This window comes from Notothenia coriiceps, unplaced genomic scaffold, assembly GCF_000735185.1.
Source record: "Notothenia coriiceps isolate Sejong01 unplaced genomic scaffold, NC01 NC01_scaffold00024668, whole genome shotgun sequence".
Taxonomy (NCBI): domain Eukaryota; kingdom Metazoa; phylum Chordata; class Actinopteri; order Perciformes; family Nototheniidae; genus Notothenia; species Notothenia coriiceps.
In genome coordinates, this window is record NW_011357369.1 from 330281 (window position 1) to 382472 (window position 52192).

Sequence of the window (52192 nt, forward strand, 5' to 3'; positions counted from 1 at the left end):
AACAAGCATTTACTCGGGAGCTGGGATCCAACTGAGCGAGTATGTCAGCTTATATAAGATAGAAAGATCCGAAAAACGATGGTAAAATGCACACCTGACACATTGAAACACATTATTAATTAACCATGTGGAAATTATAAACGTGTAATACACACATAATAATACTGATGTTGGTGAGTTCTGTAGGTTTAGAGTAATAACGATCTTGCAATACATCTATAAGGAGTGAGAAGTTACAGCGCGGGCTATGGCCAAACAGCAGCTAATTCACAATCAAATTTAAAAGGTTATTTTGCATCGAAAAATATGAACAGTATATTTTGTATTCCTTCTCAAAACACAAGTTCAATTAGAATTCTCTTCGGAACCAAGCACAACATCTATTCCCAACAGAGATGAATCAAATCAAAGCATTTTCTAATATTCTATGTAGATACACGCTGTGTAAACTACATTCCATGTTATAATGCGTGTATTTTTTACCTCAGAATCCTTACAAAATAAAGATTAGATTGAACTATTCAAAGAACCCCATTTTACGGTCAAAGTTAAAATAGCATCCACTTAAGACACAATATCGATCATATGAATTCTCGCACTTTTACTAAATATCATTATTCTAGAGTATGGCTGTGTGCCACTTAGTAATCAATATGTATGAGATTTCAACAAAGTAGGGGCAGAAACTGACTTGGCTGTGTTGATAGCAGGGGAGGGACCAGGTGCTGTTGGCACGGACACGGCGCGCAGCACACCGCCACGTTGCGCGAAGCGCAGGATTTCTTTCATCGCGCGAAAGGTCACCAACAGCAACACCACAGAAATATAAAAGAATAAGAGATAAATCCATGGTTCAAACCACCAAAGGCCCTTGAAGTGTTGGTGGAAGAAAGCATCATACATACCATCATACTGGCGTAATCAACAAATATGGCACGATTGGCGAGTATTGGACTTACATACACCTAATGAAGATTATCAGGAGTCAACTATATAACAAATATAAACAAGGTCATACCAAAGAAAAAGTTTTCACAACATTAATCGATACGAAGTATATCAATACTATAAAATACGCTTCATAAGTGCTTGTGTACGTCCACCCTATACAATGAGCAACACACATCAAAGAAGAATTGATAGTATACAACCGACACACAACATGTTCAAATAAATCACATAAGTGTGTCCAACAAACCACTAGTCAGCAGACAACAGAGCATCACGACCAATATTAAAAAAATTGAACTAGTTAACTACAATATCCAATTCCCTCAACCCAATTATACATCTTGATAAGAAAGTTAATGAAGTTATACAACCGCTGCAAAATAGCTAGAGTCCAGGAGTACTAGTAATAAAAAAAAACCAAGGATTGATAACCAATGACAAAACTCAAAACTCATCTGAGAACCGCTTAACAGTTCTTCCTGAATTGAACACTATTTGGAGCTTAAAACTCCTTAAGGACATAGGCTTTGATCAGAATCAAATTCAACCATGTACGACAATCGGGCATCCTCCTGTAAGAACTACTCAGACCCCAGTGTGCTAAACCCAACGTCTCCTCCTACATACAGTCTCCTCAGATCACAGTCGTACATACGCACAGACATATATGCAGGAACTGAGTGGGAGAGTAGATTCATGAAATAAAAAACAAACAACAAAAAATAAACTCATGCACACTGAGCATAACCGCTCTGCACACAAGTCGCACCATCATACAATTGGCAGAAGTACATAAACCTGCACACGCCCTGCTGTGAGACCAATGCAGTCGAGCTGCGGCCTTCTGCAAATACACTCACGTGATAGACACAGCAAGCAGCTGCCACCTCCGCATCACGGACATACCAAACAGTATTCTGTACGACCAAGATCTCATACAACTTCCAAACACTCAGGAACTGTAGAAGCAACTGTCTCGACGAACATATTATATCTCTCTAAACAACGACAACAGCCACCCCAACCCGCCGCTGCTGCCTGCCGCTGCTACGAAATGCGCGCACCTGTGCACTGACCAGTGTCGGAGTAATATTTGCCGACTGTCATACTATATTTACGGTTTTGAAAAAAGTGCCCTCATAGAAAGAACAATGGATCAAACACTTCTGACCATTTTTTGGGAGCAGTGATTTCGCAGAGGCAGTCAGACACCACATCAACCATGATGCTCTAAACTGTCTTAAAACTTTATAGTTCTGAGTGAGAAATCTCCTTTCATCTCCTTTAAATAATCATTATACTATAATATCAGTGTTAACAGAATGAAACACTTAAGATGGCAAGTTTAAGATATCATTTGAACTGTCGCTGCTATAAGAGCGAACCACTATTACTATTGTGGGTCCCGAGTGTGGGACCTGCAACTGTGGACGAGCAGGAGCTGCAGCTAAATGCCAGATTCACAACAGCCAAAAACCGTGGCATTATTATAAATGTATTTATCAGGTCTCAGACTGTACAACGACACGTAAACAGCAAAGCCAAACCTGCATTATTATAAATGTATTTTATCAGGGGCCTCCAAAACTGTAACACAGCCAAACCACATGAGAATGAATGTCATTTTAAACAGATAAGTGTTGTCACGACCACCTTTGTTACAGAGTCTGAATGCAAAGCCCCCTTCTTTTAGAGAGTCGAGAGGGAAATGAGAACAAAACATAAATGTGCAACATTTACACAGGCGGCACAACCATCCCACGAACGTGACTACATAACTGGAATTGTAAGATCTGTTGACTGTGGGAAGTTCCTGTTTTGATGTGGTTTGTTTCGACAATGGGCAACAAAGGAGTTTTCTCCTGCAAACGAGTATATTTAGAAACGTTTACAGCCTCCCAAGCCATGATTGTGGCTCTGCGCTGACACAATGACAACCCATAACTAGTGGTCTTTTCCTCAAGTTGAACTGAACTCTCAGGTGCTGTTTGTGCTCGGTGGGTAAATGCAGGGAGTTTACACTTCTTAGTGCTTCATCATGGTGCCACAAATGGAAGCGCCTAAATTCTACAAGTGAGGATTTCTGTAGAGAGATATTTTAAGAGTATAACACTAACCTGCCTTCGAGGACCAAGAAGAGCAACAGATGGAAAACCAACTGGCTTTAGGTGGTTAACCACTGATGGCCGTCCTTACAACATGACCACTTCACTGACTAGTTGGTGGCTGAAAACAGATGAGTGTTACACACTTCTGACACCATAGCCACACGTTTGAACACTTGCCAATCCTATATTACCTGTAATATAGAGGAGTATTTGTTTGATTTTGTGCACATTTGTTACTTTCAGAAATCCAGGGAGACTTGTGTGAGGCTTCCCTGTGAAGTTAGTTGTAATCTGTGCAGATGGAGATGTTATGATAGAAGAACCACATTTTACTGCTGCTCCATTCCTGAGAAGGAAATGTTGAATTTCTTAATCTTGTTTTTTATGATTTGAAATGCTGCTGACTAAGGTTCAGTCTTCAGCGACGGGTTACGAGTTCACTGCACATTCTGATTTTGTACTTAAATACAATGTTTACAATTTGTGACTTAAAACAAACTGGAAGTATTAATTTCCATGAAGACAAAACAGGCCTGGGTTCATTTCAATAAGCGTTTTTCAAATATTTAAAATCACACCAATGTATCATTAAGTGCTATAGGCAAACACTTCTGAGCTGCACTCAGGCCTGAAACCTTTTTGTACACGGTTGCGTTTATAAATCTATTTCAATGGGACTTGTACAGTGTTGATACCACTGTACAGTATGTTGTATACACATGTTGATATTCACGTGGCCCTTTAGCTTATTAAATCCTGCCAGTTTAATAATAACTATTGCCAACTGTTTGTTGCCTTGACTGTAGCAGTTTGATTAAATCACGTTACAAACACAATCATTCGTGTTGTTCCTCTTTGACATTTCTCCTGTGAACAGGTACGGTTGTGTTTTTCCTGTCCGACTGAAATCCGCTGACTTTGCTTATCAATTACATGCCTCATAAGAATTTGATTAATTGACATTCTTGTATTAAGATCTATTGGAGACCCTACGTAAAAGGGCTACATGCTAAAAATGTATTTGGGCTCTGACATTATATTCAGAATTCTAACTTTCAAGTCAGAATTTTTTTTAACTTCCTTTTGAACGTGATGTGAGAAACTGGGAGACAAAAAGACAATTAAATGTAAAATTTATTACGCAAAATGTACAACAGCTGCTGAAGCTATTTTACAGCTCAAATATAGAGATTTTTATTTTACTTCCACCTTGTGGAATATAATATTCAACTTAGTTTGAAATTCTGTCATGAACTCTGAAAACATTCATAAAAAACACACTGGCTCACATTGAACAACTTTTCAAAGCAGGGAAGCTGAACTAAAGTGCAGTTTGAATCAGCATAACAGGATGCTCAAAATAACAAACCATAATAAACAGTTCAGAAAATGTTTAACAGAATTTCTTCCCAAAATACATTTGTACTGTTTTGAGGTTGCTTCACACTGCTCTACCTCCTACAGAGCATCATTCAACTCAACAAATCAAAACGTTTTCATCAACCTCTGAAACCCGACAGCTGTTCTTCTGTGTCTCCAACATCTCCTGCACTCATTCAAACAAGACAAAGTGCATTCCACTTATAACTAAGAACTGCAACACATTCAGTTTCCTCCTTCCATAACTATGGGAAAATAAAAAGTTGTAAGTTCTCTTAATCGTGCATCTAAGAAAAATATGGCGATTAATGTGGCTCGAGAAAAAACATATTCGATTTTCAAATCCTTTAAAAAATTAAAATCTATAATGAATAAGAAATCTCCTTTTAGACTAATTAACCCTGTTTAGCACCAACACCAGCTCTGACATCTGAACCTTGAAAGGCTGTACTGTTCTTCATTTGCTCTTCAGAAGTGTTTAATAACGGTGCTTGCTAAGGTCTTATCTGGTCTGGTATCCATAAGTTTGAACCTCACAATTAAAACAAATGACTGACTTCAGATCAGCTCTCCTGCTTACAAAAAGTAATCGAGTAAATGTGGCCTGAAGAGACAAATGTCAGGATGGTTTGGAAGAGTGGGATGACATCATCAGTATGAGCCTCGCATCCCGCTGCCCCGCGAGCGTCCGCCCCCCCCTGAGTTATCGTAGTAGCCCCCACCACCATGACCTGAGAGGGATACGGAAAGAAAGTTAGTGTAAAAATGTGTGAAGTCATTTCTAATGAGATTTTAAGAAAATATATGATCAAAACTAACAGCAAACTTTTATTTACCATGAAAGTGAAACAACTCACCCATTTCAGCGGCTCCACTGGCCGTTGAATTAAGAAACAGCTCGATGTAGCGGTGCTCTGTGGAGAAAATATCAATCCATTAATCATACTGAAGAACTCGTGTTTCTGCTGCTGTGATTGTGTATTCAGTCAGTAGAGGCAAGTCGGCATGCCCTCATTACAAAAGAGAACACAGCCAGGAAAGTAAAAGGCCCACCTGTGTACGATACATCTAGAATTTCTCCCCACTTTACCTTGCCGTCAGATGGCCCTTTCCCACAAGGAACAAAAGACCGTTATCTAGCAGGTATCAGTTATAGACCAGCACCTTCTGTGTTCTGTGAGGTGAAACGGTTGTTTTTGTCCAAGGAGTTTGGTGGCTTTGAATAGAGCATAGATAACATCTTCAGTTGCCCAAAGGCTGTCTGACAGCAAGGTAGAGCGGTGACATCATTCTAAATATACCGTACACTTGAAATCCTATAGCTTTTTAAGGTGGCTCAAATAAATGTTTCCTCGTCCCATTTCAACTATACATTGGCAGCTTATCTGTTGATTTTGTGCTATTATTAATGCTTTTCTTATGAGAGACAAGTTGAAGAAAATAAAAGGAGGACATACGCATGTGGTTCTTGTCTTTGGACATGGCTGACACAGCGTCTTCATGGCAGCGAAACTCCACATCGGCCTCCCCTGTGGACTTCCCGTTAGGAGCCACATCGATGTGGGCCCGCAGTGGATTCAGAGGAGAGAAGAACTACAGGAACAAAGAGAGATACATAAACTATTAACACAGGCATACACACATGACTCTTTTCTCAAATGTAGTAGCTCACTGGTCTTGGTGACGGACACCACTCTAAGTATGGCGTAGAATCATAGGTGTGTATATGATGTTTTGCAGCACTTCCCTGCAGTATATATCCATTTTATGATGTAACAAGTTAGTTAAAGGGTCCTGGTTTCTGAAGCAGAATATTTAGGATGGATTGGTCAAAAATGAATCTGCAAGCTTCTGTTGTGACAGAGTTGCTCTTACTTTAGCGATGTCTCCCTCTGTGGCGCGGAAAGGTAAGCCCCTCATGTGAACAAAATGGCCGTTGTGGAAGCCTGTAGAAACATCTCCTTGACCACCGTAACCGTGGCCTCCCATCCCTGAGTCAATCACACACAAACATCCACAGATTAATAATGCATCATTTAGGAATGTAGAACACAGAAATAATCCGATACCATTGTTTCATTTACTTAATGGCAATAGAACATATCAACATAGCGTGAAACCTTCATATAGCTTTCCATGAGAGATTACAAGAAGGTCACAATCAGCTGCTTTTAGAAAATCCAATCCTAATTGTACTTCTTCACACTGACAATGTAAAACGTCTTCATTTTTAGGTTCAGAACATTTTAAATTCATGCCACACCTTGATTCATTTGAAAGAGGAACAATGTTAAAGTATCACTGACAAATGTCAACAAAGCAACAACTGGAAGACATTTCAGCCTTCAGCAGGGACTCAATATGAAGAGGCATTTCTTCAGTGTTGCTGAATGCCAGTGAGAATGACTTTACCTCTTCCTCCTCTCTCTCCTCTCACTCGCTCATCAAACATGCCGTTGTCAAAGCAGTTGTTGTTGAAGCCGTTGTAGCTGTCAAATTCACAGTAACCTGGACACAGACGAACACAACAAAGTTAAGCAGGGCTCATTCTTTTACACTAACTGAATAACTATCTCGGCAATTACTTTATAAAAACAACACCGGCTCCTCAGGATTAAATATCATTGTGGTTCTACTGTCTTTAGCACTTTACAATGACACCTTAGAAATACAGAACTGTTCTTACCTCCTCCATAGCCCCCCCCGCACCTCATGGTGTCCATCAGAGCCCCCCCGTGGCCAGGCCCCGGCGCAAAGAAGCCTCTTCTGGGGCCCCCCATCATAGGTCTGTCGTAAGGCCCCGGCCTCTGGGCTCCCACCCCCTGGTGGGGCAGCTCGTAGTAAGCTCTGATCTCATTGCGATTGCTCTTAAAAATCTCTATGTACCTGCAATGCAAGCGGCCCATGAGGTGGGGGGGGGGGGGTGGGGGGCAGAGGAGAGGGTTAGGGAGCAGAAATGGCTGAGCTCGGGTACATAAACAGATATTTACAGAGAGAGAATGTAAACAAACACAAAACAAATATTCTAAATAGTGGTCTAAGTACTTTCTCAACATGAAGATATCTCATCATTAACTGGGCTGTATTAAATAGGGAAACCCCTATAGCTCTAGATTTTACATGTTGCATTCAAAAAGTAGTTAGGAGCTTTAATGGTAGAGGCTTCCTTGACTAACCTCCTCTATACTATGCTTAATCCCCTCTGCAACAGCAATCTATCTCTAACATGTAATACAAGTTCTAAATAAAGTGCCAATAACATTATTTAATATACCCAAATGTTGCTCTAAAAAAAGAATAGCTCTCAGGTCTTAGACTACCAACACATCTGCATATGGCATAAAATACTCACACCACCTTTCATTTATAGATTAGTTAAATTACCTTTCATCCCATTATTCAACATCTCACCATTGTTACAATACATAAACCCATCCCAATAACCATATCAATAATTATCACATGACCCACCCAATTCATATTTATCATTGTTTTACCATTATTATTATTCTAGCACACCAACCCATGCTTATCATTCAACCATCACAGTGCCCATCCCATTAATACCATAATTACTCTTATATGACCACCCATTAAACACTGCATTAGAAGCCCATCCCAGCCAGCCCGTCCCCTTCCCATCCGTCCCACCTGTGCCCTATTCTTTCCTTGTGTTTCCCCAGAGCCTTTTCTGCTATCTCCTTTGAGGCAAACTGCACGAAGGCTTCCCCTGTGCTCCTCCCCTGGCAGTCCACTGGCAGAGTAATCCCATTTGGCACGATTCTCAACCCTTCAACCCAAGCACACATAAATACAGAGGTCGGTAGGGAGACTGATAGATGTATGGAATATATATAACAAAACCCACTGCATATCTGGAGGATTAATGTACGTCATGAGGGGAAATGTAGTAGTATCTGATAAGACAGCATTAAAAGAAGAGTGAGTTTAAACTTGTAAGCTGTCGGCAGGGGGATGAAACAAATAGTGGGTTGTAGTCTGCAGCTATAACATGTAGGGGAATGCAGGTGGAAAACTAGCCCACCTCCTAAATGCCCTTTAGGAGGCATGACATCAAGGTCATGGAATATGCAGGTCAAATAAACTGTTGACGTAACACAAACAGAGTAACAGCAGGGCTGCACAATATGTCACAATCATTGAAAAACTTGTGCAATTCTTTTTTATTGGTGTACTTTATGTTTTTTTTTTATACAACAAGCAATTTATTGTATTTTAGCCGAAAACTACAAGAAGAAAATAAATAACGCATATTTTCATATTCTGGTTGATTGTGCAGCCCTGTGTAAGAGGCATTCTAATTCCTAATGATGACAGATTTGTAAACAGTGTATACTACTACAAGAACATGACACACAGACATTTTGGCAAAAATAATACAACTTTGTAATACAAGTGAAAAGGACACATAAGAAAAGATAAATGTTTATGCTTATGTTGTGGTGTGTAGGGTGATCTACAGTTGGCAGTGGTTTGAATTTGTCATGATATCTGTCAGAAGGAGTATGTAAATGTAAAGTTGATTTGTTGTACCAGTTTTTTACGAATATATTAAAAAACATTAAGACGCGATAATGAGATATTATCGCTTTCAGTTCTACATGGGCCTTTAGACTTTGAACAATGTAAGGAGACATTTTATGCGACACAGAGCTATACTTATATATCAACAAGAGATGAGTGAAATGTTTGCAGAGCCTACATTCATCTGACAATTCTTCGAGTGGTTGTCCCATTTCATTGTTGCTCTTTTGCACATTTGAACCCTAGCTGTAGTTCTGCACCCTAACACTGTGGTGTAGATAATAATAATAAGTGTGTAGAAACTATCCCTCAGATTGAAATACATTGTGGAATATCAGTACAATGCAATAACAGTTACAGAACTTTAAATGTTCGCGTACCTGAGAAGAACTGAACGATCTCCTCCTTGCTGCAGCCGAAGGGAAGGCCTCTGAGTCGCAGCATGCAGCCGCTGCAGCTGTCGTAGTCAGCTGGCCCGCTGCGCTTCAGCACCCAGTCCATCTCACTGCGGTTCGACTTGAACACTGAGTCACACAGATAGAAACACACACGTCTGTTTTAACCAGAAATGCATTGAACTTGAGCCGAGAAAGAAAACGTTATATGAAGTGCAAACACCCAGGAAGCCCCATCTGAAATGTCAGCAACAGGGTGAGTTGCACTTTGACCATATGAAGCATTGCTGCAATATATGAGATTACTGATACCAAGAGAAAGTCCACAAAGTTGAACTCTTACGGGTCCATCAGTCTGTTATGATCGGTTATACTGCTTACCCTCTATGTATCGGTGTCCCATGTATTTACGGTCCTTGGAGAGAGCAATTTTGAAATCCTCAGACATTTTCAACTCAATAAATGCCTCTCCACTGGGACGGCCTTCTTTAGAGTAGGTAAAGCACACTCCGTTTACTTTCCCAACGATGTCACAGTCTGTAAATGATAATACATTTCCTTAGTACAAAGCCTACACCAAGACATTTCCTGTCATAGCAGAACATGTACAGGGTAAACTGAGTGGATCTTATCAGAGCTATTTGGAGCTACAGAAAGTAGAATCCTACAGTCCATGCTCTGTTCAACCTGAGATCCTGAAAGTTCTCTAATGTGAAATACAAAGCATTTATGTGAGTAAAAGGTTGTTGCTTTATACTCTTTGACAAAGTCACAAATGAAATGTCACTTACATTTATGCAATTAATATGAAGGAAATAACATTATGTTCACTAAAATGGATGAACAACAATTAAAAACATAATCCCAACTTCGACACTAAGCAAAATAGTTGAGGTAATCGAGATATCATTTCAATCTTACCACTAAATAGTTGTACAGCCTCAAGCTGTTAAGATGTGTGTGATCTCACCAGAGAAGAAGCTGGCGACCTCCTCCTGCGTGCAGGACCAGGGGAGTCCTCTGATCCGAACCACATATCCCTCTTCATTCATAGACATCCTCACTGCCAGAGAGCACAACAAAAGTAATACTTTTATTAAATACAAGTTTGCTTATGCAGTTTTTAAAAGATATATCTTTATTGAGTTCATGTTTGCCATGGGTCCTTATTTGAAATGTCAGCCACTATCAGGGGTAGGGGCAGCCTGTCCGTCACAGATGCTGCTGCTGATAGATGTTGTCCATTTTAGTTGTTCAAAATAAGCATTTCAAATGTAACTTCCCTACAATAATAATAATCTTGATATATACAATAAGAGCAGTCTGTTACTTTCATGTGTACAATACATTATAACCCAAGCAGAAGTACCATGAAATATGCATATTATTCATTAACATCCTCAGTGCAATAACAATAACTTTAAGTATGCACACCATCAGCTCAGCAGGAAGCTGAGGTTATAAATAACTCTTTTTTAATATGTGTGACACTAAACAACAGTGGTGTACCGTAAAGTAACTAATCACACTTACTCAAGTTCACTATTTACTTTGTACTTCTACCTCACTACAATTCAGAAGTAAATAGTGTACTTTTACTCCAATACATTTATTTAATACCTTTAGTAACTTTCGGTACGTATAATTGAGTATATTTTGATACCAATACTTTTGTACTTTTACTTGATAAACATTTTTAATGCAGGACTTTTACTTGCAACAGAGTATTCCTACACTGGTACTTTTACTCTGCTTAACAATTACCAATAACGAAAACACTATCTGGAACCATGAACAGTATTCAATAACGAATGCCCAGTAGGTCATATTTGAATAGTTTAGCATTATAATGCTCTTCACTGCAGCTGTCAACACAGTCTAAAACAAGCTAACATTTGTCACTTCCTCTTTCCAACTCTGTTGTCTCAACGTGTTGCTAGCTAACGTAACCAAAGTTCAACTTAACTTACGTTGAGATTTCCAAACATATCCAAACAAGACGTTTAGCAATTATTTGGTAAAATTGGTTGTTTGAAGGCCCCAACAGGAGAGTATGTGTCCGCCCGGGTGCTCTAATGATGCTAACGCCTCTTTTCTGTCAGGCTGCAAATGTTAGCAGCTAGCAGGCTAGCAGCTACGGCTAACTGTAGGCCACTGACAGCGGTCAAACGTACAGGGCACACTAGTTCTTCACCCAACGGTCTAACGCTGTCACTGAGCATCAAAATAAACATCCACAAGCACACATCACTGTGTCAGAAGTGAGTGACAAATGTGTGAAAACGATGAAATTATCTCACAGTCGCCTCTCGTCCCCGGTCTCCTGCCCCTATCCCGAGCCTCAGGCAGGTGTCACTAACGAGCAAACCAGCTCAGGTATGTTCTCGCGAGAGTTGGACAAAGAAAAAAAGGAGATGAAGTTTGAGTCTTTTTTATACTATATATATTTAATAATAGCAATAGGACGCCATTAGGCTAAATTGATATTTTAGGCATGAATGTGCTCATAACACAACAAATAACGATGTTTATTTCTAATGGAGGCACGTTTATTTATACAGCACATTTCAATACAAGGCATTTCAAAGTGCTTTACTAAAAATGAGAAACATTAGGAGCATAAAGAAACATAGCAGCAGAAACATAAACATTTACCAGGCCAATAGGCTATAACTTCAAGCTCATTTTTATGTAACTTTTGATTATAACTTTTCCACCTCTGATCAAAATGGCTTTTTTAACACAATGTATGAATTGTTTTACTCGTCTTATGACAAGTAGATTCTGACACCAGACAAACATTTTATGCCTGAAGAAGATTAGTCATGCTTCGATGACAGTCTGGAAAACACGTGACGCGGAAAACAAACAATCAGGGCGTAAAGTCCACCGACTGCAGCAGGTCAACTGTGGGAAACCACATTGTCCTAAAGACGATTTAAGCTGCAAGTCCTTCTCGTGTTTAGTCTTATCATAATGGAGATTCCAGTATTTACCGTAGATGCCTTTTCTAATCTACCGTTTAGGGGAAATCCCGCTGCAATTTGTCCACTTATGCATGTGAGTAATAATATTTAGGTAAAAGTAGGTCTACATTAATGTCATAATGCCATGCATATCGTATAAGTTGTTGCAATAGGGTTGATAAGGACGTAAAGACACTTCAACATGCTGTTTCTAAATTGTGCATATCATTTCTTTTTTGTTCAAGGATCAGACTGCTCCTTGTAACTTTTTGATTATTTGGACATATAGAGTTCCAGTTTTAGTAGCACATAAATTCATAAAAAAGGTATAAATTACGCAGCATGACATACATGTGTTTCTTATCAATCCATCCATGATCATGTAGCCTACCTCAGTGTTTAATTATTGTTACAATTTGTTTCAACAATCACTGTTTTTTAAACAGGAACTGACAGATGACTTGTATAAGAAGATAGCAGCAGAGATGAACCTGTCGGAAACAGCTTTCATCACCAGCATCAACCCGTCTGACAATTTTACCACAGGTCAGATAAACATTTTAATACATGTAGGATTTAAGATTTGTTTTATGGATTAAAAGATGCACCAGTCTGGGACAGGTTAGCATTTCATTACAATCATCAACCCATTGTTTAACAACTCATGCATTGTTATTGAGACTGGTTGAATGGGGATGAAGCAATAAAGATGCACATATCTGCCAGTGGCCAATGTAAAAGTGCCTCTACAGTAATAATCACAGTGTCCATTGTGCACAGTTTTATGGTAATGTACCCATTCATACGGAATACTGTAAAAAATGTGTTAAGGGAGCAACTTTTTAAACTGTGTAGCTGAGAGTACAGTGCATAAAGCAAAGCAGACACAGGACAATGTCACAACACTGTACTTAATTTCAAGCAAACTGTTTCCCTCTTCATACTCTTATAGAAAGCACCTCTGTGGAGGGATATGTTTACACAAAAAGCACCGGTCTGACAATGTGATTAACAGGATCAAGGTTCCGACTGCGATGGTTCACACCAACGACTGAAGTGAATCTGTGCGGTCATGCAACTCTGGCATCTGCAGCAGTGCTGTTCAAACATAAGGGTAAGTTACCAAAAAACAAACAAACATGTATACAGATCATCAGATTAACTTCCATTTATAACCTTTTTATGTATTTCTCTCTTAGAGAATGTGAATCCCAAACTGGTGTTTGAGACGAGGAGTGGAGATCTGGCTGTCACGCAGCGGGGGGAAGGGTACGTCATGGACTTTCCTCTCAACCCACCAACAAAGCAGGTTAGTTAGTAAACTTCAATAATATATCACTTATCAAAATAAGCAAATCCAATTTGTTAAAAGTAAATGAAAAAAAGGCACAATAGCTAACATCAACCTTTATAAGTGGTGAATGCTAGAACTGTGTTTTGGTTTTTTTAAACCCAGAATGCAACAAAAACATCCTGGACTAGCAGTGCAAAGTTTTTCAGAAGAAAGTCTTTTCAGTATCCTTTGCAATGCAGTAATTAATAACACAATTATTCAAACTTAATTTTCTTCTAAACACCTGTTTTCTCAGGATGCCAATGAGTTCAAAGACATCTTAAAGGTAAGTGAGACGTCTACTCTAAGAGAATATGCTTTACAGTAGACTCCTGCTTCACGGTCTACATTAACTACTTAACTTGTGTGCACATTATTTTCTTCTTCCCCTTCAGGCTGCAGTTGGAAACAACCCAATCCAGGATGTTTATCTGTGCCCCATCACTAAGAAACTGTTGGTTCGACTGTCTGACAGCTGTGAAAGGTTACCACACACACACACACCCACACACACACACACACACACACACACACACACACACACACACACACACACACACACACACACACACACACACACACACACACACACTCTATTTGCATGTTGCCAGGTTTGTTTGTGACTCTTCCTTTGTGCTGCATGTGTTTCCTGCAGGTCAGTGCTCACCAGTCTGAAAGTTGACGCTGCTGCTCTTCAGAGAAGTGAGACGAGTGGAAGAGTCAAAGGACTAATCGTCACCATGAGAGGTAACCGGAGCTTTAAAACATTAGATCCTTTGGTTAGTCTTTAGTTTTATGATTTGTTGGGCCGGACCACATGCTGTAATCTTAAATATAAAGTAGTTCCAAAGATATGCAGACTATTTTAAGATATAAGTAATAGATTACCTAAAATGCCATGCTAAACTATTTTAAATCAGACTTTTTTATTTTGTCTTTATGTTGCATCTCACTGTGAGTGGTTGACACGATCATATTATACTTAAATTAAAAGTAGTTATAGCACAGTGTAAGAGTACTCTAGTGAGAGTCCTGCATTTATTATTCTCACAAGAAAAAGTACAGAAGTAGTAGCATCAAAATAACTTTTAAGTGCTTAAAGTAAAAATACACATTATGCAGAATAATGTGTATGTATGTGCAGAATTGCCAGTTTCGGAATCATAGCCTATCGTACATTCTTCTAATATATTACTGTAAAATAATTGTACAATAACATATTTTGAACTGGTAATTGTTGGCATATTTGAAATGTATTTGTATTTTAGTTTATATACTACTGGGTAGCTTGGGGATCAATACATTCTTATTGCAGGTCTCCCTTGAAAAAGAGATCGATGATCTCAATGGGACCACCTGGTTAAATAAAGGTTTGAAATTGATATAATACCGTCATTTGTTAATTTGATTTTATATTGATAAAAAGCTACTAACTTAAGCTATCAAATAAGTTTAGTGGAGTGTAAAGAACAATTAGCCTTTGAAATGTAGTTTTAAAGACTATGAAAGTAGAAGAAAATAGAAATGATCAAGTAAAGTATCATACTTCTAAGGACCTGGAATATACCAAGTCAACAAATATGATATGGTAAAAGAACACTATCGAGACGAGCCCTGTGTGAAAACTACAAGCGATGGTAATCAAATCGTTCTTCATTATCCACCAATAGGATCCCCAGACTGCCAGTCAGGATACGACTTCTACTCCAGATACTTTGCTCCATGGATGGGCATCGCTGAGGATCCTGTGACTGGTACACAAACATTAAAACTACAAACACTTCTACTGCTGCTGTTTCCCCTGGAATCACACAATCTGACTTAGTTGGCCTGCAGTGTGTGTATGGGGCAACATTGTAAAATACTCTTATAATCAAGTAATCCAAGCCATTGGTATACAAGCAACAGGTATGGGCTAAACACTACATGTGTCTTTGGAAATGTTTTATCCGGTTTTGTCTCTCCGCAGGTTCTGCCCACACAGTGCTGGGTGGTTACTGGTCTAAGGAACTAGGAAAGAAGAAAATGCTGGGTAATTAATTTAAACTAATTTCACATTCACTTTGATCAGCATCTCTAAAACAAATGTAATTTAACCAACCCATAGAGGCAACAATTTGACCAACCATTCAACAATGTGTTATTATAGTAATAAACACCACCTGTTATCAAGTTAAACAGCCCTTTATTATTCAGCTGAATCATGCTGACACTCATATTCTCCGCTCTGTGTTTGTGCAGCTTACCAGTGCTCCAGTCGAGGCGGGGAGCTGGAACTAGAAGTGAGAGACGACGGAAGAATCAACATCGCTGGACAGGCCGTCACTGTGCTGCAGGGAACAATCACACTATAGCCACATGCAGGCTAATGAGAGCAGGGGGTGATGGGACAAATCATCATGTGCCTGCTCAGAGAAGCAGACGGATGCTTTGTACGATGTTATCAAAAGCAACAAGACATGGTTTAAATAAAAAGCAATGCAAATTTGTGTCAAGTCTGGTCAATCTAATTTAACATCTGACAGGATTGAAAAAACAATTCACACTTTGATAGTATTTATTTTCTTTATTTACAAAATTAAAAAAGTAAAAAAACAGTGAGAACACGTAAAATCAGAGGGTGTATTGGGTGAAAAACAGATCAACGGTAGAATCACAGTTGGCTTGGGTCGGGATGTTCTCTGACTTGCTCTAATAATATGTATTAAAAAAATCTGTCATCAGTTGAATCTTCAGAGTTTGTCAGCATCAGGTTACATATGAACATTACATTGTGATTTCCTACACACTCCTTGAGGTTTTCTGGTTGTCATGGTACCAGGCAGTTTCCTTTGTAAAGTTTCGCAGCATTAGGTTTGCATTCAGATGAACACAAAGGAATTGACTAAAATAAGCTCTTTCTATAAAACAGTATAACATTTAAAGCTGCTCGATAAAGACTAAATAATGATTATTGATTTATATCAGTTTGTTATTTATACTTCAAGTCCAGTTAAGTCTATTCACAGAATAAAACAGAGTACTGTTGATGCAATATTTCTCATCAAGTGTGAATAAAGTCCAGTGACCACCACAAAATAAGAAATGACAGCAAAATGTTTCATTTAGGACTGAAAATGACTCATCTTAATATATTTGTGTGATGTAGCTTCACTATTTTTCAGTCTAGTTTTTCCTCCTCCAGACCGCGTTTCAGTTAACGGATTAGTTGACATATCTGAGCTTATCTGACTGATGAACTGTAAGATGTTCGGTCCTGTTCACATTAAGAATGAATTACTGTGTTGTGTGTGGAAAAGTTTAGAGAAAGTACCGACAATGAAGTCTTAATTATTGTCACAGTGTATTGACGGAGGTATTTGAACACCAATATCTGAGTCTATGAATCCTGATCAGTCCTAGTTGAGGTTTGATGCACCGTAAAGTCATCCAAACAGTTTCAGTTCAATACATTTGAACTTTTCCACCATGTTACAGATGCTCTACTCTTTAGCTATTTTAAAAGTACCTTGTTTCACACCATAGACATTAAATATTGACACACTTGATATTGGAGTACTCTTAGCGTATATTGTATTTTTAAAGGAATCAGCAAAGAATTACAGCTGAAGTCTAAAAGTCTCTATGAGGTCTTGCTATTTCCCTTCTACTTGTATCAGTATGAATGTTTAGAGCCAAAACGGAACATTTATCGACACAAAATGCTTCAATATTTAAAAAATGGTATACAACAAAGACACCAGAGTTTCCAAGTGCTTTAGGCAATAGAGACTAATTAAAAAGCCTGGTTTCCTCAGCTTGTCCTAGTGTGTTGATTAATGTATCGGTTATACATTGTTAAACTTTTAGTGGAATGTTATTTTTGTTTCAAATATTGACAGTGTAGCTATAAGTAGGTTTTGAATTGTTGACAACTGATCTCAGCCTCCAGGTCATTGAGTGCATTTGCAGATTGGCATTCAACCTCTGCCCTGTTGAGTTGATCCACAGCGACAGGCTGCTCCACTGAGACACATCGGCGCTCTGAAAACACCACCATGTCTTCAGAGACTCTTTCACAGGGACATGCTTTGTAAAGCCATGTGGGCTGCTGGAGGGAGCTGGATAACGTGAAGTAAAGGTTCAGGAAAACATTGTGTAGACACAAAATACATCGACAACAACAACAAAGAGGAAATGTGGCCAAATGTATTGATACATGTATTATTATAAAACTAAACATCTGGCATAAAAAATGTACGTATATGTAGATTTTTAAAACCTACCGATTCTAAAATATTCAGAAACAGATTGGCCATTTAAAAAAAATCCTGATCCATTTTTTTATTGAATTGGTGTCACTTTTGGACACTTCAATAAGCCGGCCAGCAATTAGGCTTAATTCTAATTTACAGCACTGACTAAATGTTGCAATTTTTGGAATCCATGTATTAGCGCTAATGCTAACAGTAGCTTCATTGTAGAGTAATTAAATATCCATGTATTATGTTAATAAAGGATATCATGTTCTCTTGCTGGAGATGGTTGAGGAGTTTCTCCACAGGTGCGTAGCGTCGCAGCGTTGAGATCGAGCCCACCATCAGCAGCTTGTGTTTCGCCCTGGTGATGGCTACGTTCAGGCGACGCCAGTCCTTCAACAGCTCTCCTAACTAGGAAAGGAGAGGCAGCAGATAGAGGTTATCATTCAGATACTTCTCTCCTGTTCATATGCTTGTCGACTGATGCACATTTTGTGGCACAGAGAAGAGGAAAAAAAGTTAAAAAAAGGGAAATGGAGTGAGAAGCACTTACATTTCCATCCTCTGAAGTGCTCCTGACAAAAGAAAAAACGATCAGACTTTTGTCTCGTCCTTGGTATCTGTCGACTGTATTCACCTCCACACCGGCGAACGCAGGGGACAGCAGCAGAGCAGAGATACTCTTAAGCTGCTGTCTGTAGGGGGCGATCACACCAATATCACTGGGCTTACAACCCGCCTGGAGAAAAGTTAAATATCCAGGGGTTAGCAAGATAACTAGCCGTATCAAAACTTGAGCACCACTTGGGAAACTGATGTACCTTTATGAGCAGTGACAGCAGCTTGTGAATGAGAGCCGCCTCGGTGTGGTTGCTGACGCCTCCCTGCTCCACAGACTCCAGTGCTGGCACCTACATTAAGCAGTGGAGAAAAACAAGATGTTGATTAGCACACCTTGGTTCTTTTTCTCACGATAACAGCCCTATTAAAAAGAGCAATATTGTTTCATGTAAATTACTTTATTTTACAGTCAAAGCAGCTTGACCTTTACCAAGAAGCAGAACAAATCAAGGCTTTATTGTTGCGTTTACAAAAAATAGCCAAATGTGTCTATGAAAACCTCTTTAAGGCGCATCCAAACATTTGAGTACAAAACTATCTCGATGGAAGATGCTTGACTATCGTAACAGAAGTCATTTGTATGCTGCATGACATTCACAGAAGCTTTAGACAAATTAAAACTAACTAGCACCTTTATTAAAAGCTTAAATATTCTTGTGAAATATCAATAGCTTCTGCTTGACGTGCACTGTATATTCCACGCACCATGGAGCAATCCAGGAAGCAGACAGGGTGGCTGGGCAGCAACGTGTTTTGTATCCAAGCCAGGTCGAGCTCTGGATGAGTCTCAGCGTACGCACTGAGCTCTGATTGGACGGACAGCAGGAAGGGCAGAGTGAGCAGGGACGAGGCCGTCCTCTCTGATCCACACTCCAGACGGCCCTCATACATCAGGGAGTTACTGAGAGACATGATCTGCCTGGAAACACAGAGCGCACACACACACTGTTGATTATTGTGGGATTGTTTGTTTGTCACTTTTGCCATGTGTTTCTAAAGTTGTCAGATTAATATTTTCTTTTCAATGCTAAAGCAAGCATTACCAGTTTATCTTAAAATCAAATTATATTCACAACAAATAAACAGGAACATATTATTGAAGCAAGCATTGTTGTCTGTGATTGCATTTGTACCTATTCATCCGGTACTGTACATTGAGTTGGACCACTGCTTCATCATGGAGCTCAAGTCGTTTAAATAGACTTTCATCCATGCCAAGTGACCTGGAGGAAAAGAAAGAAAAGTAAAACTGTTGTTTATATTAACTCCCAAACTCACATGTTGAAGCTTGACCTTAACTTAATGTCAAAACATTTCTCATGTTTTAACTTTATAAAAGACAAATAACTTAAATCAGGGGTGTCAAACTCAAGGCCCGGGGGCCAAATCCGGCCCGCGACTTCATTTTATGCGGCCCCGCAAGAGCTTGCAAAGAATATAATACGTTTATTATACGGTTACATGCCACTTTACAGAAGCACGTTGCCCATAAACGACATGTCCCACAATGCATCTCGTTTTGTGACATGTGTGCTGAAGAGACTTGCAATTATTTGCCCTGGACTTCTGCTTTCAGACGTAGTTAATTACTAAGTTATTATCCTATCCGATAATAATCAAATTCAGAGGCAATAATGTAATATAATCCATTTATATAGTTACAACCGGCCCTTTGAGTGCAACCTTTATGGGAATGTGGCCCGCGATGAAATTGAGTTTGACACTCCTAACTTAAATAAATGTTATTAACACAGTATTTTTGTATTGTTTTACATGCACACACTTTACCTGGCCTCCTGATTTTGCACTATTGGTGGCAGCTGTTGGTGATCTCCAACCAGGACGAATCTCTTGGCGTAGAGCAGCGGTCCCAGACAGATCGGCTGGCTGATCTGTGAAGCCTCGTCTATGATGCAGAAATCAAACCGCCGACGTGTGAATATGGGATGCTTGATGCCCATACAGGTGGTTGCCACTACCAGCTAGACAGAAAGACACAGATAGAGAGACAGGATTGTTATGAATGGTAAAAAGAATAACTCACTTTATGGAAGAGCTTTTTTTTTTTGTATTATGATGTTTACATAAAGTCAGTTAAAGCTGTTGCAAAGAAGAAATTGTAAAAATATTCTATAAACAAACTCCTCACCTCCTTGTTATAAAGCTGCTCCAACTCAGACAGAGATTTAACTCCCTTCTTTCTCGCACTTTCCTCTGTGTAAGGCAGGATGTCTGGATGAACCTGGAGAGCGCAGCAGAAACAAGAGAACAATCAGAGCAAGCCAGAGGGTTCTAAATAAAGAGTTGCAGGCTGCGATTCAACACTGTTTTTTGCTTAGGATGAAATGACCAAGCAGCATCTTTAGTGGCAGCCATGATGAGAGCGGTTTGTATTATTTCCTAATGGCATTTAGCATGGAGTATACTTCACCAATCCTTAACAAAAAAAAGGGGGATAATGCGATCCCACAATGTCTTGTTGCATCTCCATGTCAGACTCACGTCATTAAAATCCACTTTCCGCAAATGTACGTAGACTTGTCGGGTCAGAATCTCTTAGCACCTTGGTTGCCTTATTCTGAAGTCCTTATGAATTGTCCTTCACATCTTTCCTTGACACCATGACGATAAGGTCAAGTTAATTTTGACCTATTTTTCGTACTTTACTGAATAACAGATGTCAAACAGCCCACCTTCAGCCCTTGCCCAAGACGCAGAAATCCAACACGGAAACGCTTTAACTTCAGCAGGATGTTGTCAACAGCAGAGTGGGTGTAGCTGGTCAGCAACACGCTGAACCCACACGCGTGAAGGATGCGAACCTGAAAAAGTACAGAGAGGTGGAGAAGAGAGAGTAAGAGCTCTGTTCTCACTGGGAAGGAGATCCTTTCCGTCTCAGTTTACAGGTTGTGGTTAGGAGTTTACCAGGGTGCAGATGGTTGTGGTTTTGCCCGTGCCTGGCATGCCGACGATCAGCGTGTAGTCTTTAGATAACAACACCTTCTTCATGGCCTGCTTCTGGGGTTTGTTGAGACCTACACACAATCACACAAATGCATCCATTGAACCGACAGGCATTCTCTATTGTCTTCATGTAAGAAAGTCATTCATAATTTATTAAATGTTAGAAAAGGTTCAACTTAAAAAGTATGAAACTATAACTGTGCAGTTTTTGGGAATAAATGGTTACCCTACAATAACTGAAAGTAAAGCTAAATGTAATAAATAATGAGACAGGCAGCGTGGAAGAACAGAGCAGGTTACAGAATATCTGTCTCACCTTTGAGGATGTTGGCCACAGTGTCCTTGGACTCTCTTGGCAGAACAGAGCTGAGGTTGGAAATAAACTCTGGAGGACGAAGGTCAACGACAAGCTCCCTCAGACGATCACTGCAAATATAAAATGCAGTACGCCATCATCTTCAATGTCACCAAGTTCATTTCCTACATACAGACTATGCCATGATAACTTTGCATTGTTGCATTTTGCTGTGCCTACCTGTCCTCACTGTTTACCATCAGTCTGGAGAGATTGGTGAGGTGAGTGCTGAGACCCACCACACCTTCATCAGCGTCCAATCGAAACAACACACCACTGAACTTAGACAGGTCTCTAGTAAACACAATGAACAGCAAAACAGGTGTTCATCAGGTTATTGACTTTGAAATGAGCAGATTGTAAAGGAAAAGTCCAACTATTGACTGTCCTATAGTCCATCTTTGGTTGAAATATACTTCAGCAAACATGTTTAGAGAGAGCGAGAACGGACAAATATTCGAATCTGCGCCCAAGGGAAATCAATTAGCACCAGATTATGCAAATAAGGGCAGAAATGCCCTTAAACTTTGTGTTTTGGAGCTTATAAAAACTGAAATCTGGGTTCTTTGCTGTGTTGGTAGTGCATCCCACCACACAGCATCTTCAAAGCATTTTTCTGTTTTTTGCTGGCCTACAGATTAGACAAGTAAGCTTCACACAATCCAGAGTCGATGGAGAGCAGAGGTCGCGTTAACCGAATATTTTCCGTCTATGACGGAATTTTTCCAAGAATGACGGAAAAATCTGAAAGCAGTCCGTCATTTTGACAGATTAGAACACAACTCGGAAGAGCGCCAAAATGTCCACCAGCGGCCACTTGTATTACATCCTTAGTGGCCAGGTCGACTGAGGGCGATCTACTGTAACTATTATTTAGTCATTCACACCCTTGTCCAGTTGGTGGCGAGTGTGTGCATAATAAGCAGATATGTCTAGTGCTTGTATTTGACCTCGTTGATTACCTCGTTGTTTAACCGGCTATAGCAATCGCAAAATGTCACGGCAGCTGAGTGTCCGAAGCTTTTTTAATAAGCCCAGTAATTGTGATGGTGTGGATAAACGAGGTGAGAAAAGAGGGATTGATGCGGTGGAGGATGAAGGACAAGCCAGTAAGACTAAAACTGACGACGTTCAGCCAGCAGCAGAGGAACAAGCAGGTGGCGAGGAAAAATAAATCATTCATATTCGTTTTGACATGAAAAGTGACCGCACGGTCGGTGTCTCAGTTCATCTTTTTCTTTTTACCCAAACATAAATATTAAATATCTCTCATCATTAAACATGAAAAATAAAATGACGGGTAATAATGGATTATGACGGAAATGTTACGATCCTGTCCGACAACGAAAAAGTCTAACGCAACCACTGATGGAGAGAAGTAAATAGTTTTCTCCCACAGAAGGGGTGGGACTTAATCTCTTTATGAGGGTTTGTTTTCACCTGTCCAGAGTGCAGCTGATCGATGTCCTGCTGACCTCACACAGGTATCCTGTTGCTAAACCAACCAGACGACCTTCCTGGTCGCTAACAACGATACGATCTCCGCTGGCCAACCCGCTGCTGGCCAAACCCTTCTGTGGCACTGCGCTGCTTCTCTGGAAGCTATGGAGGAAAACCCCTTCAGACCGCACGGTCACCGGGCCGCTCAGCTGCACATTCCCCACACAGCTCCCATTCTTCTCACTGGAAAAACAGAGCGGAAAAAGCAAAGGATGCATATTAAGTAGAATACAGTATGGTTTTAAGGCAGGTGTTGATTGTAATGGAAGTGTTTACATGTCTTTTTACCTCTCCTCAGGCTTCTCAAGCCACACACGCTTTCTGCCGTTCTTGGCCTCCATGGTGCCAGCCTCAAGGCAGCAGAGCAGCAGCCAGTGGGAAAAATAGCTTAGATGAGGTGGGATCAGGTGACCCGTCTCCTTCTGGAGGAAGTCACGCACAAGGTCCTCACAGTCGTCTGCAGAGCTGCCGTCAAGAGACCTGAAGGTAGAGAGAGGACAGTTTAAGTTCAGTCGCACAATTAGAAATACACAAAGATAGATGCAATCCAATACAGGAAGAAGTAGAGAAGGAGGAAATGGGCAATAAGACAGGAAGTTGTGAGAATAATGAGAAAGAAAGCTTACCTTTCATATAAAGCACAGTTTCTCTGCTGAGGACAGTACTGGCAGGTTTGCCTGTCGGTCAGGATGTCAGGAAGTCGAGTCAAACGGCTCCGCTTCGCCTCTTTCTTCACACAGTTGTGAATGTGATGAACCAAAGTGTTCCTCAGCTTCAGCAGCTCTGAGACAAACAGAGTTCAGCATAAAAGGTGATGAAGGAGATGCTGCTGTGGATTAATCATCATTTCAAGCAAACAAAATGTGATTGTAAATTAAGGTTGTGGTGGTAAAATAATACACGTATGATAATATCGTTTAAAAATATCATGGCACTCTTAAATCATTTCCTGTTTGCTTCTTCCAACGCTCCACACACAAATAATGATTTGATTAAGTGATGAATATATGATACATACATATTCATTGTGACACCCCTAGAGAGAATACAATCATACATTTAAGAAAGGATTGTACAATAATTAATGAAATAGAAAGATGTTTTAACATTATTGTAAACAGCTGGTGTTGGGCAGGTTGTAAACGTGTGTGTGGACCGTACCTCTGCGGTCCATGTGGCCGGCCACCACAGGGTGCAGGTTGCCAGTCTTCAGGTAGAGCAGGAAGCCAGCTTCAGAATTGTATCTCTCCAAGCTCATCAGAGTGTAAAGAATCACCTACACACACACACACACACACATACAAAAGACTTATTCAAGGTTTTCAAGGTTTCAAGGCTTTTATTGGTCATACGTACATAGCTACAGTGTAGTTATGACAATGACAATCTTAGGTCACAGGCTCCTCCAACAGTGCAACACAATAAAACAGATAATAGTGCAAGTAAACAGAATATAATAGAAACAGAATATAATAGAAACAGAATATAATAGAAACAGAATATAATAGAAACAGAATATAATAGAAACAGAATATAATAGAAACAGTGCAATTATAACTATTTTGTATATCCTGTATGTTTATATTAGAAACATACATATTGTATACGGTCCTGCACTTCTGCTTTCAACATAAAGATGTTTACAGAATCAAGATTCCTTCATATCAGTCGATCCTAACAAAGTTAAAAGTAATCTAGAGATAACACCAACCTGACTGCGATGCTCTATGGAGTTTGACTCTTTCCCAGTTTTCAGCTCCAGGGGGATGGTCTTCTCCTCCAGCCTTCTGTAACTACCACTTCCTGGTTTTTGGATTCGTACCCGTGCCGTCACGTCGATTTTCCCTTTCAGACCAAACCTGGGTGACCACACATTCTCCTCTATATCTGCCAGCTCTGCTACCGTGACAACCATCGCCGAGTCCTGACATCTGCCTGGAGCTTTGCTGTTGCTAGGGCTGAGGTGATTGAAAGAGGCAGATTATCATCTCTTTAAAGTGACGAATCCTTAGTAGCAATCAATAAGGCTTTCGATAAAGAATATTTGAATAGTCGTTTTCTTGTTATAGTAATTATTGAATACAAAAATGGCAGAAAAACACTACAACCTCTAAATGATGTTAATTGCCTGATTTTCTCAGTTTTATGTCATATTAAACTGAATATTTAAAATACTTGGACTGACAAAACAAGATATTTAAAAGATATCAGCTTGAATCAACATTTCTCTAGAATAAAAAAAGTAATTTAGAAAATATTTGGCAGATTAAACAATATTGAATGGCCCAAAAGTGTGTGTGTGTGTGTGTGTGTGTGTGTGTGTGTGTGTGTGTGTGTGTGTGTGCGTGTGTGTATACATTTTGATGCTGATGGCTTTTGGCGATGAAGAGCTGAGGTACTGCTTTGCCCAACGCTCCAGTGAGGGCAGATACTCATGCAGTTCCTGCTTCATCTCTTCTTGACTCACACCCAAACTGTACCTACAGACAAAAAGATGACAGACAAAAAAATAACTGAGCAAGACAGAAACAAATTTCAACAAGTGAAATACGGAAAGCACCTTTTTGATGTTATTTAGTTAATGGTTAGGTTTTTTAATAAAACAACAAATGTTATAATTTCACACAGAAAAAGGTCTGCAGCAGCCTATTGGGTACAACCGAACCACTTACATATCTACCAGGTACTGAGGACTGCATAGGGCTTGGTCTGCCATTTTAGTCAGTGTCTCCAATGAAAAGTCTTTAGCTCTAGCTGCCCTCTGGAAGACCTCATGGACAATGGTGCCATTCAGCATCTGTTTGGAGCCACCGTCAAAAGTCTACATCAAGGGAGAGAGAAAACGAGAGAGCAGGAGGTATTGTGGTAAGTGTACTGTCCAAAAAACATGAAAGCACAGGTAGTGATGATATAGTTAGTGAATCCTCTTACCTTGAACATGTCTGCCAGTACTGCTCGCCTCATGCAGCGGATGGAGCTCGAGATGCTGGTGCCTGAGATAAGGCTGTCAGGCAGTAAAACCAGGAAGCCCTGCTCCCTGCCCACCACCCAGGAGCCCCCGTCAGAGACCCCCTCCAGATGCACCACATCCCCACAACACACTGGGGTCATCTCCCTGCAAACACACAACAAGTTATTACTTTATACTAGGGATGCACCGAATATTCGGCCGCCGAAAATTATCGGCCGAAAATGGTTAAAAAGGCTCTTTCGGCTTTCGGCCGAAAGGGTTTTAGCACCGAAAAAATATCACCGAATGTCAGGGAACAGGGTTACGTTGGTAAGCTAACGTGTTGTTGTGATGACGTAATCAAAACGCGGCGACAAGCACGGTGCGCGACCATGCTCGCGGCTGGCTCACAGCCAACATGTCTGGCGCTTGGAGATATTTAAAAATATCAGAGAAAGAGGCGCGGATTGCGATTTGTAAAACGTGTTCAGCTGACATTTCTAGAGGGGGTGTAACTGCAAAGACTTTCACCACTTCGGGATTACTCCACCACTTGAAATCAAAACACCCGGACAAATATGCGGAGTAAGATCAAAGCACAAGCACTGACAGCGAGAGACTGTTCAGCGCTGCCTCTCATGTGCTTGATGAGAAGAGGAACAGACTTATGGCTGATAAAGCAGAGAAGCTAATGTTCATTCAAAAGAACCTCCCACTTTTCCTTAATAAGTAGACAAGGCTGGCTTATCATAAGCTTATCTAGTTCTACATGTCTACTCTNGGCTTTGTTCTGAATGCACTTTGTTGTAGTTATCCTACAGAGAAAATGCACTGGACTTGGAATTAATGTACTGTATGCATTCAAAAGTGCTGAATAAATGTTTTATGGACCCATAATAGTGATTACTATTTAAGTTAAGTTTTGCCATAATCATGTCTTTTTCCATAATCAGGTAGCTGAACAACATTGGTAAAAAATGTATACATTATATATATATATTTCTATTAATCATTTACGGCCTTTCGGCATTCGGTTTTCGGCCAACTGTTTCCTATTTTCGGTATCGGTTTCGGCCAAGAATTTCCCATTCGGTGCACCCCTACTTTATACAGATATAAAGAGACACACAAATATGCATAATGAAGACATAGAAGCAAATATACAGAAATACTGTCTATAATAAAGTTGAGAAGTAAGTGATTCCTCCAAACATCTGGGCTGCACCTGGGCAGGGAAGAAGCGATTTACGATACGGTGAAAAAAGGATTTGGCCTTTTCTAGACTAACAGGTCAAGATTGATTTTAGCACTGCAGATCAAAACCACCTTTGAAGGTGGTTTGAAATGCAATTCAAATACAATTGCTCAGGGTGTCTTTTACAACAACACACACAATGGGCTACTTTGCGTGGGGCCCATAGAGGTGGGGCCGCACACTTCTTGCTGCACTTTTAAATGTTGCAAAGACTTCAGCAGGGAACATTGCATCACATCAACTCATGAAGAAGTTAGTGACACATAAAGGACTGAACACTTCATACAACTGATGGACAGTCTTGCAACATAGCAACAACAGTGTTAACAGACAGAAGAACAGAGAGCCCTACCATCCGTCTTTCAGCAGACACGTCTCAGTTGGATGTTGAGATTTGAAGCATGTGATGGTCAGGGTTTTTTTGCCAGGCTTCTCCTCCACATCTAACACCCAGTAGCGGTTGTTAAGTCCTCCAGAAAGAATCACATGGTCTGGCACCTTACTGTATGAGCAGACAGGATGTATATCAGATAAGTTTTTTTGAAATCGTCATGCATCATTTCCCAAAAAAACTAAGACACACCTGAAGAATAATTTCTTGTATCCTTGGAAACTTTCCAGTTACAAACTCACTTTCCTGTGAGGTTACTAAAAGGATTTACTAAAACAGCTTTTCACCATCTTATCTGTCACAAAATCAAGTTCTTAAACCTGCATATAGTCCCCGTGTGTTGCATGCTCTTCCCCCTCTGCAGCCAGTGTGTTTCTTACCGTGGTTTTTTGGATTTCTCCTCTATGACAAGACCTTCCTTATAGTCCATCAGGTCATCAAACCAGCTGTCGTCCACCATCTCTTCCAAAGGACCGCTTGACGTCATTCCTGGATTTTCCCCTGTTCAAAAAATTATCATAAAACCTTATCATAGAAACTAGCTAAATAGTAATTTTGCAACGACACTGTATTGATAAACTATTGATCCATTAGAACTCTATCAGCTTACCTCCAGCCTGCTGCTGATCAGATGATGTCGGGTCGTCTCCATTGGATGTCCGTGCTGCCCTTTTAAGGTCAAACTCTCCCGGCTCTTCACTTCTCTGCATCGCAGGTGAGCAGGAAAGAGTGTGAGTATCTTTATCCGGACGAGTGTGTAGGTTTCCATTTGCTTTCTGCCCCGTTATCGCAGTAAAACCAGTATCTTTCTCCTTTTCATCTCTCTCTTTCTGATGTTTTCTCTGTTCCTCTAAAACCTTTCCCTTATCATTAGAGACAGACTGGCCCTCTGATTGGTCACCGGGGCAACGAGGTGTCCTCAAAGGGCCAACTGGCTTTGCTGGATTGGCATTTCTTGGTCTTTTGGCATTGTGAGACTCTTGAGGAGGGCTGATGACTCTTTTCACTGAGCATCCCTCTTCCCTCTTTGTGTGTCCTCCCTCCTCGCCCATGACTCTCCGTGCTCTTTGACTTTTAGATCTGGGACTACGACAGATGGGTGACAAGTGGCCGAGATTCTCCAGACCCGCCACCAAACCTCTGCCGGGCCGGGGGCTCAGTCGACTTCCATCACTGGATGAAGAGGACGAGAGCTTGATCTGACTGTCGGGGGTCTCGGGGACAAAGAGGAGGAGATCTGGGGAGAGGGGATGAATGTTTTCCAGATCCCAGTGGATGCTCCTCTTTAAGGGGGAGTGGGGTCTTGACGTGGAGGTTTGGCCATCTTTGATCTGAGGTTCAGTCCTGGCAAGTGCAGTGCCAGTGACGGGTAATTTTGCAGAAGACAACACGTCCTAAAAGCAACACAGTCAAATTAGTAAATGGTAATATATAATGAATTCTCTGTTTATGTGAATCAAAGAGAAATGCATTAAAGCACAATAAAAAAGAACATTAAAAAAAGAAGAGTGAAGCAGAACCAACTTCAAAAAGGTGTTTAAGAGAAAAGAAGAATTTACTGCCCATGAAAACAAAAATAGAGTTTATGGTTTTTTATTTGACTAATATGTGCACATTAACATTAATGATATCTCAAATTGTTCATCTTCCAAATAATCAACAATTAAAACCACTTATGTCTACATAATGTTTAGAAAAGGTACTGACTCATAGAAATAAAGGAATCATAACAAATTGAAAAGATGAGAAAGAAACAATTAACGAAAAATAAAATGTACCTTCTGGTGATTTTGGGAGAAGAAAGATAAGATGTTCTTCTGCCCTCCTGGCGCCTGACAGAAACAAAACAAACATTTAGAAATATTTTACTGGTGCTTTTAACCCTCGTTTTTAGTCAAACTGAGCATATGGTTGAAATGAAAGCAACATTTCAGACTGTAGAAAAGCTCTTCCTGCACATAAGCTTCCGTTTAAGTCATCAGTTAAAAGGGGTGTGTCATAATCTTACAGTTTATGTCTAAATGAACACGAAAAGACTCAGAACACATGCAAGTTACATGTATATCCAAAAGGCAATTAAGAACCTGATACATTTTGTTGTTTGTATTTAACTGTGTCAATAAGGTGTTTTATCTTTGTGATAAATGTCGACAGTAGGTTCATTATTACGTTCAGTATTAAGGGCTACTGTATATAAGTCTCATTTGAATTCAGGCTCATTATTTGACAAATGCATCTTAAGCTCATTGTTATTATTTTGGGCACCGGGGGGATCTCATGCACATTATATACAAACCACTTCCTTACACTACAGTGTTGGAAAGGGGGAACACAAGCTGCATTCATACACAGCAATCAAACCAGGCAGAGCAGAACTGAGCTAAAAAGGTCTAATGATCGGTGACAGCTGCTACAACTAACCGTCTGATTAGAGGCGTTTTTAAGAGTTACTGTTGAATTCCTCGTCATGTTTTCATATGAAATAAACAGGTCGTTAATGCTTCTCTACTCTCACCTTGGTATTCTTCAGTTTGGTCCTGTTCATGGTGTCTGGTTAAACACAGCCATGTGTCTGTATTTATCTGCGTTTCTTCGCTAAAGCTGTTTATTAGCGATATGTTTTGAACGAACGGATCAACGGTGTTGTCAACGGAAGGCGAGCCTCCTCGGCTTCTGCTAACGACACAGAGACTATTTTACCACACTTTAAACTTCTCTGCATCTCCACAGCAGGGGACTGCGTGAGTTAGTGTTGACTTCACTAACTACGGTACTGTTCCGTGACAACCACCGGACTGTTTCAATGTTTTGCAGCCATCTTCTTGGTGGTCTTTAAGCTGTCTTCAACGTCTGGCGCGCCAAAGTTTTAGTTTCGCGCAACGGAAGAGGCGACAGAGCACTTCCGCTTACATTTTTAATCAGAGACAGAATAAAAAAAACGGTTACCTAACCAAACTCTAAAATTAATTATTAATCGTTATACATTTAGTCAAATAATTAAACAAAAGGTTATCGACCACACTCATAGTTCCTATATTCAATGTAAAACTATTATTATATTATTACTAAATGACAAACAACACTGTTAACCAAGCATAGATGTCTAGCAGGGGACTCTGAATGAGGCTTCCGTCATCATTGGCTCTATAATTAAACTTTCCCCCATCATATGTTGCCTATTTTGTATCCTTATTGTTGTGCAAATAAGCAAAACAAAGCAAAACTCCTATTAGTGAAGACTTTGTTCCAGGAAACAAACTGGGAATTCCATAAAATCTTTAATTGAGGCAAATAGTTTTCATATTTTTTTAATATCGGACTTTCAACTAATAGCTAATGTGCCTTTATAAATTAGAGTTAATTAACATGATAACATGCTCCTTTCTGCAAACCTTTTCTATTAACAACCTGTATTGCATCATACGTTTGGCAAAGTAATGCTACTGTAGCATAATAGGCTTTTGGAAGATAATGCATCTCCATAAAAATACGTATTGTACTGTTTATTTTTAATGTGCAGCGTTTAAAACCCTATTTCCTCAGGCAGGTATTTGAGTATGTGGTATATGGTATGTATATAAAGTATAGTATTACCTCATGTGCTGTAGGTAGGTCAACTTATTTTCCAGATCAGGTTCCACAGTTCTGGTTGATATTCCATTGTTTGTCTTTAATATGGACTTTAAAAAGGCTGTTGCAGTCAGAGTTTATGAGGTAGTTGATCATTAGTCCCACCCTCCTGTGCTCTTATCTTTGGAAAACAATGATTAGACTCAGGGACAGTTTAATCATGCAGGCCATAAGACTGTTCAACTCCTGAGCTCTGCTTAGTGCATTGATTTATAACACTGCAATACTCATCTGTGTATAGGACACTTTTTTAATTACATGTTCATACAATAAAGAGCCCTTTATTCTTTTGTACACTTTTTAATTTTACAGTCTATCTTATCCATATATCGTTTATTTATTCCTAGATTTTACTTGCACCATTGCGTTACTTGCACTATTTTATTGAACTGCGCAACGCAACTAACCCTAGAAATAATTCAGATCAGGGATTGGACAATCTGAAATTGTTTGAGAAAAGTATTGTTTGTTTTAATTAAAAAAATATACAACATTTACAAACACACTTTAGGGCAATATAGACAACATTATTACATTTTGAGGTCAGTTAAAATGCCGACTTCCTTCCTTCTTCTTTTTACCTTGTTTGACAAGTTTAACAAAAAGAGGTTTGAGAAATAAGTGCGCTGAACACAAATTATTTTTCTTCATGAGACCATTTATATTAATTTTTCCATAATTAGTAGTCCATGATCCTACAGTACAACACATTAGGAACAACGTGGATAAAATGGTGTGAGTTTTTATCTTATCCATTTCCTTCCCTCAAATAAATACCATGGAGTACGTCTAGATATTCTCTCCTGTGTGTGTCTTCATATGAATAAGTAAATGGGATCGCCGAATGAAACTTTTCCCACAAGCGGTGCAGCTAAACGGCCTTTCCCCTGAATGTGTCTTCATGTGTCGTGTGAGATTAGACTGAGCACTGAATTTCATATCACAAACAGTGCAAGTGTAAGGTTTCTCACCAGTGTGAATTATGGTGTGCTTGATGAGATCTGCCTTCTCTCTAAAACTTTTACCACAGTCGGTGCAGCTGTGAGGTTTTTCTCCCGTGTGGATTCGTATGTGGGCGTTCATGTTTCCCACTTGTGTGAACCCTCGGCCACAGAAACGGCATGTGTGCGGCTTCTGTCCGGAGTGAGAGTTCATGTGAGTCTGAAGGGAAGAGCGCTGGATGAAGCTTTTACCACACACACCGCAACTGTAAGGTTTCTCTCCTGTGTGTGTCTTCATGTGGCGAGTCAGAATGGATTTAATACTAAAGGTCTTGTTGCAAACGCTGCAGGTGTACGGCCTCTCTGCTGTCTCGTGCTGAGGATCCTTCATGATGACACCTCCACCATCTCTCCATTCATTCTCACTAGTTTCACTCATGTTAACATCACTGGCTGATAAACCACAGTCTTCTTTCTCAGCTTTTGATTTCTTGACCTGTTTACATGAGCTGCTGCCGGGCAAATTGTCTTCTTTATTATCCATTTCTTTGTTTTGGTGTGGGAACTGAATTCCATCTTCCTCATTGCTTTGCACATGAACTATATTGAACGCTGTTGCTTTTGCATCAGCTTCCTTTTGCTGCTTTTCACCTGCCGGAGCAGACCTCAGGTTCTCCTCCTGCTCCTCTTTGATCTCCAGGGGCTCCTGGTCATCCTCACCCTGGTCAATCTTTCTCTCACAGAGATCCTGCTCTGAGGGAGCGTATTTTACCTGGACAGAGGGCTGCAGGGGGGCTGAAAGGGAACACAGAAAATAAGTAGATTATTGAATATTTCGGTTTTTTGTTTTTAACAGAGAGGTACATGAACATGATTTTCAGCAGCCTATAAGAATGTTGCTTTTTGATGTCATTATTAAGTCTGAAAACATGGTAACAGCAACCATATTAGTGCAGCCTTATTTTCACAACACTACAACATGTGCAATAATGCTTTACCTTTTAAAAAAAAAAACCTACTCTACTACTTGACTGGATGATGGACAGAAACATAATCAACAACTAATAAGATAATCAATTAATCATTTAAGTGATTTTTCCCAAAAATATGGCAGAAAATGCTTGGCTTTTTTTTAGCCCTTCATTCATTTCCTGTTTCTTTGTATATATATAAAACTGAATATGATAGGGTTTTGAACTATCAAAAGGCCACCTATTAGTTTTTACCTGTGTAGGAGTTTGAAGGCAGGAAGTACTTCTTCCATGCCTGCTCAGGACAGCACTACCTTTTAATAAAGATATCCCTTTTCTAAACTGCCTGAGAAAAGAGAGGGGTAAGAGATGGTATTATCAGGTGACAAGTCAAATGGCGCTTTTCCACTGCAGGTTTTGGTGCGGTTTGGTCCGGTCCGGGTCGGTCTTTTTTGCTTTTCTACTAGGGGTAGTACCGGCTCACGGGTACTTTTTTACTTTATTTTGGCCCTCCTCAGTCGAGGATCCAAGCGAGTTTAAAATATGCTAAACTAGTGACGTAAACACTCTTGACTGCTGATTGGTCAGAGAGAATCGTCACAATTGTTGCGCGAGATAATCCCCAAGCGTGGCATATATCAAGCACCATTTTTGAAACAGAGGAGCTACAGTATTTACAGAACAGTATTTACAGAGCTACAGAAATGGCAAAAAAAGCACGCCGTATGTGGTTCTAGGTAAGAAGAAAAAAACGACTGGAAATACTCTGTTACAAGTAAAGTAACGTATGAGTAAAAGTAGCAAGAATCACTATAAATGTTGCAGCTAGTACAATTGTGTGTGACATCCTATTTATACATATATTTATATTCATTATCAACAGGCTGGACATAATGTAATTCACTTTCACAATCATTGTAATCATCTAGGGCCAGAACTGTCTTTAGTTCATCCTTAATGTTGTTCTGTTTATACATTTTATTCTTATATCCTTGTGTGACCTGTACCTGTCCTGTCTTTTTCATTCTTATTAATGTTGCTGCTATAACACCTGAATTATCTTATCTTATTGTCATCCAGGCAAGAGGAAACGAGGAGAGGAGCACCTCACAGTCCTGAGGGAGATGCACACCTCAGATCTGGCCCAGCAAGAGCTGAACCTGGCCCAGCAGGAACGGCACATGCAGCTGTTCTTAGAGGATGCTGCCCGGGCGAGGGCCTTGAGAAGAGAGGAGAATGCTCAAACACAGGCATTTCACCCAGCCTTCCTGAACACTCTTGGCCAGCTTCTATGAGCAATGAGCAGCCGACATGGCCCGTCTCCTCCAGCACAGGACTAGAGCCTCTGTGATCTGCTCTCTGTGAACCTGCTCTTCAAAGTGTCTACAATAGGAGTTTATAACGCTGTACATCAAATCACCTCGGGCTGGCAGAGAACTCTCTGTACATTTTACATTTATATATCCAGTTTAATATTCTATCTGTCACATACTTATATATATATATATATATACATATATATAACACCTTTATATCTTGTTATTGTTAATTTGTAAATTCAACATGTATATTTTCTACTTTCTTGTTTTTATTTATTTTATTTGTATTGTACAGTGCCATGTCTTTTTATGCTGCTGCAACACAAACACTTCCCAAATTGGGATCAATAATTGCACCCATTCACCCAACAGCAATCATACAGAAAGAGAAGGAGGATAAGAGATCATGGGAGAAAGAGAAGGAAGGAGGAAAAGTTGCTGATACATATTTATTTTGTAATGGTATTAAGAATAATACATGATAATGAAATGAAAATGAAATAGACCCACGTTTTGTTTCAAGGTACCAACAACAAACACACACTGGCACATGTTGCCAGTAACAGCCATTATGCATCCCCTCCCCCTCAGGGATGCAAAATGGCGCTATTTACTGTGTGACCCATATTTAGGGGGTGGCCCATAAGATTACAGGGTCTGTTAAATTTGAACAATGGTAACTCTGATTTAAACAGAAGTAAGGTCCCTCAGTTTTAAAGCTGTCTAAAGGTCAAAGTTCACCTGAGTGTCACTCACCTTTACATCCGGCCAGGCTTCTTCTTTGTTGCTCGATCTCCTGTTTTGAACACCAAACATTCTCCTCATAGTCTTTAATAGTTGTTTCAAAGATGCTGAATATTTCCTCAGCTGCAGCTTTAAGTCTCTCATTGACCAAAGCTTTTAATTTCTCTGTTTTAAACATTTCTGCGGTTACAGAAAACCTCCAGACGGGCTGCGGGCTGGGTTGCCAGGTGTGGCGATAAACCAGCAATCTCATTCCTAAATCAAAGTTGTGTCAGTCAAGACACTCATCCTCTTTAAAATAATATGGGTTTAAAGATCTCAAAACATTGTCTTATATTTTTAAATAAATCTTGTTAAAATAATTCAGCTGGGGAGAATCAGATTTGACATTGAATATTAGGTTTCCACTTAATAGCCTAAAATCTCTAGGGCAGGCCTATGGAAAGCAACTTGGACCACATGTTTTAATTTAATCAACTCTATATTATTGAAGTATAAGCTACTATAAGGCGACATCTAATAATTCAATTCATGGATTTTTAACATGTAAAACCACTGAAAGATTGACATTGTGTATTTATATGTTAATTTGTATTGATTAGTGTGGGCGGCTTTATGAGCTTTTTGCAGAGCTGAATAGTAAAGCGGACATTGTGTTTCAATAGAAACATTTGCTAAATATGGCATTAATACCAAGAAACCCCATTGAAAATAATAATAAAAACGGACATGGCAACACAGACTGCAGACAGAAACTCAGGCACACAATGGACCCTCTGCAGGATGGAGCTGTGCTGCCCCCCACTGGCCATGAAACCTAACACTGAAACTCAATGAAAAGGGTTGATCATTTTCGACAAAGTATCTGATATAACATCTCAAAGTCTTTTCAACAGAGGTTTTAAACAGGTAAAATATGTTTTTATGGATATTCACTGAACAGTTTTTAATGTGAACATTTAAAAAACAGGAATTCTTTCAGGAAAATAAAACCACTTACTAGATTTGCAGTTTCAGTGGCTGACCAGGAGATGGAAGCAGATATGAAGGTTTTCAAGATATAAGGTGAATAAAAATCACAAAACACACTTGCCTTTATGATATAAATGACTGCTGCACTTACATTTGACACGTTTAAAAGCCAATGCAGCCAAGTTAGAATTATGAATTATAATTGCTTCTGTCAGAGCTGTACCCAGACAAATTAAGTACACAAAAATGATGTCATCCAAACAAATGCTCTTCTCAAACAGTATCCATATCTTACTCTAGGTTGTAACAATTAGCGTCATTATATATGCAGGGTTGAGGATTATATTTCAACCTAAAATATGTTAAATTGTACTCATTTACATTTAAGAACGTTTTCTTACAAAAATTCAATGCAATGTAAAAAAGTTTTTTTTTCTCCCTATTAGCTGTTTCCTTTGTGTCCTGCCAGCCTTTTGAAAAATACCAGAGATACCATTCATGGTATTGTTAGCTTAGACGTGAGGATTAAAGTCCTCTGTTTCAGTGTGTCAGACAATAACATGGGGGCCCCAAAACACACACACACACACACACACACACACACACACACACACACACACACACACACACACACACACACACACACAAGCTCGGCCATCATGTAAACTTGACATGCCAGATGCTTCCACCAGCACAGAGCTCACACCTCCAACTATCTCTGAAAGTCCAGCTGAATATTAATATATATTTAAATGCTTTTCCCCCACAGAAATAAAGGGTTTTAGCATCTGGTTAGATCCTCAGCTGTTAGCCTATACATTCAAATATGAAATGTAATGTAGTCAAATAGAAAACAAGTGAAAAGAGTGTATAGATGATATGCTCACAACTGGGACTCTTGTGAATATGGTGCACATCCTGACAGTGTGTCCTGCGTGTTTACACTTCACTGTTAACGACTATAATGTAAACACCTGCAAAATACGAACCAAAAATGAAGAATTTCAGTGTGACTTTATTACAGTTGTTAAACAGATATTTATCATATTTAGTACCTTACGTTGTCAGTATGGTGTTGAAATCCTTTAAAAAAAAAAGAAAAGAAAATCAGCTTTGTATTACAAAGACATTGAAAAGTAATGATAAAAAACAATCAAGCTATACTTTGATTCTAACATGCAGCTTGCATAATTTACAATAATAATAAAGAGTTTGACTTTAGGTGACCTCTGGCGTACGTTTAAAATCAGTTGATATGAATCAGCTGCAGAGCTGTCATTCCTTCACTGCCACTGAAACTCTGTTATCTCGGGGAAGCTGCAGGAATGGTCTCTGCTGCTGGCTGTGAGGATGATAGACAGTCAACTATTGTGACGTCCTGCATATTTACTGCATTGACTCAAAATGTTATTCACTCATTTCCATTCTTTGGTGCATAATGTCTTTATTACAGGCCCCTAGTGTTTCCCTTCCCCCAAGCACCTCTAACAAAGGTCAAATACAAACTGAAAGATAGCCAAAGAGAAAAGGACAGAGAGAGTTTTTGTGTAGACTCATTAGCGTCATACATTAACAAAGCACCCTGAATGCCTGACTAGTTTCACATTTGATCCTTTTCTAAGTGATGAAGCTATTTAACACGCACGTCATGTGTAGCTCATTCAGCACTCGATGGAGATGTATCAGAGACTTGATTGATCAAAGACACATCTCACAAAACCACAGGGCAAAACATTTAACTTTACATATTCGGCTTAAAGCATCTGAACTTTTTACTGAAATAATATAAAGTGAAGATGATTTAAGTAATTTTAAGTAGACACTGTTCTTATTGTTTTGAAGTTAAGAATCAAAGTGAAAAAGGTGAAAAAGGTCATTGAAGTTGAAGTAATTTAAGTTCAGTTCAAACCCCTGAAAACTGAGCGTAAAGCTTTATTTTGTTGACCATGGAAAGAATAGTTTTACAAAAAAGATATACAGTAGTCTTAACTTCTTATGAACTGAAGATGTTTTATGTCCAAACCAACAGTACAGAGGTTCATCAGACAACATGTATCAAGCAAGAGTGCTCGCTTTGATATTGGCAATCATTATATTTGACAAGGAGGTTTTGTCGCCCGTCAGAGCTTTGTATTCCTGATTGCCTCTGATTTCATTTTTCTGTACATCTAAGTGAAAATGCAATTTAAACTTCTTGAAGCATCCTTCAGTGCATGTCTGCCTTTTAATCAGGAAAGTAGCGTCTTGCCTTTGTAGCATCAATCAAGAAATTGAGAGCAATGCAGATGAAAATAAATATTCAAAAAAGTGCAAAGGAGAGACGGACACTGTGAGGCCGTGCTTTTAGCTGATTACATATTTTTCCATTCATCCGTGCATCCTCTCCCGCTTATCCGTGGTCGGGTCGCAGGGGTAGCAGTTTCAGCAGGGAACCCCAAACTTTCCCTTCTCTTTGACAGTAATCTCTTCTCTTTCATTTTTAAGACTCGTGTTCAGTTGGGGCTGTTCTGTGGTTTCCGTTCTGTCTCTACAGGCTGTTTAATGACACAAACTCTGAAATCCACAAAAATAAAGATAAAAAGGATGAGCCCAGAATGCAGAAGCAGATCATTCTTTCCATGTGAGTATATGTCTGAGTGTGAAAGCATTGTTGTTGACATTGTGACCTGAGGAAATCTGACCATCCCAGGTCTGCTCTCTGGATAGAGCCAAAGGAACAAAATGGCATCACGTAAATGTCATCCAGGAAGCTTCAATACTTTTTGAGAAAGGCTTAAAATGTCAGAGCAGTTCATGGTTAATCTCTCCATCGACACATTCTGGAAATGACTTGCGTTACCTTTCTCTTTTCTTTCTTCAGGAATCAATTCTGTTCTTTCCTCAATTTCCACCTTTTTATATTCTCCACCTCTAATTTCTTTTTGCAAATGTCTCCTTGTTGTCTAAATATACAGTATGTCAGATGATTCGTTTTTTTGTGACATAAAGATCACCATATGGATTTCAAAGTATAGTCGCCATGATCATAATATTCCGTATTGTGTTCTCCATTCTAAAAAGCAAAAGTAGAAATATTCAAAAACGGAAAGGGTCACATAATTCAGCTGCAGTGAAACACATTGGACCATCCAAATGGTTTCATTTGATGGAAAAGCATGACCATCGAAACCCAACAGCATTTCATTGGTTTAAGACAATCTCATAGCCCAATACACGTGTTATAATTTTGCAAAGAGTAGTTCCAAGAAATCCCATGAATACCATACAAAACTATACCTATTCACCACTGAAGCCATTCTAATTAACATTCAATTGGTTTAATACTGTGTTTTTAAATAGTATGTAAAATAAGTTAACTACATCTCAGTGTTGAGAAATATAATAACAAGAATGTGATGTGAGCTTTTTCATGTGTGTTTTTCCTACCATGCATGTCAAAAAATGTCTATGCTGTATAAGAAGGTGTGTGTAAAATGTCCAATATACAAAGTGAATGAGGAAAGGGTATGACCTTCTGATTATAATGAACCTCTGACACAGATGAAAGATCCTAATAGATGCAGATTTAAGTTTAGTCACCCAGAAAGCGAACGAAGAAAATCAAAACGGAGCAGCGCCAGGGGGGCGTCCTGCAGCAGCTGTCTGTCTGTCTGTCTGTCTGTCTGTCTGTCTGTGTGATCTGTGGCAGAGGTTAGGAATTAATTATAATTAATGGGTGGATTAGAATATCATCACATAAACTACAAAAAGGGCGCCCAGCACAAACCTCATCAATCATGCTCACAGATAGATCTCATGGTCATGCTGGACTGAACACAGCATGTCAGATTTACACATTCACGTTTTCTTTAATATTACAGATTTATTATCACTTGAGTCACATGTAGCTTTGCAAACATTTGTTTAAAACCTGTAGGTTTTATACCACTGCTCAATTTGATTGAGCAAAACTGCTCACTCACTAACAAGTCTTCTTTATTTGCATGCTGTATGCTCAGGTGTTCAAACCAGGTCAGATGTGTCTTGTGCGATCAGTGTACATTTACTAGTTTCTAGGTTAAGATTGACACCTGGAATTCCATCCGAAATGGTCAGGCATTTCCCTACAAGTTGGAAAAGGAAAATGTAAATTGTGTTTTCACCAACTTTTTTAACATTTTCCCAAAACTAATGACTTCTGTTAAGCACTGTTGTCGCGATACATGATTAAAACATTATCTTTATAATGATTTAATCTATCATTCAATTTATCTTTGACATTTTCTTTGTGCATTTTTTGTCTTTGTTGGCAAATGAACTACCCTTAAATACGGTGGAGATGAGGAGACAGTCTGTTACTATGACTGTACAAAAGCGTACAAAGGCTCTGGAAACTTCACATGATATTATAATCTTCGAGTGTATATAATATGATAGAAAGATACATTTTTTAAACATCAAGGTTATCACCAATACCTATATGCAAAGACACCTTGAAAGTGAAGCATGGCTGCTTACTTCCCACCTTGGATGGTATTTATGTCACTGTGAGTAATGAGTGACCTTTTTTATGTCCTTTGGAGCCCTGTGTTAAAGTCAACGCATCTATGACCTTTGTTTCATGTCAGTTTGCACTTTGCTTACAGACAAAATGCTAAAAGAAGAAATATGGCCATGATTACTGGTTGTGTTAAAAATAATGTAGTTTTACCTCTTCACATTCACCACTGCAACCCTGAGTTGTTGGTGTAAGAGGAGGTGGAAGGTGAGTGCATTTTTTCAAGGATATCTACACAGAAGTGAATAAAGGCAAACAAGGTTCTACTCATCATCAAGATTAAACTGGCAAGGTCACAGGGCTTTCTTTTTACCTACCATTATCTTTGAGGCTACAGTTTGCAGCTTCAGTGTTCATGAAGTGAATCATGTTGTGTATCGTGATCTTTATGAGCTTTGCCACGCATCTGACCCAGTAATCACCGTTCACAGTCACTGCACCGAGCAACAAGCCACTACAAATGAAATCCAATTTACCAAACTGTTGTATGATAACAGCACTCTGATGATATTTTAATGGAAGTCTATAAAAAGGACATGGGAAGGCAAATGATAAACATTGAAGGGTGGAGCAATATCATCCGTAGAAGATATTGAAAAGCAAATTATTGTTTTTTGTTTGAACATTTTTAGTGTGTCACGAAACAAACTCTGAAGCATTCAATAGCTTCAGGAAAGAGGCTCATTCAACTGGAACATTTATAAAAGTGGTTGTCACAGCATTTTAGGGTAATGCTGTTTTGTTTTGACCTCAGTGCCAACAAATCTCCTGCAACACCATACTACCCAGTAAATATAACACCAATGAGATGGTGTTAGAGAGATTTTTAGCTAAGCTTGAAAATATGCAAAGGCAAAAGTCACACAGAGAACTGGAGTATACAGGGAGCATTTACTTTGGTGGCCCAGAAGCTCAAAGCACTGAAGCATTTCACAAAACAAATGAACAAAACCAAATTAAAAATCCATAACAAGTGTGCAGCTGTTGTTATTGTAATGCAACAAAGACAGATTAACAGTATTGTCTGCATTGAAACATTTGATTGACTGCACTTTCTGATTTCATGTATTTTATTTACAGATCAAACCTGCAAAGATAATACAAACATGGATGGGCTTGTTTGGAGTCAAATACAACAACGAGCATCCTCCTGTGATTAAAATTGGTACATCTCATATTGTACTTGAACAATGAGCTCTGCTGGCAGATAGAGAAAACAACTAAAAGGCCTCTTCATGTCACAAAACAAGATGAAAGTGAGCCAAAAATATCTGATGACGTACATATACAGTAAATACCCTTTCAGCTTAGAGTGATATCTGTATGTGTATTTTGTGATTTGTTTGAATTTAAGTATGCCTTCTGTTTTCTGAAATGTGCTTTATCCAACAGCATGGCTTTAATGGCAATGATGTCATGTTGGTCGCCCCATCACTTTGGTCCAGATATCAGAACAACTCTTGGATGCACTGCCATGAAATGTTGGACAGGCATTGGTGGTGCAGGGAGGATAGAGAGAGAAGACTGCAGTGAGATTTCCTCTACTGCAACCGTTCTGCTTGTGAGTGAAATGCCTCCACAACTATTATATAAAGTGCCACTAAATGAGGTAAACACATTAGATTCGTCCCATCATTTGGTTTCTGACTTTTTAATTTTCAAGTTCAGTGGCTCATGTTCTTTTAGCTTAAAACCCAAACATAGTAAATCTAGTTTGCCACCTGGGGCTCAGTTTTATTTAGAAAAAAACACTTTCATTTGAGGATTTACCATGGTAATCGCCTGAATCCAGATCCATAGACTATTGTTTAAGTTTCCCTTACTACATAACCATCTAAATTACTGTCATAACGTATAAACGATGTACGGATATTAAAGATGTTAGACGAGAGATGTGCTGTAAAATCAGCTATAGGCTACTGAGCAGGAATATCAAAGATAACATGTGTTTCATATTGGTTTTATGATTACATCTTTGTAGTGGTCTGCTCTGAATAATTAGTGTTTCTTCTTGCTTGTTTTCAGAATCTATTTCTGTTGTTGTGCATTGAGTGTTATCATCAGTGTTAAATGCCAGCAACAGATCAGACTGATTATACCAGACTAGTAAATGAGTCTCTCATAATATTGGTTTTCACAGAGTGGTCATTTGGTTGATCCGTTCATAACAGTGTTGTTGGTCTGCCCAAATGAGAACATATCTCATTTATATGCATTATGCAGAGACAGAGAAAGGAGCAATGTTGGATAAAGTACTCAGATATTTTACTAAAGTAAAAGTAGTAATACCACAGTGTGGAAGTTTGCTGTCACAAGTAAAATCGTTATGTTGAAAATAATGTATGTTATATTGTCACAAGGTAAGAAAATTAGGACCTAAATGCAGAAAGAAGAGGCAAATATAAAGGCATAAACAAAAAGCAAGCTTTTCATTAAATAAAGCTGATACAAATGGCGGATCAGACTAAGCAAAGCAAAACCAAAGAACAAAAATAAAGAAAAACTGCATGAGCCCAGACCAATAGCAGCAACACAGGAAGAAACATAGATGAAAAACCAAGGATGAACACCAGGGACACAATGGTGAATATGAAGAGGGTTCAGAAAGACTTCACAAATGACAACTGGGATGATAATCGATTTTGTATTTCAAAAAAACTTTTTTAGTAACTATAACACGTTGAAAATGAGCAGTGACTATAGTGACTAACTCGATGATTCCTTCATCTGTGCTGATGTTGTTTTTTTGTCGAGCAGAGCTAAATGTCAGCATCTAACCAGACACCAAACTACCTATTAGACAAATGGATGACCGGAACCTTCCCACGCATTATCGAACAGGGTCACAAAGAGATAGAGTCTGTGTGTGTGAGTTAGAGTGAGTGTGTGTGTATATATATATATATTTATATTGTGTGGTGCATGATCAACCTGTCGGGTGTTTGCTTTTCAATCATGACGGCCTCGCTGCACATTATTCCTCTCAGAGGAATAATGTGCAGCGAGGCCGTCATGATTGAAAAGCAAACACCCGACAGGTTGATCATGCACCACACAATATAAATATATATATATATACACACANATAGACAGTATTTCTGTATATTTGCTTCTATGTCTTCATTATGCATATTTGTGTGTCTCTTTATATCTGTATAAAGTAATAACTTGTTGTGTGTTTGCAGGGAGATGACCCCAGTGTGTTGTGGGGATGTGGTGCATCTGGAGNGTCAGATCAGCAGTCTTCCCCATACTTGTGATTTAGTTTACTGAACCAAGCTGAGTGTTTTTCAAGGCTCAGGAAACCCTTGCAGGTGTTTCGAGTTAATTAGACGATTCAAGTGATTCGTTGAACACCCTACTAGTATACTTTTTCATGATATTCTAATATTTAGAGATAGGATATTTGAGTTTTCTTAAGCTGTATGCCATAATCAGCAATATTAAAATAATAAAAGGCTTGCAATATTTCAGTTGATTTGTAATGAATCCAGAATGTATGACATTTGTTTTTTTTTGTTTTTTTGTTTTTTTAAATTGCATTACAGAAAATAAAGAACTTTATCACAATATTCTAATTTTCTGAGACAGTCCTGTATATATATGTATATTGTGTGGCGCATGATCAACCTGTCGGGTGTTTGCTTTTCAATCATGACGGCCTCGCTGCACATTATTCCTCTCTTAATGGCTACATTGTGATTTTGCGAATGGTAACTAAAGAACATGAACTGTAGACAAATTGATGTTATATTATTGCATCAAACTATTCCAAACATATGTTAACCAAAAAGTGATCACATTTAAAAGAAAATAAAGCAAGTCTTGTTCCTCAGAATTAACCAAAGCTTTCAAAGTCGTATTTTTGGCGGCTTCACTCATCATATTTCAGTTACTGAGATGTGATTTTACTGAGCTATGTGTTTTTGGCCCATTTCGGCGTGTGAACCAACAGCTACTGAGCGTATGCTCCATTTTAAAGTGTCACATATAGCGCTTCACTCCCACTCCACTGGCTGGGATTTCAATTGAGTTTTTTGGCATGTTCCATCAGAAACCAGAGCCCAGTCTGCTGATTGGTTAGCTGGCTGGCTCTGTTGTGATTGGTCAACCGTCTAAGAGATGTCCTGCCCCGTAGCCTATCATGTACAATGTGTTGGAGCGCTAGCCACTAGAGGCGCGAGTGTTACATTTTGATGTCACTGTTACGAAAGTAAACAAAGGAGTCTAATGGAGGCGTTTCTGGCAGGATTTGTTGGGATTTTAGCCTTTTCAGACCATTTACATGCACAAAAACCTATATAACACACTACAGGGAAGGAAAACCTCCAAAAGTATAATGGGACCCCTTTAACAATTTGGTAGTTGTGCTGTACTATAGAATAATTACCTTTATGCAAGCAGTCCAGTAGTGTATGCAATGGGGGAACTAAGACAGCGTACTGAGAGTGTGTTTGCCAGCCTGGTGGGCCCAAACGTTCCCAGAAAAGGGAAACCTGCTTTTGTGACAGTTCTGTTTTCTGTTTGTTGGTTTAAACTTTAAAGTTTGACAGTGATGATAAATAACACTGCACCAACGAGCCCTTCATCCCCTTGCCAGACTATAGAGCAAAAGTGCTGCTGTGCTGACAAAAAAAGCTGGAAGCTTTAAACATTCTCTACTGGGGGATTAGTCTGTTTATGAGTTCAGTATTTTTGCTGCAGTACTTTTCTGTGAGATAATTATTAGGTTAGTGGAATAAATAAATCAGTTACTTAACTCTATTGTAAAATTAAATGCAATCTCTTGCTGCAGCTTACATGAAAAAAAAGTAACTATAAACCTGTCGAGGGAAATCTTGTATTCTGCACTGACAAGCCAACACACTAAAGGTGGATTTATGTATCTGTGTCAGTGTGTTATGTCTGTACAGACATTTGGAGAGAGAACTGTTTTATATTTCACCGTAGGATTTTACCTGTTGGTTTTAGGAAGAAACAGCCTTTCAGTCACAACACATATGTTATATTATTGAATAGGAAAAATTAAGAGTCTCTCTGATGTTGTATAAACAATCTCTACTAAGAAATAGCAGACTGCAGAATGCCCAATTGACCAATCCAAATCAAGTATAATACAAAATGATCACAATAGACCAGATTATAAAAAGATACCTTGACTGCTTCTGTACTGTTTCAATACACAGCACAGATTTTCCATCTGTTTGCTTATGTGGTTCAGTGTGAACAGCTGAGGAGGAGAAGTGAAAGTCAAAGGATAGACAGATTGAGAGTGAGACGGGCAGAAATGACCGAGAGTCACACAGATCAACTGAAGTCTCCCACAGGAGACAAATGCAGTCAGCAAGGCCAGTGACAGGCAGTCCACAATGTAGAGGCAGAACCACGCTCTGTCTGTTAAGCCAGCCAGCCAGCCAGCCAGCCAGCCAGCCAGCCAGCCAGCCAGCCAGCCAGCCAGCCAGCCACTCTTAAATACAAAAACCTCCAGACCAACGGGTGCTGTACAGTCAAATAAAGAAACAAAAAGCTTACAAAAAATCACACAAGCACAGCCACACACCAAAAACAAGTACAAGCTAAAAACAATATTTTTTTTTTTTTTTTTTTTTTTTTTTTTTTTTTTTTTTTTTTAAAATCACACAGCACAGCTCACACACCATAAAACAAGTACAAGTAAAAACAATAGACAATTTAAAAGCAATAATCTAAAAGATGTCAACATGCTAAGGAGAAGAGGGTTTTAAGAAGCGCTTTAAAAGCAGGCAGTGTGGCGGCCTGTCTGATATGCAGGGGCAGATCATTCCACAGTGTGGGAGCCGCTACAGCTAATATATCATCACAACTGTAACTTGCAAAGTTCAGTAACTAAACTTTAAGCAGAAAATAACTTGTTCTCTTATCCTTAAGTCGTTATCAAACTTCATTAAAGTTAGCTTAACAAGAAAGAAATAGCTTACAGTCAAATAATAGGCAGTCAAGTTACGCAGGAGAAGGAGAGTAGTCTGGATATCTGCAGCGAGACCCTTCTGGTGCCAACGCATTAGTTTGTAAGACCCGTTTATAGTTTGGAGTGGGTGGTTTCGCTGTAGCCTTACTATAATTGTCATGCTAACATATTGACTGTTGGACAGAATTTATCCAACCCATTTTGTAAGACCCGTTTATAGTTTGGAGTGGGTGGTTTCGCTGTAGCCTTACTATAATTGTCATGCTAACATATTGACTGTTGGACAGAATTTATCCAACCCATTTTGTAAAAAGACCCCAGCTTTTTTCTTTAACAGCGAAATTGAGGCCAAAACCTTACAAGCAAGTGGTCTTAACTGACGATATAAATCAAAACCCATCTGGTCTCTTGAGAAGGCTGTGAAAGTGGATTTTGGATGCTGATTTATGAGACGCAACACACTGGAAATATTAGAAACTTGTGTTGTTGGGGTATGGCAGTGTTGCATACTTGTTGTTAGACTTCAGATTGGATTCAAATGTTTTCTGATACATCTCATACAGACATTGCTCTCACATGCTCAGCTCCATAATCACACTTCTTGTGGGATCCGTACTAACACTGGCTGCACATAACACCTTGTTTGTGTCATGCCAATGTTATATCAATACCTGATAGAAACAGCTGTGAAGTCCTTATAACAGACAGGTGGTATTGAATTCACAATAAAAAATGAGGGGGGACTGACTTTGCACAGCTGTGACTTTGAACTAAAGCCCGGAGACTTAAGGTATAAATAATAAAAATAAGTGTTCTCTGTTTGTGTAGCAGAGAGAATGAGAGCAGGTGGGAACAAACAAAACAAGGTATTTTAAGCTGTGTTGATGCAGACAATACGCAAAACATTATTCCCTCATGTGTGAATGTAGGGAATATTTGTTTTTCTCCATCAAAGTAGTAGTAGTAAAATATGAAAAGGTTAAATCCAGCAGGAAGTCCTCAGAGCAGCAGGAGTAGGAGGAACAAAATAAATAATTCAACAGCTTACACCAAAGCACTCTGTATCACGCATGTCACCAGATTTCATTCTTCACAATTAATCAATCAGAGTTTAGTTTTTTTGCCCAATATAACTAATTACAGATATGTCTCAGTCAGGAGGCTTTACATCATGACACCCTCTGCTCTTAGACCCTCACATCGTACAAGGGAAAACAATCAAGAATATGAAGAAATCTCGGGGACAGCGACAGAGGAGGAATCCCTCTCCCAGGACGGACAGATGTGCAACAGGTGTTGTGTATACATTAAATAAGATGAACGGATTACACAATTGATACAACGGACAAGGTAAAGGTATGTTAAAAGATGGATCAAGTTGGATGTAAACAATTTTCCAGGTTCTGCCAAAAATAATTACGTAACACAACAAGAAAGTAAACAAGTCCTTTCATGCCTTTCACTGATAATCTTGCACACTTTTGCAAGAAAGATTTATACAGTGAATGTGACTCAGGGTGAAGCGTGCTCTAGAAAATACACAGTGTGATTCTGTATCAGACATTATTTATTTAACAGTCCCTTAACCCCCAAATATCCCTTCACAGGAAGACGTTAATCTGTGCTTCATTCCTCTCGAAGATAAACAGAAATCACAAACCATACCCTCAACCAGGCCAAACAACTTGACATATACTTCTTTAAATAAATGTAGTTTTGAACAACTCGGGATGTATTTAAAAAAAAAACACAAAACAGATGATGCAATTTCCTGTGAGGCCAGCCGTAAACCGAGTGTATGCATTTGAATATAGCACATGATATGCACACAGTACATGGCATACATAGGGGCGGTGCGTTTAATGTTCTAACAGCAATGAAACTAAAAGGACACATCTATGCTACTTCTTATTGTTTCAAAGAGATAACATTGGTACTTTAACTGTCATGTGGAAGTGACTAGACTATAGCAAGCAATAGACATTTACAGAAAGGCTGTCGATACAATCACTGACATTTTATTTGTCATGCAATGTGTTAAGAAAACATCTTCCATGCTGTTCATGTTAAAGGCAGCAAGTACTACATGGACTTTGTTGAGATAAATATTGTACAGTTGAGTAGTTCATCATAAAAAAAAGTCATAAAAAGTGTATTTTCAATCATAGCTGGTTCAAAAAAACCTGAAAAAATGTAGGTAGTAAATGTAGCACATATTAAATAAACCCTCAACTAATTGATCATATGAAGCTAAATGTTACCTTCAACCCACAGGCCAATAGCTTCACAAGTTACATTCAAGTAGTGTGTGAACTGAAACTCTTAATTTTCTCAACTCAAAATGTTTGTCATTTTTAAAATCAAATATACTCTTAATTTGAAATGGTTTCTTTTTTTATCTGGCAATCTGTATTATACCCTCTAGTGCATACAAGGCTGACAGGGGAACCTTGTTTAACATGATTTAGCAGTGATGTACATGTAAAGTAAGAGTAGATACTACTCAAATTAAGGAAGTTGTGTGACATCAAAAAGACAAATGGGACATTTTAAACAAAATCTATTTACTTAAAAAAACAACCTTTTAAAAAGGCATATTTGAAAATCTAAAAACCACGCTTGATTATATGTTGTAGGATATTATAAGGTCATTTTACTCATAGTACATCTTGGCTAGTACTAAACTACTAAGGATTTTTGCCTGAATCTGTTTCAAGCACAATCACCACCTGGATTATGTTCAGTTAAAACAATGAAAAACCTACAATTGTTTGGGTAATAAGGCAAAACAATTACCGTAGAGTCTGGGTGGGTACAGGGCGTAAAAGGCACAGGACTTGACAAATACATATTTTGCTTCGATTCACACGGTTTTGTAACTTGAAGTAAGTTCTGTGAGAACCTTATGCGACCTAATCCTTAATACATGTGTGTTGATATAGTATATGACTGATTGATTTGCTGTTAAAAGTTGTACATACATTCATACAGTAGAAGAAGTAACCCTGAGATGTACACTTGTTATGGCAAAGCATTAATAATCAACTTTTTAAATCAAAATAAAACTAATCTACTTCATTTTCACATAACACCTGAAAGAAATATAGTTTGAAGAGTAAAATGTTTGGCTTTGATGAAGAAAATGTCAGCATTATAAACAACCCTTGTTGTGCTGGACACATCATAAAGGTTCAGGAAATACTGCAGGGTACTTCATACAAACTTATTCTCCAGCCTCAAATTTAAACATAATTCATTTTCAAGCTCAAAGTATTTCCAGTTGTATTTACAATGAAGGCAATCAAAGTATTGGTTAGATGATAGGAGCCCCCTCACATTTGGTTGTTATAAAAAGGAGCCTAGCAATGATTTTATTGGTAGCAAAACATAAAAACAACACTGGTATAAAAGTAATATTAGTAATGTATATTGTGATTTTGTGTTGGAAATGAACAGACTTATTTAATGTCATATTATTTCATGTCATCATTAGAGGGAGCAAAAGTGGATGTATTGTTTGTCTGCGATTATCCCTGAGACTCTCCTGGGTCCAATGCAGCTAAAAGCCCTGATCTCAAGGAGCTCTTAGGTCCCACACATGCATTAGTACTCTGTATGTTAACACAGTTATGAATAATTCACACCACATTCTGCCCTTTGAACATTGTTGTTTTTGATACATATGTTCAAACAAAAAAAGGAATCTTGTTGTTGAACCTTTCCTTTGGACCAAAAGAAAAACATGTAGTAATTGTGCAGTTCAGTGTAAGCTCACACTGTGGCTGCAGCAGCATCTGGATCCACGGAGTCATTCAACCAACTAGGGGTGTTGGCTGGAGTCCATTTGCTGATTTTTAGTTTTTTGTCTCCGTTAGTCGATCTCAGGCATACACATGAACCACTTAGCCATGCGGCCCTGACTCTTTGCTGCTCGTTGATGTGTGTTTGAGTCCAGTAGGTCCATGTAGTGACCGTACTCACTGATGGAGTCTTCAACACGGGTCATGTACAGCCAGCTGATGATCACACCGAAGAACTGGAGACAGCAAGACAAACGGAAGATGATTAGAGAAGGATGTCAACATGTGAGCGCTTCATTTCTTTTAAATGTTTAATTGCTTCTCTCACTTGCATGTTATATTATCTTTGTGTCCGTATACCTCTCATGTCAGAAAGGATTATTATATGCAAGGACAGGAATCATTTAAAGAGAAATTAGACCTCTTTTCCCGAGCTGGATCACCTGTCAGCTGGCATGTTGGAGCATATCAGTGTAGTGATGTGCCCCAACATGCCAAAAGTGAAAATATCTCTGCTGTGTTTAATTATGCCCAATCATTAAAAACCTGTTTTCTTTCTTTATATTGCTCTAACAGGTCTTTCAGATGACAGTTTGATATATCTCACATCAATATATATAACTTTATACTTACTTTATATATCAACTATATACAGTCAAAACCAAATTTTTCCACCTCCGCAATATTGCAAAAATCCTACCCTCTCTCACCCGCCCCGAAGCCGAACGACTAATCCATGCCTTCATTTCCTCCCGCCTTGACTACTGCAACTCACTTCTTTACGGCATCAGCACTACATCCCTCAACAGAATCCAACGGGTTCAAAATGCAGCTGCACGTCTCCTCACGCATACCAAATCATGGCATCAAATCACCCCAGTCCTCAAAGACCTCCACTGGCTTCCTGTCTCCCATCGCATCAACTACAAAATTCTGGTCCTCACCTACAAAGCACTCCTCCATTTGGCCCCCCCTTATCTCACAAACCTTCTCACTCCTTATCAACCCCCACGGTCCCTCAGATCCACCGCAGCCGGACTTCTATCCATTCCCACATCCACACTCTGCAGCTTTGGGGACAGAGCCTTCTCAGTGGCAGCTCCTATGCTCTGGAATTCCCTCCCCCAAGATCTCTGTGACTCTGAGTCCCTCACAGTCTTTCAGTCCCGCCTCAAAACACATCTTTTCAACTCTGTCTACCCATAAGCCCCCCCCCCCTCTCAAACAACTTCCTCTTGACTGCCTTTTTACTTATTTTACTATACTTACTTGTTTGCCTGTCCTTGTTTGTCTACCCTCCCTCATACTGTAAAGCGTCTTTGAGTTGTGAAAAGCGCTATATAAATAAAATGTATTATTATTTCGTGTTCAAAGTTTCA

General features: G+C 39.2%; 4 protein-coding genes across 7 annotated transcripts; 1 reads left to right on the forward strand and 3 right to left on the reverse strand.

Annotated features, from left to right (window-relative positions):
- Positions 1-4175: 4175 nt before the first annotated feature.
- On the reverse strand, positions 4176-11739 carry hnrnph3 (heterogeneous nuclear ribonucleoprotein H3 (2H9)). 4 transcript variants are annotated; one of them, XM_010782827.1, is made up of 11 exons: positions 11680-11739; positions 10350-10442; positions 9761-9916; positions 9365-9508; positions 8091-8229; positions 7126-7325; positions 6852-6947; positions 6315-6430; positions 5897-6032; positions 5297-5353; positions 4176-5170 (listed from the first exon to the last, which is right to left on the reverse strand). In XM_010782827.1, the coding sequence occupies exons 2-11, from the start codon at positions 10435-10437 to the stop codon at positions 5091-5093; spliced, it is 1212 nt and encodes a 403-aa protein (XP_010781129.1). In that variant the 5' UTR covers positions 10438-10442; positions 11680-11739; the 3' UTR covers positions 4176-5090. The 4 variants fall into 4 exon arrangements, with proteins under 4 accessions (XP_010781129.1, XP_010781130.1, XP_010781131.1 ...); XM_010782828.1 differs by lacking the exon at positions 11680-11739 and adding an exon at positions 11350-11673; XM_010782829.1 differs by lacking the exons at positions 7126-7325; positions 8091-8229.
- Positions 11740-12253: 514 nt separating this feature from the next.
- Positions 12254-16167, forward strand: LOC104955496 (phenazine biosynthesis-like domain-containing protein 1). Its single transcript, XM_010782831.1, has 10 exons — positions 12254-12439; positions 12792-12891; positions 13361-13459; positions 13545-13654; positions 13935-13964; positions 14074-14162; positions 14334-14425; positions 15349-15432; positions 15648-15710; positions 15920-16167. Exons 1-10 carry the CDS (start codon positions 12356-12358, stop codon positions 16030-16032), a joined length of 864 nt encoding a protein of 287 aa, XP_010781133.1. The 5' UTR covers positions 12254-12355; the 3' UTR covers positions 16033-16167.
- Positions 16168-16235: 68 nt separating this feature from the next.
- dna2 (DNA replication helicase/nuclease 2) lies at positions 16236-30794 on the reverse strand. Its single transcript, XM_010782832.1, has 25 exons — positions 30468-30794; positions 29731-29784; positions 28563-29346; positions 28333-28453; positions 27914-28063; positions 26288-26471; positions 26029-26177; positions 25714-25836; positions 25068-25314; positions 24518-24632; positions 23983-24139; positions 23645-23836; positions 23297-23539; positions 22037-22150; positions 21818-21927; positions 21463-21572; positions 21231-21359; positions 20687-20779; positions 20326-20519; positions 19671-19760; positions 19243-19456; positions 18738-18827; positions 18470-18655; positions 18181-18327; positions 16236-17787 (listed from the first exon to the last, which is right to left on the reverse strand). The coding sequence occupies exons 1-25, from the start codon at positions 30495-30497 to the stop codon at positions 17734-17736; spliced, it is 4080 nt and encodes a 1359-aa protein (XP_010781134.1). The 5' UTR covers positions 30498-30794; the 3' UTR covers positions 16236-17733.
- A 1348-nt stretch (positions 30795-32142) lies between these two features.
- On the reverse strand, positions 32143-35754 carry LOC104955499 (zinc finger protein 32-like). The gene is made up of 2 exons (XM_010782833.1): positions 35570-35754; positions 32143-33318 (listed from the first exon to the last, which is right to left on the reverse strand). The coding sequence occupies exons 1-2, from the start codon at positions 35733-35735 to the stop codon at positions 32372-32374; spliced, it is 1113 nt and encodes a 370-aa protein (XP_010781135.1). The 5' UTR covers positions 35736-35754; the 3' UTR covers positions 32143-32371.
- Between the last annotated feature and the right edge of the window lie 16438 nt (positions 35755-52192).

Bases quoted from the DNA above. Each gene is read 5' to 3' on its own strand.
- hnrnph3 (XM_010782827.1), bottom strand. From the start codon at position 10,437: ATGTCTATGAATGAAGAGGGATATGTGGTTCGGATCAGAGGACTCCCC. The intron at 6,033-6,314 runs GTAAGAGCAACT...TTGTTCCTGTAG, and splicing joins CAGAGGGAGACATCGCTAAA to TTCTTCTCTCCTCTGAATCC. The intron at 5,354-5,896 runs GTATGTCCTCCT...TTTTCTCCACAG, and splicing joins CAAAGACAAGAACCACATGC to AGCACCGCTACATCGAGCTG.
- LOC104955496 (XM_010782831.1), top strand. From the start codon at position 12,356: ATGGAGATTCCAGTATTTACCGTAGATGCCTTTTCTAATCTACCGTTT. The intron at 13,655-13,934 runs GTTAGTTAGTAA...CTGTTTTCTCAG, and splicing joins TCAACCCACCAACAAAGCAG to GATGCCAATGAGTTCAAAGA. The intron at 15,711-15,919 runs GTAATTAATTTA...GTGTTTGTGCAG, and splicing joins AGGAAAGAAGAAAATGCTGG to CTTACCAGTGCTCCAGTCGA.
- LOC104955499 (XM_010782833.1), bottom strand. From the start codon at position 35,735: ATGTTTAAAACAGAGAAATTAAAAGCTTTGGTCAATGAGAGACTTAAA. The intron at 33,319-35,569 runs GTGAGTGACACT...GTTCCCTTTCAG, and splicing joins AAGCCTGGCCGGATGTAAAG to CCCCCCTGCAGCCCTCTGTC.
- dna2 (XM_010782832.1), bottom strand. From the start codon at position 30,497: ATGAACAGGACCAAACTGAAGAATACCAAG. The intron at 24,633-25,067 runs GTTGGTGTTATC...GTGTGTGTGTAG, and splicing joins CCATAGAGCATCGCAGTCAG to GTGATTCTTTACACTCTGAT. The intron at 22,151-23,296 runs GTGAAAACAAAC...TGTGTTTACTAG, and splicing joins ATCAGCTGCACTCTGGACAG to AGACCTGTCTAAGTTCAGTG.